A 52241-nucleotide genomic window follows, 5' to 3' on the forward strand; every position below is an offset into this window, starting at 1 on the left:
GCACCAAGTTGAAAATTCAAGAATAGGTTTTCTTTTGTGTCGAACTCACTAACAGGTTGTATCATTTCAGAAAATGTATGTATGTTGTTATTATACGTAAGCTGCTTTAACATTAACGTTAATTTTAGTAGCGAGACAGACAGACGACGAATTATAATCGCCTACCTTCTGTAATTTAATGGAGGCCGTTGGTTACTCAATCTCTCAAAATGAAATATATTTTTATGTTTTGTTTTAATTTAAATATACATTGGAATGCAAATCCAAACAATTAATAGTAAAAGATGTTTTTATTTTTTCCCAAGAAAAATATTATATTAAATAGAAATTGGGGATATAAAGAAACTTTTAAGATGTATCTGAGTCAAAGAACTATCTTATTGTATGTTAGATTTCTCATAGCTTTCACATTCAACGTGGAAGTGAACAGTCATTGGTGGTAAGTGTAAATTTTTTTCTCTCGATATATGAAACTTTAAAATGATATTGGTATTTCAGAACGAAGAAATTAAATTTTACACCCTCAAGTATTTTTGAATTCCTAACATGTTATTAATTGAACACAAAACTTTGACCCTCAGGAGTGGCACGTTGCCAACCAAAATTTTTTAAAACATTTTACTATTTTTTGATCCAATTTAGGTCAATGTCAAACAAGCCCCTCTCAATCACACTGGATAATCACAAAACAAAATCAATTTGCGAATACGTCGAAGGATTATCACGAAATCAGAAAACTTTATGCAGAAGATATTATAATCACATGTCGTTCGTTAGTGAAGGAGCACAAAACGGAATTAATGAATGTCAACATCAGTTCGATGGTCATAGATGGAATTGCTCTACTGTTAAAGACAGTTCTGTGTTTGGGAAAGTTTTAAAGATAGGTAGGTTGTTGATGTTAGATTCAATAGCTGCAATGTTGAGTACGCTCAAGCACGTGATCGATTTCTCACAATTACAGAAGTTATTATAATAATAATATATTACAAACTTTGATAAAAAGTTAAAAATGTCAATTTTCACACATGACACTTAACAATGAAGATTTTTAGTTTTGTACAAAACTTGCGTGCTACCTTTGCAAAAATGATTATACATTATTTTTATACACCTGTTCACAGAAAACTTGGGAAAAGTCTTTTGACCATGTCTTGTTGTTACATTTGATATGTTTGTAAATGTCAAAAATGGGTCGCTATGTAATTTGATATCCTTACTGTGACAAAAATTCAATCACCCTCGTCAAACGCAGGTGCAAGAAGGAATGCGGGTACCATCTGGTTCTTTTCCGTTTCAATCCCAAATGCTTGTATTATCCTTGGATATAACCGGAATGGAAGTAGTTTTTATTTCCAAAATACCATTTTAGTACGATAAAATGCTTAAAACGATACAAAATCACAAAAAAATTTCCTGTATTCAAAAAATATTTTTCAAATTCTATTTTTATTTATACAATATGAGTACATCCTATTTGTCATATAAAAACTATAGTTTTCAGCATAAACACGTTCAATGTTATCAAAGAACTCAAAATATTGCTTTTTGTTACATAAAATTTCATGTCACAAACATCCTATTTTTCCATGTATATATAATTATTCAGTTTTACTACTCGGATTTCAATATATTATTATATAAACTCAAGCGCGCTTTTATTCTATGAACTTATTTATACTTGACTGAAGTTCAGGCGTTCAATACTATTATGATAAAGCAAAACAGTTTTACAATAGCGTGAAGGCATTTGGACGCGGTATTTTGTTGTCAACTGCCGTAAAATGTTATGCGAGTATTTGTTGAAGTTTTCAAATTATGCATAACATTCTGCATAAAGCAATTCATCCGTGTACAGTTGTATTTCAAACCACTTACATTTACGTTTATGAAATTACATCATTTTTAAATTTGGATCCGTTCATTCATAAAGCAAACTTGAATGTTTCGATTTCTTTTGATATCATCTATGGGAATAAGATTTCACGCGTAGTCCAAGTCTTTGATTAAAAGGGAAATACTGTGTCGTTTTTCACAACCAATTCATTTGTTTTACACAAAGTAGAATGTAAAAAGCGTGGATTTAACGCTTTACTGACAAAATTTGACGCTGATAATATGTACTCTGCGAACCCCAATCATATACAAACTTTATAAAAATATATAAAAATTAACAAAAGTCATTTTCTACTTTCTTTTTAGGGAGTAAAGAAACTGCTTTTACATATGCCGTTGCAGCAGCTGGAGTAGTTTACTCAGTAGCAAAGGGTTGCAAAAGTGATACATTGGGCACATGTGGGTGCAGTCGGAAACAACGACCAATGGGATTAGCAAAGGAGTGGGTAAGCGTTTGTTGGTTCTAGTATATTTACAGCGTAGTACTACAAAAATTTCCAAACATAAACAAATTATCAATTCTTATCTTATCCTGTGAAGCATCGTGGTTTCACTAATGACACTGTTTAAAAATTGGTTTGAGAATCTGTGATTAACCAATCAGTTTGATATCTTGGTGGGGTTTAAGTTTGAAATTCCAGGTTCAAATCCTAGTTTGTGTCGCCTGCTGTGTAACACAACTTGCAAGTAACCTAATTAATCAGGATCCCAAAGTTTCAAGCTTTTTCGGACTCTGAATCTCGATGGTTGACGATCTAGCAGTTTGATTAATTCTTCCTACTTTGTGTAGAGATGGGGAGGCTGTGGAGATGATACCGATTATGCTTATGGATTTGCAAGAGAATTCATTGATGCGAGAGAACGAGACAATCTCTCTCCTAGAGGAAGAAAGGAGAGAGCAAGAAAAATTATGAACATGCACAACAACGAAGCTGGAAGAATGGTGGGTAGGAATTTTGATCGCCTTTCATGACTTCTAGTACAAGACAAGCTTAAACAAATAGCTTAACCTTAGGCCATTGTACTCAGTTATGGAAGTGGGTGAACTGAAAAAACAGCCCCATTCGTCAGACGTCAAAATAATTTCTTCAAAAACGACCATGCAAGTGTAAGAAACTGCGTCATCGAGATAGACCGTCGTAAAAGGGACTAGAAATTTTCAGTTTTTAGTAGACTACACGTAAACATCTAGCTTGACTAATAATGTTCATGCGATTACGATTTGAAGCCGATATATTCATTATGCATATATAATAACTTCAATGAGCGGTCAATAATGAAATACAATAAAAAAAATTCCACTTTGGAAGAAAAACAGCACGACCTGGAAACAAAACTTTTTAGGTTCACAATCAAATAAATAGATTTCTATTTTACCCAAAGCAAAGAATTTCAAGTACTTGTCGGTGTCGAGTCACGTCTACTTGAAACACTCAAAGCTTGACAATCAATTTCGTTTATTGTAAAAATATTGATACATTCAGTCGTATAAAGAAATCGTTCGGTCATGTGATTACTAGATGACATGTATTTCCGTTTCTCATGAGCTTCGAATCTTTTGCGTGACTATCATCGGTAAATTAGTCTATACTAGATAGACTCGAAAGCGAACAAATACAAGAATGGAGTGTGTTATTTGACTGTCTATGGCGAAATGTTTTTAAGACAATGTTTACATCTCCGTCAAATGTCAAACAGTTGTCTTAGTCTGATGTGTAAATTGTATTCTATTCTTAAACGTTAAACAAGAACAGTTATATACAACAATATACATACAAATGAATCGCTCAAAATTAGGAATTCATTTTTGATAACACTGACCAAAGTTTTTGACCTGCCTTTGGGACGTACTTCAAAAATATAGTCTATTTCTAAGTACTCACAAGCAGATAAAATAGAAGCGTAGCAAAGAAGTTACCCACCCATCTTAGTAGTGTTACTGAGAAGTGTGCTATTTTGCATTTCCTTTACAATTGCTTTTATGCAATGATGACAAATTGATAACAGTCATATCTTTCATTGTTTGGTGTATAACGCTCTCTAATTGCATTGACATGCATATTGTATATATATTTTGAGCATTCCCTATTTAAAAATGAACTTTTAAATTTCCTAGTTTATATTCAATTCGTTTACTTTTACAGGCTGCAGTTCGTGCTACTCGTCCAGCATGTAAGTGTCATGGCGTATCTGGTTCCTGTAGTTTGAAAAGTTGCTGGTACCAGGTTCCCGACTTCAGAGTCATTGGCGATATGTTGAAAGTAGAACATAAAAGAGCCATTGAAATGAGAATGAATAAAAGGGGACTTATTCGACCCCGTAAAAGGCCACGAGAGGCGCCATTTATCACTGACTTGATATTTATAGAGTCCTCTCCGGATTACTGCAGACGTAATACTCGTACTGGTGTTCTCGGCACTAGAGGTCGGGAATGTAAACTAAACTCTCGTGGTATGGACGGTTGTGGATTACTATGTTGTGGTCGAGGATATAGAACAAAAATGATTGAAGTTACCGAAAGATGTAATTGTAAATTTGAATGGTGTTGCGAAGTCCGATGCCAGAAATGTAAAAGAAAAATTGTCCAATATACATGTAAATAAAGGCTGGAACCAACAAGTGTTCATATCATACGGAGAAATGGAATAATATCACGCTTCGAATCAATACAAAATTTTCTATGATTTTCCATGGCGACCATAAATAGTGGAACGAATGAAACTGAACTGAAATATGGATTAAGGATTCAATATTTCTAAATAAAGGTAAATAACATTTATAAATGTGTATTTATAGTAGTTATGAGTAATATACATGTATTCCAATATACATATATGGTAATACCCTAAACTAGTATGACGTATTTGGAATATTGACAATATATTTATCTAAATAAACAGACATCTATTTGCTAATTAATAAAGTTTGAGACGCTAATAAGGAGATAACTATGACCATATATTTTTCAGAATTAATTAAATATATTAACAAAAAAATATTGTACATTTCAGTTTGGCCGAAGCAAGAAAAATAAAAGAAATAACATATGATGAAAAAGAACGTTGAATTTATCTATTTTGAAATGAACAAAATAATTATATATCGAAACTTTTAAAATAATTAACCTAAAAATGGAGAATATTGCTAAATATGGCTTAGAGATGTAACTGGTATATGATAACTTTTATGTTCCAAGTATAATTTTCCTCTATTATATATAAAGCTCGTCTTGAGTGACATTTTCCGTTGTTTTTTGTTATCATGCGACTCATTTTCCAGGTGTATCTTTCATTCGTTTGTTTTTCTTTATTTTTGATTATCGTGATTTTTGTAGTATTATTTATTTATTTTTTTGTAAATTATTTTCAAACACTGTGAATAAATGCTGTAATGACCTCTTTCGTTAAAATGTTTCTATTGAGTTGTTTTTATCGTAGTATACCTCGAATATCACAAGAACGGCGGTTTAGAAAAAGCAAGTATATTTTAACGAAAAATTAGGTGAACATTAATGCTTACAATCGAGTCAATTGTATATAAAAAGTCAAATCACTGAAAGAAAAATAATGATAATTGTAAAGCTGAGAGGTAGAAGATAGCGTCCTTTTACCATCGCTTGTCCATTTTCCAGTGAAACTAATCATTAAAATTTATATTTTTCACCTTTTTATGCCATATATGCATATATGACATTAAAAAAACGTTTATTTTTCAATATGTGGTTATTTAAAAATCAGAATACTAATATCACACATAATGATCAATAGACTTTGGTTAAAAACAAATTCCAGACTTCAAATTTGTACATTGTGGCCTATTGACGCGTACGACTTCAGCGAAATGGGTGCCGACATGTCTCCCATTTTTGGTTTCGTTCATACCGGCAACCCAACCTTGTTAATTAAATTCAGTTCATGTTATTTTAACCCATCAACACCCAGTTCAAGTGGCTCCAGGATGTCAATAATTTTTTTGAACGAGGTTAAATCCTAAGGTTGGGACATATCTAGATCAAGTATGGCCTTTCTCTTAAGCCTTGTATTTAAACCCAATGCTTGGCGGTAAAGAAATAATTATCTATTCGAAAATTATTTGGTGAAATTACTCGACTCTATCAATGAGTATAGTATGTTAAGTATTTCATATGAATATATAATATTTTTGAAATTCTTTTTGAGAAAAACGTGTCTGTTGAACTTTTTTCTTATAATATCTCATTCTTCATAAAACGTAATTTAAGATTATATTATTCGTATATTCAAATTAAACTCATTTAATTTTCATTCCCAGACTTTCTGAGTGAAGAGAAGATTTTTATTTACCTAAGTAATTTACTTCATTTTAAAGACAAACTTTTAACCTTATGAACTCCCACACACACATATTTTGAAAACATAAAATAGAATTTTGTGGAGGTTTAAATCCAATATGACCCAAGTTCATGTTCAGTTCACAGTATTTTACGTTTGTATGATGGCATGTATTTTTCGTCTCGGAATTGGTAGCAGAATCAATACCAAAGTATTGCGAGATTGATATAAATTGCTACTTTTGACGAAAAAATTCCCAATCCGACCTATTCAACTTTTGCAATAGTATAACTCACGACTTTTATTGTCAAAGCCACCTACGACCGTACTATTAGGTGTTGTCATAGCGATACGTGGTACACATTGCGTGCTCACGGTGAGGACCAGGACACACAGGGTATGATTACAAAACACATTCGTAATGGCAGAACACATTTGCAATGACAAAATCGTATTTGAACAGCGGTGTATAATTAATTAGTAATAGTAAGATTTTCGAGTGAAAATTAAGAATACTGATTTTTAATTTAATTAACATTTTAGGTTTGGTTGAATAAATAGACACAATAGTTTGTCAATTTGAGTGCAAGAATATAGACTGGAAAACAAGTTCATTGGTAACTACGTGAAAATTTTTCCCACAATAAAATATTAGGACATTTATAGTTTCTTTTTTATTTCTTCGTATTATATGAAATTAGTGATGATTACTCTCATCGAAACGCGATGAAATTACAACTTCAACCAAACTGCTTTTTAAAAATTAAACTGGTAGCCTGACCCATCTCAATTAAATTTTTTCTTCGTCGTCGGTCATACGGTGTCCACTCTGACTCATCTATAACGGGCAGTGTAGAAATGATCAGTCCAGTACTACATTTATCGCATGTTTATGATGATCTACGCAGGTGAAGAATTGGTACGGGGAAGTTAAAAATCAATTTGCTATGTTTTGGGTATAAACATGCACCCAGCCACCTCTTACTTTTGACTCGGCTTTTTGATGGAGTTAACTCACCATTTTGCAAGCAAGGTCCTAAGATTTTACAAGTCTACGGAAACAATTAACAACCGTCGCACATGCTTGTTTTGTATCGTAGGGAAGGGAAAATATCGTGTACGGCGCCACACGGTGTTTTCGAAAATAGCCTCCATGCTATCTATCATACGCGACCGAAGCTTTAATTACTTTAATTTGACATGTTCAAATTTTAATTTTCAATAAATTACGGTAATATTTTTACCGGAATCGACCATACGTATTTTCTTCAAAACAGAGTTTCTTGCACGCTATACTTCTATGTTCTTTTTTCAGTGCGTCATGGGGAGATTTTTTATTGAATTTACAAAGCTATTAAATGATGATATAGTATCACAAAATATTTTTAGTGTCGCGTTAAAGCTGATGTAAAACTAGTCGCCCGTGATGTTATATATCGACAACTGCGTCATTGGAAACTGTATCGTGGAAAAATAATCGATGCTAAGTGCTTTTCATGTATATGTTTTTTGTGGAAACTTCTATTCGACAAGTCAATATGATATGCACAAAGCATTGTACGTTTCATTCATTTTGCGAGATACACGTGCCAGTTTTCTTAAAGATTCAAAAATAAAAATAGAAACGAAATTTAACTATCCAAAGCTATTGGAAATATTATTTATGTATCATTAGACAATGAATAACAAAAAATTTATGTATGAATAATATCGTCTTATATTAATGTATTTGAAAATTTCAAAGCATTGTTTCCGCACTCAATTTTGCTCCAAATAGACTCTGAAAATGGATAAAGTTACCCGAACAAAAAGTAAAAGAAATCTTTTCAAATGAAAATCTCCTATTTTTTATTTTACCGACAAAATCTGCTTCAAAATTGCAATTTATGCTTTGTTTGTTGAGTGCGTTTTACATGTATTCACACTGTATAGACCCGATGATGTATATATAATTACCTTCCCAAAAGCACCCAAAGCGTTTCTTTGTTGTTTAGTACAACTGCATTGAATGCCTCAATATCGACCGGAAGCAATGATCACACACACAACGGATTATTTTGATTTATTTTTGGTTTTAAACTTTTTTGCTTCGAAATATATTGGTAAAAAAATCAAAACAACATTTACAAGTCAAAAAGAATTAACCCATACATTATTCAATATTATTTTACACTTTTTATATTAGTTTTTTAAACAACAACTACTTTTATTGTTTGCTTTTAAATGAAGGGTGACCAGGTTATGGCGACTTTACTTCCGCGATTAGACAGCTCAGTGTCAAGTGATGCAAATGTTTCTGGTGATCATTATTAGATTGTTTAAATAACTAATCCTAACTAATACCCCCAAGAAGTTAAGTGTAAAAGTGTGGTTTGTGCCAAGATTTCTTCGGTCTATTTGCGGCAAATGAGGGCATGCTATTGCAAAATTTAACTAAACATATACTTGAGCCAATCGCTATTTCACGAAAATTCATAAGTCTCAAAGATATAATATAATTGAGCGTGTAACGCACGCCCTATTCGCTATAAGTAATTGATTGGTTATTAATTTTTTCAAACTTTAGTAAGACTGAAAACACAGTATCATATTCACGTTTTAGTAGATATGAACTTGCGGAATCGACCTTGAAAGATCAGTTTATTGCTGGATATTAACTGAAAAACCTGCGGCAAAAAGGCAAGATCACAGATTCAATTTATTCAAAAGATGTTCTCAACTGTTTCACATTATACAACAAGAAAAAATAATACATCAGAACAAACTTTCACCACAACTGTGGGTATGCGAAATGCTTCAACAACACTCAGTTGTAGTATTTGTTCTTTTTTAGGCTTATGTGGATATCCACAATCTTCTAAAATGCTGGGCATATATATGGTATACATATTAAACCTGTTCAGTATTTGTTAGTTGGGTGATCTAGTAGAGCAATGTGTTGCATTTATATGACTTTATGCGCGCAAAGGGGGACATTCAATGAAAAAGCAGAGACGAAAACCTTCAACTGGATCTTGATTTGCTGACTGCACCATCAGAATAGGTTTTTTGTAGAACTTTTCCCAATTTATTTAGTGACTGTGTGTGTGTGTGCTGTACTTATACTACAAGTGGTGTTTAGAAAAGAGAGATTAAATTTAACAACTGCTATCACAGTTATAAGTAGTTATTGTGAGTGAAGACTATGCATTGTGCCTTGACTGCATATTTAGTAAGATACATCGGGCGACAGAGTGTTGTTGTAACTCTTCGATTTTTCGATCATATAGAAGTTCCCTTAATGAGTACAGCTGGACTGCTACGCATACGCGTCATCTTTACTTCAGTGACATCTAGCGGCCAGTTGATTTTGATTTCTAGACCCATTTTGATGTGTAATGTCTGTATCGTACAAGTCCTATTCATTTTTCTCGTGAAAATATCATATATAAAAACTTTTAGGAGTCCAAAAAGGAGATGCCACAAAGTATAAATTGGAAAACCTTACCGATTTTATTAGATTATGAACATGGATTGAAACAACTTCATTCGAGTTCTTCCGTTCAACCCACTATATCATTTCAGAATCTTGTAAAACGGGCCGCATCTTTATTTAAGATACCCTAGTAGTTTCAGACAGGTAAAAAAAAATGTTTCCATTTTTATTGATTTTACGGTGTGTTAGGGGTACTTGCAGACATGGTGATTTAAAACGCATAGATTTCTAAAGAAAAATGCTATTCAAATTTATTGTCACACCAACTTTAAACAAATTCAGTGAGAAACATGTTTTTATAACATTGTAAACTTGGCAACAGGATTTTGCTAGCTAGTTTCGCTTATATGACAGTGGCACTCAGATTCCACAGTTTGCACACGCCTGGTCTAACGTATAAAAAAACAATAACGAGTTCGCTGACTATCACGGCATTCCAAGAACACCCAACACTAGATTTAAACGACCAATCGAAAACATGCTAACATAATTTTGTTAATTTACCAATTAAGCATTTTGAAAAAGAGGTAAAAAAAAATTGAAGACATCTCTGAAATGCTAGTAAACAATACTTAACATTGAAATTACACGGGAATGGAAATGAGCTAAGTTTTACTCAACTAGGCCTTTTTTTCCCTGAACGTGTCTGTATATTCCTAACTAAAACCGTTGATGACAAGTAAATCAGTGAAAGTATGTACACTGTCATTGGTAAATAAAAATGCATAATCAAAACATATTTTTTCTTAATCTTGAATTTTTGAAGTCTTTCTGACAACGCAATTCGATACTCATTTAAAAATGTTAATTCACGTGAAGATGGGAACCGGTCCTTACGTTTTAAATGCGTGCAAATTGTTAGTTAAGAATGCTGCAAACTGCAACATACCAATGACATACATACTACTTTATGACGCGAGGAACTTACGGCTGGATTAGTTACGTGATGAAAATAAAGCGGAATATTTACATACTGGTGATTGCTTTGCTGTTTTCGTTTTGTCGACTGAAACTTGAATGCCCTTACGCATTTGCGGTAAGGAGAAAAGGTCTGGAGTATAGAGTACGATATATATTCGCTTTAGCTGAGATGAGCTCTCCATTTTAGGTAATATTGCTTTCGCAATTCCCTTTTTGAGTTATTTTGTTTTATATTTCGTCCAACTATTTGTACAACTCAGTGAAATACATTATACAACCTTTATATAAAGGTGACATAAAGGGTATCATATTACAACATTTGTACCAATAATAGAAACAAGCATCTACGTATCAGTTAATTTCACTTTGGTATTTTAGCTCTATGAAAGCCAAAAGAGTAAATTGATCAAACTATTTGATTTTTGCCGCCCACGAGAACGTTTCGGGATCACGACTCACGAGCTGGGCGATTCATTATCGTGATATGGTCCGGTAAACATTTAGTGGATTTTAAAACACTTTGTATCCAAGCTTTTGTTTGATTAAGTACGATGTTTCCATCCTCTACAAATCACCCGGGTGTGACGGCAATAATACCCATGAATTCAATGCGAACCTGCTTGCAGTCACGTAGAAAAATCGGAGACAAATAGTATATACCCCTTTTATTTGTTACAGAGTCATAAACATGAGTACCGTTCGTTTGGTCAGTGGTGCTTGTTGACAATGTGCGCGTAACAAAAGTAAACAATTTTTCTCAGTAAACATGATTGCACTCGAATGTATATGTAATGTGCGGGCAGGTTATGTATGAGTATTGGATTCAGTTTATATTAATTGAGGTGCTGAAAGAGATATTACTTCAAGCAACTAATCGATTTCTCCTAGTAGTAGTATATTCAGTACTATATGTGTTAAGTTAATTTGAAATTTAAGAGTAATACAAATTTCATATGTAATATAAATTTCAAAGCAATATCACTAAATAGTCAGAGGAATAAAATTCGAATTCTTATTTTCAAGTCAAAAATCGCCGAGACATACATTCCATGTACATTACTAGAGGTGTATATCCTCGTAAGGGACGGGACAAGTGTTGATGGAAAACTACTTGTGCACATAAATGCCCTGAGGGAAATATGCTTCTATCCTTTATCTCGATGCCTCACGTGACTATTGATGACATTATCTGTACGTGATCAAGTGTGAATCATTTGGTCACACGTTTAACTTAAAAACAAGTCGCTAATATAAGTTTTGTATAACACAGGATACACACAGAGCACGAATATATAAAGCACAAACAATGCTTGCATTGCATTTATTTTTATAAATTTCATCGTTTCGCTAACATCTGTTTTAGTCTATATATCGTCGACGAAAGATACTTGTTTACAAGCATATAGGTTTTTTTATTAGGTGAAAAGTGAATTTTTTATAACACTTCACAGAAAGTATATTCTAAAATTCAATCATGGGAAAAATTGTTTCATTTGGATTTGTATTTTCTGACAACAAGACAGTATACTTTCCAGGCGATTTTGTAAGTGGACATCTTGTCGTGGATATTCTCCGACCGATGAAAATTAAGGGTGAGAATATTTAATGGTATTTGTAGGGCATTTACGTTTGATTTGTCAAAATCAGAAAAGAAATATTTTCATGTACGGAAATTTTTAATGAGTAGGCCTAGTTTGTCTAACACATGTTACTATTTTTTGTTTTCTTATTTATAAGTTTTTGTTTCACCCCGAAAAAGAAACTTCTGAATGAGCTAATATTGGCTTATGGCTTATGGCCCTGTGCATTAGATCATAGGTTCTCAAAGTGCTCCGTACGGAGCCCCAGGGCTCCGCGAGAGAAACCCAGGGGCTCCGCGAGCTATTCGATTACTTTTCAAAATACTGACTAATTTTGTAACTGTTCAAAGAAGCAATAACAGCTTTGATAAAATCTGACAACAATATAGCCTCGAAATATGGCACAGAGGCGGAATTTAAAAATGACATTATTTATAAGCAGGAGCGCAGCCAGGATTCTTAAGAGGGAGGTGGTTCAAAATTAGAATCGAAAAACGGATAACGGGATTTCTGTTGCGTAAAATATTCAATCCATGACCGATGCCAGCATTTAAAGTGTCTCGTCGTTATAATGTAATTGTGTTCATCTTTACTCACCTTTGATTCGAAATTACTATTAGGATTACTAAAATGAAAGAATACTATTCTAAAATAACATAAAATATGTGATAAACTGCCAACTATAAATAAATTGGAGTCGTATTTTTGCGATCTTGGGGTTTGTCAAACTTGATTTGTTCTTTCGCACTTGAGAATATATTTAAGCAAGATATCGCCGTTTAAAAAATCACAATGTCTGGGCAAAATACGAACAATTGAAATCTATTTTATTGCATTCGGCTCCATCGGTAGTTTTAGAATGAAAATGGTACATCGCGGATCGCGCGCACAATTGATTGCGAGCGGTTCCGTCGGCAGTTTCAAAATGGGGAAAAAAAATACATCGCACGCACAATTGACTGTGTTTCGATTTTGCAGTTACTACGATGAAAATCTAACATAACAGCAAATTTTGTGATTTACAATGTCTATAAAAGCGTTTTCAATCTACGGTGAGTCTGCTGAAACCAAACGTGTGATCTTCCATTTTAAGTTTTAGTTTTAATATTTTAGAATGCCGCTTTTCAATCAAGAAATTTGAGTTGCGGATCTACCTCTTCATTAATTATTATTTTTAGCAGTTCGTCGCCGATGACTATAAAATGGTAACATATTTTTCACATTGAACTCATAATTCCCCACGAGAACAAAAAAGCAATTAACGTCGTCATTGTGTAACAATACATGTATATGCCGAGGGAATTTTTGATATAGGGAGAATAAACAACGGCGTAAAGATGTAGGTTCAAAAACACGCCGCCATGCTGAGGAAAAAAATCGGCGATTGTAACAAAATGCAATCTCGCACATTATTAGCGGCATTTTGGGTCTTCCAAAAATGTCAAAAGGGAGAAGATTCGACCCCTAATTTATTAGTATGTTTGTCAAGTGTCAAATTTACAGCTTTAGTATATATAATTTATGTTTGAAATTTAGATTTATTTATAACTTGTATTAACCCTATCAAAAAAGGTTCAGCATTTAAATTGAGTAAAGTACTTTTAACTTGCTCAGGAATATTAATCAGAAAGTAACAATTTTAACATTTATTTTGGGGCTCCGTGAGTAATAGTCAACAATTTCAAGGGCTCCGCGACACCAAAAGTTTGAGAACCCCTGCATTAGATAATACTATTTGTACAAATCTAAATTTTTTGGCAATGCCCAAGTAGCTTATGATACCCCGAATAAGATAGATAGGGCTGTGGTAGGATATAACCCTTGGAATCTGAAACGACACGTAGCCATTCTCGTCAAGCAATACTGGCATTTGTGCATGTTTAGAATAATAAAGTCGCATATCAGTTTCTTCGTTAATAAATTATCTCTTCATGTATTTTTGTCTAGAAATCAAAATAAGATTTTTCGGCAAAGCTCTTGTTCGTTGGAAAACTACAGAGATGGTGAATGTTTCCAATCTGCACGAAAGCATACATGCCAGCCAAACAAATAGGCAATCTGTTACTAGAAATTACTCCGCTACACAAAACCTTTTTAACCAACATATGTTGTTGTATGGAAGAGGTGGGTATTATAAAACGCCTTTTTAAGTTTGTTTAGTAGTTTGATTTTGGTTTGATCAATCTGGATATGAAATGTTTGTCAAATTTTAAACCCTACAATTCAACCAATTAATAAAGCAATATTATTAAGAAACGAAAAATAAATCGGAGATTGGGTAGGTCGAGACTATGATTTTTTTTGTGTGTTATTTCATCATTGAGTAATTATGTTGTTGCAGAAGTGAATGGCGAACATAGCTTACCACAGGGACAGACTATTTTACCATTTGAATGCCAACTGCCACATCCTCTACCGTCATCGTTTGAAGGTAAATCTTCACTGATTTGCATGAAAATAGACTCGACTTGAAAATCAGTTAGATTACGCAAAGATTAACTACATACCATTCCTCTATGCATTTTTTGATTCCGCATGCGTAAAATTCAGGAACACTGTAACAAGAATAAATTTGGCTAATTCATGTGATTCTGATAGAATACTTTCAATACAGTCATTTACTAATTATGTTTGATGAATTTATATTTCTTATAATATTTATATTATATATATTATTTATTATAAATACTTGATTGGCAATTGAATGTTATCGCCAGCATTATTTTATCCTTATGCCTAGAATATTCAATTTTATATAGATAATATTTAACACGCAAAATTTGTTTCAAATTTAAAAATACATTCCTATAGATAAACCTATTATGGTGAAACCAAAGTAACTAAATAGTATCAAAAACTCTGAAACCATTCATAACTAAGTCCTGCTTTCGTTCGATTTCTGTTACGTTTCGCAAAATTTTCATTTTTTGATATTAAATGTTTCATTGATAGCATTGAGTAATTCACTTTCAATTTGTAAGGGAAATTATGCTACAGAGAAACATGTTGAGATTAGGGTTGTTCAATACATATTGGTTTCAAAATATTAAAGTGTTGGATATTCTATACTGTATTATAATTTTTCTAATCTTGCTTGTATAAAATATGACATAACAAACCATTTTTACACTCGCATTATTAGATTACAGTTGCTCATTTTGTAAGAAATTGTGACAGATGAGCAAATTTGAAATTTTAAAACAATTATATATATATCTAACTACAATACAATAAGCAATATTATGTAATATATATATATATGAGACTTGATTTGAGTTTTTTTTTATATTTTAGGAGAATTCGGATACATACGATACTCTGTTAAAGCAACAATAGTTAGAGAATGGAGGCTCGATTGTACAACGAAAAAATCTTTTACAGTTCTTGATAGTCTTGATCTAAATCGTATACAAGATATTACGGTCAGTATTTGATATTCGAGCCTTTGAACTATTTTAGTTATGTCACGTTATTTTCGATTTTATATTATATTACATTAGAATATTATAATTCCCTCTCACGTTTGATAGTCTGGTTATAAGAATGTTTTTGAGTGATTAAATATGTCCATGAAATAAAAGAGTATGAATGTTTGAAGAGACCAAATCAAACCAAATCTCACTTAACTGTACAAATTACCAACGGAAAATAATGTTAAACTTCATTTTTATGCAGCGTTTTCGAAGTTTTTTTTATCCGAAAAAGACGTTGTTCAAGCAGCCACCGATTCGTATTATTTTTGCAAGACTGGTATTTTCGAGATTTGAAATTGTCAGCAAATTATGCGAAAATATTTTGTGCCCATTTATTCCGTTTTTTAAATCCTAGATCCATTGAGTTTAAAATACCTCATTTTTTATTGTTCATATCAGAATCCGTCACAAAATTATGATTCACAGTCAATAGCGTGTTCGTGCTCAAGAAGTGGAATAATTGAAGTTGATTTTTCTTCAGACAGAACTGGTTACGTGCCAGGCGAATATATAAAAATAAATGCTAATATTTCTAATTCAAGGTAACCTAAAATCTTACGTTGAATATCCCTAATTTAGATTACCTGATGATTTTCTATATTCCATACCTCGATGTAGAACTTTTAAAGGACAGTGTAATATACCATACAATCACATTCACAGTGTATGCCATATGCTGAAGTTTGTTTAATTTTTTATTTATAAATAATTCTTTGCTTTTCGAATTGGTCGGTACATGGTTTACCATATGAACCTTTTCTCTCAAATCTGTCATATTATTTGTTAGCTGTACCTGCCGCCATGAGATGTCTCATTTTCATCCCACTTGTCCCACACTTTTTGACTATTTTGAGTTCGGGTAGATATATATATTGTGAAGCAAATGGTTGAAGTAAGCATGTGAAATAGACTCATGCTGTGATTTGGAATGGATGTTGTAGCTTGGCAGAAGGCTTGGATATCAAATGAAGTGAGATTCGTCAGAAAGTGGGGATTAAGTTGGACAAGCTACACACGACCTTTTTTAGAACCCCCTATTCTACGGTGTCTTGCAAATTTCAAGCACAAAATTATACCATAGAATCACATTAAATAGAAATGTTCACAGCCAAGCACTCGAATACCATCAATGATTATTTATCTTTATTGTGATTCCTTATAGCTGTATATATGTATAAAGGATTACTGTTTTAACGGGAATGATGTCTTGCGTTGTCTTAGACTTGTCAAAAAACCTACATTCAACTTTGAATCTCAGATAAATACTTCCTTTGTTAACAGTAACAGCAGAGTCAAATCAAGCTCAGTCAAACTTCTACAGACAGTGACGTTTTATGCTTCATCAAAAACACGGAGAAAAACTTACGTTATAAATGATGTGACTGGTCCTTCAGTTCCAAAGCGTAAAACATTCAATTGGGCAGACGCAGTTCTTCACATACCTCCTCTTCCTCCGTCAGAATCTAGAAATTGCAGAATTATCGATATCGACTATTCGTTAGTTGTAAGCATTGTTGATGATTAAAATGCCGTATGGCTATTGAGGTTCTTCAATATAAATATTTGATTACGTTAAACAAGAGAGCAGTGCTTAAATATATAGTAACAAAGGCCAAACGAAGTGGTATGCATATCCAATGTTATACATAAGACTACTGTACCGTAGTCTTCCCGACTTAGCAACGCCACAAGGTGTGCAATTTTTAATTTGATGACGTCATCGCACACAAAAAACGGATCTTGCAGACCCCACAGACATTTTTGAAGAAAAATATAGCTTCCTAGCGACAACAGTCTTCAACAAATCTTCAATTTTGAAGCAATTGGTTAAGTAATCAAAAAGGAAATCAAATGTTTCGCGACGACAAAAAAAATAATACCAACAAGAACAACAACATAATAACCAAACCTCACATAGAAAAATTTCGTTTCCGATAGAGATTTGGCCTAATTTGACCATGAAACACAAAATAAATTAAATTCATAGAAGTTTCTATTATAATAAACAAAAATTTTTATTTTTCTGCAGTTCCATGCTAGACTCCGAGACTTCACACCAGATATTCGCATGTTTGTTCCAATCATACTAGGAACGGTGCCAATCGATAGTCTTGAAATGTACAGTAGAACAACATTAAATGGATATACAATGTCTTCAGTCATTCCGAGTGCCCCCACAAGAGATGCGATTTCAGCTGAAAACTCTGATCCTCCTCCAAACTATACGTCTCAGAGTAAGCTGAATTTGATAGTCTAGTTGGTCCCCCCTACTTACTCGTTCTATGTTTGTGTCTGCTATCTAATTAACATACTTTATTACTTCAGAAAGTAGCGGTCTAATTACTCATAGCTTCGGTGTAGAAGTATATTTATCGCATAGTTATTGGGATATCAAGTTTGACCAAGATTCATTTCGCTTCATTTTTATTCCATAGTATTATATCCCGATGTATTCTATCCTATATTAACGTCAAATTTAGAAAACGAATCATCGTTTATAAATAGTACAGATTTAGGACTATTAAATACATATAACTTTTTTTGTTGATATCATTTTCAATATGTTTTTATTTTGTATTTTGCCTAAATCTTGAGATTGCGTGTCACCAGCCATCGCTAATGAGTAGTAACATGTCACACCATCCTGCAAATATATATAATCACATGATACATCATATTCCACAAAAAATGCATTAAAATTTACTTAACAGTTTCCTTTTTCACAGTGCCACCACCGCCATCGTATGCTGCTGCCACTGGGTCAATACCTATTTTAAGGGATGAAGAGGATGGCGAAGATGAACATTATAATGAAGAACACGAGGCATTTGCCCCCAGATACACATATTATGACTGGGATCATAATTCCTGAGAAATCATCATAATATAAAATGTGATGTGGATGAGCCGAATGTGAAATGAAAAATCTAGAAACTCAACAAATAATCTGAATTGGCAAGCTGTTGAAGATGGCCAGAAAATATTCAAATAAATATGTATTTTAACATTCAATGCAACCTATATTTACTGTGCTTATTGTACTAAATGTTACGTATAAATGAAAGTGAAAAATTCAATTGAAACTGATTGATCATCGTTACAGTAATCTTTAACAAAGAAGTTCAAGAACAAGGAGTCTGTTTCATAGTGCGCTATTTTTTTAATTTAAAGATTTCTCGACAACCAATATGAAACAGTTATAATAAATGTTTCAAGCTTGGCGTTGTCATCAGTTACGAGTTGATCACGTGACCGAATCCTCATCATAAAGTTCAAACTGACATGCTCTAAAATTGTTCGAAAAAAAATGTAGTCATAACGATGTTTATCAAAATTTAAATCCCAATTCAAATGTAGCTACTCCATTGTCAAGTTCATCATCTGTCAGGGGATAGAAGTTGTTCGTCTTATAATACACTTTTTAAGTCTGTAACAATTCTCGGCAACTGATATATATATACTATATGTAAATCAATTATGGGAAAGCTTATCGCAGTTTCTATTAGTAGAAAAGTCAGAAAATACGAGATTGGTTTCTTCGTGGAATGAGTTAATGCTGTAATCGGTTGTCAATTTTGTGATATTGAATAATCTATTAAAAAGGGGTACTCCTGAAGTATGTGAACCGAGATGGTGGACAGGTTAGGGTCAGGCAATGGTTTTAATCTAATTTTCCGTATTTTAGTTCTATTACTAGTTTAGGGACTAGCCAAGTGACTCTCGTAGTAATTGTACCTGAGATTATTGCTTAACGATAACCTGGTACACATACTACGTTCCGGTGTCCGCCATCTTGAATCGCATATTTCGGGAGTACCAAATAAATGCGATGAAAGGAATTTTAATTTATATAAAACGTGGCAATTATGTGCGTTTCTCGAGTCACCATAAATGTAAGAGTTCATTTTCAATCCTATAAGAAATTTTCCCCTGGGATCGGTAGCTTTGCGCAGCGGCAGTATCGTAACCAATGAGGTTTATCCGAGGTGCGATTATTGCTAGTTGAAAACTATTACCAATACCCCGCCGTGGTGGCGCAAACGCGTCGCTTGTGGCAATTTCTGAAGGGTTGTAGGCAACCTGTACTGTTTGCAATTGTGGTTTTATTATTCGATCATTACCGTTGTTATCGCTACGCGAGTTGAGTTATGTCATACCCCTCCCCGTTATTAGCTGTTTATAAGCTCAACGCGAATCGACAACAACTTCATGACCTTCCAAAAATTGGTTTTCGTGGGGTACTAAAATCAGTTCCTGTTGTAATCGTCAGTTTTATGGTTGATATTGGGTAATTTATTAAAATAATTCAATTGCGGGAATTTTAATTCACATTATTGTGGCAATTATGAGTGTTATTTGAGTCACCATAAATACTAGGGTTTATTCATACTTTCATAAGAACATTTTTCTCTCTTCCGTAACCAATGAGGTTTATCCGAGGTGCGATTATTGCTAGTTGAAAACTATTACCCTGGTGATACAAACGCGTCGCCTGTGGCAATTTCTGAAGGTTTCTGCGAAACCTATCCTTTTACAAAATTGAGTTGCGACCAGCAGTATAGGTTGTACTAATCTATAAAGGTCCGCGAATTTACAAAACCTAACCTTCGATGTGAGCACGAGGCAGACGTTTATTTGTTCTTTTCTCGAGCTATGCAAAGCCAGTCAGTCAGTCAATCGTTTATTTGTCGTCACAAAAAAACAAATGCACAAAGATTGTTACAGAAAATATATAAAGCAGTAACGTTAATTGTGCGACAGGGGTCGAGAGGAAGCTCCTTAGGTCTTCAAGTAGCGACACCTATGGTATTGTTACTGGTTCAGTGTAAAAAATACAGACATTGACTATGCAATAGCCATGAGTGTGAACATATCTTGACTATACCTCCAATATTTTGGGAACTTGAGAGCGAGCGCAACATTGGTAAGATATCTAATAAAATCAGTAAAAGCTATTACTAGATTGTTAACGGCTAAACTTCATAACATCTCTGTACGTGTTCACACAACTGGCGTGAGGAATTTGAAGTAATTGAATGTATGTTCCTGGTTCAGCATTGCTCGAATGAAATAAATATAACCACTAAGCATATAGTAAATAAGATAACTTTAGATAAATTTTTATCACGCGACTAACTGTTCATCTCGACCTTGCTCCAACACGAATTGAAATATTGATTCATCGTTACAGTAAAAAAACGCAAAGACAATTTAACTCAAAACAAAAAATGTTATATTAACATGTGTGAGGTAATGTCTGATTAAATCCTATTTATGAATATTTAGGCGTGGAGAGTTTTAATGACACGACACGATAGTTCAGGTTTACTCGTTTCTTACTTTACCAACGATTACTGGTGGACTTGAGGAGGAAGGAAGGAAGTGAGAAGGAACACGAACGTATGGATAAATGGAATATTTGATAAATCGTTTCTGTGTTGAAATATTCACCAACGCTAATAACCTACTGATAAATCACCAAAAGGACTTCTCGCATGTAGAATATTTTTATTTAAAAATTCTACTTGCCCGACAACAATTGTACATTTATCAATTATGGGAAAGCTTATTGCAAATTCTATTATTAGAAAGGTTAAAACATTTTTTGGCAAATTTTTCTCAATACTATTGCTAACCAAGCTATTTGTCTAGTTCAGTGGTTTTCAACCTTTTACTGACCACTTTAATGTTTTTTTACTCTGGCCGCGTACCACTGAAAAAGCCATTTTTGGCGCGGAGAACAATGGCACAAGACACGCGCTATGGAAGTATTTCATAACGTGGCACAAGGACCTAATTCGCAGGACGGACGAAAACATGCCCATCTCAATCCGTTCGTGGACAATAGCAGGCGAGGGCGATCTCTAAAGACTGGACTGATTCATAAGACGTTTCCCCGACCCTTGACCCCAGAAAAAATCTTCCTATACTTCACTATTGCAAATTTTTTTTTCTTATTTTGAGAGTGTTTTGATGTGTTGGCGCTTATAAACTGGTTTACGTGTTTGAAAGCCTTCTTTTTTATTAAAATTAATCAACCATGTGCCGCTTACAGGCACTGATAGTTTAGTTTATATTAGTCTATCGCAGCATTTGCGAGACTCATTTTTTATTACCAAAACTAAATTAATGCTCCTTCGAAAACATAATTTGACAATTAAGATATTTAATTCACTATTTTTTTTTTGAAACGCAACTGAAAACTGACAAATAACACGCAAAACTACAAAAACGAGGCAATGTTTACTGGTTGTTGCTGGTTACGGAATTGAACAAGGAAATTCATGCACGGAGGAACATTCATAAAGGTCGTTCAGCAAATACAATCAGTATAGTAGATAAAGCGTTGTCGGCATATTTTGGCCAACTCAAAAGTTAATTGTTGCAATAATTCAAAGCTGCTCGCGTACCCCTTGATCAACTTCCGCGTACCACAAGTTGAGAACCACTGGTCTAGTTGAACGGATTTTCAATTTTACTTTGAGTTTGTCATCATTCGAAGTGAATATGAAATCAAATTGCTTTAAGTCTAAATGACATCTTGATCAGTATTTTTCTATCTTCTGTTTCCAGCTTATTATACTCTGATGCTAATCGGAAACAACTCCATGATCTTCCTGAAATTCAAAATACGATTGGTTTCTTTGTGGTGGGCTTGAATGAGTTCATGCTGTAATCTGTTGTCAATTTTGTGATATTAAATAATTTATTACAAAAGGCGATTGTGGGAATTTTAATTTATATCAAAACGTGACAATTATGTGCGTTTTTTCGAGTCACCACAAATGATGGAGTTCATTTTCACTCCTTTAAAGCTTTTTCCTTCAAAATCGATAGCTTTGCGCAGTTGAAGTTTTATGAATGATATTGGATAACTTTTTAAAAAAGGGAGAACACATGAATTTTAGTTTATATAAATATGTGGCAATTATGTGCGTATTCTCGAGTCACCACAAATGGTAGAATTCATTTTAAGTACTATAGGAACTTTTCCTCCTGAATCGGTAGCTTTGCGCAGTGGCAGTATCGTAACCAATGAGGTTTAATGAGGAAAAAAAAAAAAAAAAACCAATGAGGTTTATTGGTGTAATTGGCTGTATCGAGCTAGTTGTTTGATTAAGATGAACATTTGCTATTGTTATTATCTATTGGAACACTTTGGATTGTAAACTATATGGAATATACATTCGTGGATACTAAAAATGGATTACTCCGCAGCTCTTACAGGATCAATGGGGATTACAGGTAATCGCCCTCGATCGGTTGTCACAGAGGTGAGTGATTCGGTTCCATTACATTTGAACCCACGTACATTTGAACCCATGACAATTGCACCTGTATGCTATTGCACCTATGGATTTTTTTTTGGTTCACGGATAGTTAAACCCATACTAACCCTAACCCATGGGTTTTAGCACCCGCATATAGATTGAACCCGTGGATATACGCATGTGTTCAAATGTACGTGGGTTCAAATGTACGGTCACCGAGTGATTCTATTGATATAAACCGATTTCTCTACATCTTGGGAGAAAACCTTGTAACAAAAAGATATGTCGAACAACTGTCAGGAATTTTTGAAACTAGGCCGAAAATTTGGTTGATATCTTTCAAACAGTTGAATCCAACAAATCCAAGTGATTCAGTTAGAGACAAATTTATTGTAGAAACGCAAAATGGCATTAACGTAGATGATACAATAGTACGCTTTTTTCTACCCACAAAACCTTCAACAAGAATCAGCATTCGCGATGTGCCAGACGAATCACGACCACAAGTCGTCCTTGAAGCTCTGAACAAGGCTGAATGCGGAAAAATTAAAAGCATGACCAAACTATACTACCGAAACACTCAACTATTCAACGGATATATAGCTGTATGGATAGATGGTTTTAAACAGAAAAAATTGCCCCCCTTTCTTGTCATTGACAAAGCTAGGTGCAAAGCCTACGTATCCACCGAGCTGTACAATCCAACGTGCATGAACTGTCTTAATCCTGGTCATAATGCAAGAAATTGCCGAAATAAAACAAAAATGTAGATCATGCAAAAGTGCCACGTTCAGGCAAATTGCCCCCTAAAATCCAAGGTAAGACCGAATAATATGGAATCGTGGCTTAAGGAATCAATATCTACAAAACCTGGGATAGTATCATATGTAGAAGAAAAAAAGACGCAGCACCAAACAATAACACCATACCAGAAATAGGAGATAATCAAATTGCAGAGGCAGTGCTCCCAACTTCTCACTTCGACACAATACCTGATACGGATTTGTTATACGAAGAAGTAAAAGATTGGTTTCTATCAAAAGACAATAGGATAACAACACCCCAAAAGCGCACGTCACCTCGCAAAACAGTACCGAAACATAAATTAAAACCTACATCTACAATAGGGAACACTCCAATTGGACCCCCAGTAATTGGCAAATCGTATATAAACATGGTAATTAACGACCTAGAGAATCCAAATAGCACGTATGAAACTGACCCATCACAAACACTCACACTTGAGCCTACTATTAGCAAAACCGAAAAACAGATTGGAAAACGGGAAAGAGAAAATACCTCTTCGTCGACAACATCGATAATATCACCCTCACCAAGACCCAACATATGACTGAAACTCCATCACAATTAAAAATAATCTCACTGAACGTAAACGGACTAGAAAAAAATTGGAAAAAACTAAAAATCTTCATAACTTACCACAACCCAGACATTATTGCTTTACAAGAAGTCCACAGAGTTAAAAGCAACGTTTTCGAGAAACGACTTAAAACATGGGGTACAGATTATTTATTAACTCACTGACCGACTTCGATAAAAGGGATGACCAAAGATTCTTCCAAGGCACCGCCACTGCAGTAAGAGAAAACCTATGTGCAACGCACAGCCTTGAATATGTAATATTCATACCTTGTAAAGCGTGATCGACATCAATGACGAACTTACAAACCAAAGACAAGCTATCTCTAGTAAATGTTTATGCACCTCCCAGAAGAGGCGACAGAAAAACTAGAATGTTCTGCAAAAAGCTGATAAACTTTGTGAGAGAGATCAAGCATATTCCAATTTAACATGGTTCACCAAAAATAGACGTCAGCAACGAAAACTCATTTACACTAGGGAACCCAGAAAGAAAATGGAAAGACTTTATACAAGCTTACAACTACATAGACACCTATAGATATCACTGGCCCGATAAAAGATTATATACAATTACCAGGAGGAGACAATCCCGACGAATAGATCGAATATATATTCCGTACAACATTAGTCATGAATTAAAAAATACAGAATATTTAGTAAACACCGTTTCAGACCACCACTTGGCATCGCATATCACTTTCAAAAATATTAAGCAAGTTAAATGGGGATGGGGAACCTAGAAAAACAATACTGCTCATTTTAAGAATGAAAAAGTCAGATTTTTGATAAAAGAGATATACAAAAAAGAAAAACAGTTCAACATCAAACCAAGAAATATATTTACTCAATAAAAACCTGCAGCAAGTAGAAAAAAAAAGTGACGTTCAAACAAAAAACAGCAAAAATCAAAGCATTAGAACAAAACGAAAGACCAACTAAATATTTCTTTGACAAATTGAAAACTAGAAGACGGAAAACTACTATAGACAGCCTCCAAAACAAAGAAGGAAAGTATTTGAAAACAAAAAATGAAATACTGGATGAAGCGCAAAAATTTTACCAAACATTATGGAAACAAACGTAAGTAGGGGAGGAAAAAAGAATGGGGGAGTATCTCAAAATATATGGAGAAACCATGCTTAGCACTGAGGAAAAAGAAGGAAGAACTATTCAGAACACTGAAACAAATGGACAATTTCAAAACTCCGGGACCAGATGGGTTATCAAAGGAATTTTACCTTGAATTCTGGGAAATTCTAAAGAATGACCTGCACCAGCTAGTAAACAATGCTATCGCTTTCGACACATTACCCAAAAGTAGCAAAGAATCGATAGTCACCCTTATCTTTAAAAAAGGAAACTCAAATCACCTAGCAAATTACCGGCCCATATCAAACTTAAATGTAGATTTTAAACTGATATCAAAAATAATAGCTAACCGATTGAAACTTATCTTGGATAAATATATAATGCCAACACAAAAAAGCGCGATTCCCAACCGATCCATATTTGATAGCTTACGAAATATTCAAGAAATATGGAATTATACAACAAAATGGAACCTACCTTTATATATAATCAGTTTCGATCAGGAAAAAGCTTTTAATATGGTTAACCAACGTTTTTTATTCAAAACCATGACTAAACTAAACTTCAACAAAAATATTATTAAGTTAATCAAAGAAATGTACAATTGTATATACAGCAGAATACAAATTAACGGAGCTAAAACCAATAAAATCTTTTTGACCAGGGGAATTAGACAAGGCTGTCCTGCCCATTGAGCATGGCAATGTACACCTTAGCCATGACCCATTGGCAAGAAAAATCATCGCGAACCAAAAGATAAAAGGATTCAGTATCGGGAAATACAAAACCGTAATTGATCAATTTAGAGACGACAATACAACATACGCGCGAGGGGGCTTCCGAAGTATGCGAACCAAGATGGCGGACATCGTAATGTAACATGTGTACTAGGTTAGGTTTAGGCCATAATTTTAGGTATGAATACTACGGGAGGCTCTTGGCTAGTCTTCGAACTGATAATAGGACTAAAATAAGGAAAATTGGAAAAAAATTATCGCCTAACCCTAACCTGTTACCCATGTTACGTTCCGATGTCCGCCATCTTGGTTCGCATACTTCGGGAGCACCCGCGCGAGACATTTGGAATATTTGATAAATCGTTTGCGTGTTGGAATATTTACTATGACTAATAACCTACTGACAAATCACCAAAAAGATTTCTCGCTTATAGAATATTTTATTCAAAAATTCGACTTGCCCGACAATTTCTTCTCACAATTGTACATTTGCAACAAAATCAAAATTACAACTCAATGTTACTTTCGCAAAGTTTCGAAGTCACGATGAAGCGAATTTATGCCACGGCATACGATTTATTTCGTTGTTTATTCATTTTTTGTTCCAAGCTTAACCGGTGCAAAAATTCCCGTATGAATACAATTATATATCAGAATTGGGATCAACAAAAATACTTTGTTGACATAAATCAATGTTTGTCTCTTTTCATATACATAAGCAGAGCTTTTAGTGATGGTAGCAAAATAGGAGAATGGTTTAATTTGATTATTTGCAAATGTATTTAGGAACCAATCTATCACACTTGCACTCCAAGCCATTGATTGACACACAATCACACCTGCTTTGTCTCACTTTGATCAACTTTGTTCTGTAACCGCGACCGCAACATAGATGCTCACAACTTCCGGGTCCAGTTCTGGTTACGTTACATTCTCTAGAACGTGTCCCGACAATACCAGCTTCTACATTTTCAATACAATAATCAGGAGATGCTGAGAGATACACAAGTTGGGAATTGTTGAGTGATATTTCTACCTCCCCGTGAAAAATTTCACGACCGGAAATCTCTATTTTGCATCCAACAAGATTTTAAGCCATTGTCTTTTCCATAATACCTGCACATTCGTTTTGATGTCTTCACCACTGTCTGTACAGAAAAATGAAGTTTTGTTCATCACATTTATATTTAATAAGTTCAAAGAATGAAATATTATCTTGTTAAAATTTGATAAAAATTAAGTAATTCAGTATTTATATGAAAAACATTTCAGAAGATCAGAGTTCTGTTTAAAATTCGTTACAATTAACTTTTAATTTTCAAAATCCTATTGAATAAAAAGAGTAAAGAGCGTCTCACCAGTCTTCCTACTTTATTGTTATGAGCAAACATCAATTGCTTTGGGTCAAGTTCTCGCATCTTTCTTTTTCCATCGAGAAAATATTTTACCAAATTGCTCACAAATCCGCTATATGAAGCGTATGTAGTCTACAAAAAATAAAATTTATGATAAGCTTATATAATTTTCAAAGTACAATAGGTGCAATTAGACTTGTGAAAATAAACACAATACCTTGGGGTACATTTTTCTTTTGAGTCGAATGAAATGTAAATTTTAACAAAAATTAAATATGATTTCAGGACGCCTATAATATTCATGTTGAAGGGAAATTTTCAATAATGAATCCGAGAACCTTGTTTTACCAAATATGCAACATTAGGGTGTAGCAATCAATTGTACCCAGCATTCGAAATTATATGCTATGGAAGTAATTTTATTTTTAACGTAATAATCATAATCGATCACAATTGATATGATCCGTTTTCAAAAGATGTACAGTTTTATTAATTGATAACAATATGTTATATCATCCTCAAATATCTTACCAAATTTCCAGTGTAATTTGCAATTTCCGAATGCGGACAAAATTTGTTGTAAGGAAGAAGAAAGTCCTCACATGCCCTTGAAATAGAATGCACAACGCCAGCAGCAGTTATTGCTTGAGCGAATGCCATTTCTCTTGTACCTAAATAGAATGTTCACTAAATTTCAGAGTGACAACCAAATCACTTAAATGTCTCAGAGATCCACACACTACAAATCCAAAACTCTACTGATATTAAATAAATATGATCTGGTGGTGGCTGTGGTGTCTAACGATGAACAATAACTCATTTAATCCTGAAGATATTAATAAGATGATGAGCCTTTGAGTACGATGATACATGATTTGTAGCAAACATTGAATGCACCGTCTACTGTTCGAGCAAAATGCATTCAGCATTGATTATTGAAAAAGCAATACGACGAGTTACCAGGATCTAATACGCAATCAAACCTTAAGATTTTAAATAAAGAAAAGCAAAAAAAAGAGGAAAATATTTTACGCGAATCTGCGAATGTTCCAAAAATTGCTTTGTTCTTCACTGACGGACACTTCCAGCGATTGTTACGGAATTGATATTGACATTCAGAAATTCCGTTTCTCGCTCCCTCGCTTACATATTTCATGAGGGGTTTTCTTTTTCGCACCATTTTCTTTGATAGTTGGTAAATCTATCCATTAGATGACAATTTGGAACATCACTTTTCAGCATATCGTAAACAGAATCTTGAGCCACAGACCTGTACAAAGCAATGTATTATTGAAAAATTAGAAATCGAACAAAATGACATTAAAAATCGGATGTATTCCGTCGTATGGAGTTTATTTCCAATCACATAGAATTTAGAAGGAATTATAATTACTTCGAATAAGATCTTGCATTGTCAATAATAGGATTCATTATCCAAAATTTAAAACAAAGGAAGAAACGCTCTATTTTTTTGTTATTATTGGACATGTTTAGTGGACATACGATCATTTCAATATTTTGTTGTTGTTCTTGTTAATTTTCGTCTTCATCATTATAAAATCGCTTTTCTATTCGACTACTGGACCAATTGCTTTGAAATTTTCAGTGAGTAAAGATTATATTTTTCGTTAGAAGGCTATTACTTTCATTTATCGTTTTTGTGTGCTATGACGCCAACAAAATTTGCCAATATGTGGCGCAACGTGTCCATATATTTGAGCTCTGCTCTCTTGTTTGATATGTTATTAGACCCACAGAGTAGAGTGCGACATGCATGTTTCCCAACCGGGCAGGAATAACTCCTCATTTGCCATTGTTGTGGAGGAATTGTGTTTTGTATTTGCTGTGGTATCATTGGTTTTCTTCAGTTCATAATTAATATAATATTTATGCCCACATTATAAACTACTTAAATTTTACAAAGGCAACTTGCGTACAACCCTAGCTTAATACCCATTAATAATTGAATAAATGAATATTTTTATGTAGTGTGAGGGAGAAATAACAATTTAAAAGCAGGAGAAATTTGACAATAAAGGTCGGAAAGCACTGCGGTAATGCTATCCAAAATGAATAAATGTTTAATTATATATATATCATTTAGTATTAAATAGATTTTTGTCGGCGGTATTTTCAAATATAATACAGTTATTTGTCCATGAAAAAAAGCTTACCACCAACGGTCGTACACTCCGCTGCTCAAAATCAGGGGGAAGATGAGAACACATAGCAGGAAAAAATAATTTTTGTTGGAATTTCCCATCGTTTTTCGACCACCCTATCTCCTTAAGAAAAATCCTATAATTTGGTGAGAATAGCACAAGATCGAATATCATAATTTTTATGTTTTATATTGCAAATACGTTTTTAGTGACAAATTCTATGTTTAAACTGTTCCAAAGCGTCAAGATAACATAATTCCATTGTTTAGCACTAAGCATTTGTAGTTGCATGCAGTGTCGAGTTCTCAATTTCGAATAAAATTTTAGGATGGGTTTGGGAAGAAGTTTAAAACCAGTAAATGAACTATTTGTTTAAAACATTATTCTGGTCATCAGTTGACAATAAACCTCGAGCGTTTCGTCGCGGATAGTCCGATATCCTCCTTATCTGTCGTTAAATCATTAGAAGTTTAACCGAAACGATTTATCTACCGATTGTTACACATCTCATTTATTTGCCTATGTAAAGTACGAACTCTCCTTTGATTGGGATACCTATAACATTTTCTAAGCTCTTGCTTTGCTAAGGCTGACCGAGACCTTCAAAATCACTATATGTTTTTATCCAGAAGATTTAATCCATATGTTCATTCTATTCCTATATGCCGATCACTCATGTTAATCATCAATATACTGCGATTTTCTTATACCTTCCCTTCTACTTCCATCACTACCTATCTTTAGAAAAACCTGCTCATAATGTATAAATTCTCCTAAGTGTTGTTATTAATGTTGCTAATATTTGAATGATGTTATTTATCTACTGTAACTACATTAATATCTGGTGTTTAAGGATATGTAATACTACCCAATCTTTTTTTCACGAATATATCTAGCAATTTGTATGAGATATGGAAATATGCCACAATCATATTTTTGCAGCAATCACGTAACTCGACTTCGATTATTTCCGCAAAGAGATTTATTTTTCTGCTGAGCTTTTAAGCATACTCGTTTCAGGTTCACTCAATAAAAATATTATATGTTAGGAAGTCGATCTAAAAATTATCACGTCAATTGTATATGTCCCAAACATAGTGATGCAAAATAGGTATTGCTTTTTTACTTTCATTTTTCCAATTATTGGCGATATTGCTTCCTGTATCATTTTATAATTTTATTCTGCAAATATTATATAATTTTCGACATTGCTGGAAAAAATGGTGCTGAGTCAGAAAAACAAGGGAATTTTTAAAGGAAAAGTTTTGTTTGCAAAATTTTCCTGTCGCGTTTTATTTCTAATATGAATCTGAAAACTGTAATAAGATTCGTTTCTTTTGTTTAACCCAATATAAATTGACTTTGCGTTGTTATTCTACAAAAAATAAAAACAATTTAATTCTGACCTGAAAAGTAAAGATGACGGTAACAAAGGTCATATTCCAAAATAACCCAATTATCCAGATTTTCAAGGCTTCATTATTTTATGGCTATTTAAAGTAGCACGTGTTTAACTAGTGCTCCTTTCCCTCTGTCTTTGCGTTAGTTGATCCATATGCAGTGAATATGGCAAGAGTGAAAACGTCTATATTAAATAGTTCATTTCAATTTCCCAAATTTTCTTTCGTATTGCTTCGTCTGGCCTAAATCATACTTCCCCAGACAAGAAATTTAAAACAGTTATGTTGGAAACATATAAGAAAATGTATACTATAATATTTCCATGTTTATGAGTTATGTTACTTTGCTTGGAAATGCAATGATGCACTGACGACTCAGTGATGCACAGACAATTTGTACTTTGACGATATACTAATCAATCAATCAATCATCGTTTATTCGTCAACACAATTAATATAAATATATCACGGAAATATGACAAGATATAAAGTAAATGAAAAAAGACGAACTTCATATCTGTGACAGGAGTCGCGAGGGACCACGAAAGGTCTTCGAGCAGCGACACCCACGATGCTGGTTCAGCTTAATAAATAAAATTAGTTAACGCCTATGCTTTTAATTATTATTATTCATAAAACATAAAAAACGAGACACCAAAACAATTGAATAATATGTGTATATAATAAATTTGAAAAACATGAAAACCATCAAAGAGCTAAAGAACTAAAAGAAAACTTTTCCACTGCATTGACTTTGATCAGAACTGAACAAATATAGCACTCAGTTCAATTAATTTCAGGTCTGTAACCGACAAACTCGAACGTTATTTTATTGAATTGCTGAAGCAAAAAGATAAAATACCTCAAATACTCCAGGGGACTGTGAAACTGTGAATACGACCACGGCGTTTATCTATTAGTAAAATAAAAAAAACACGAGTACTGTATAACGTACATTCGTTCATTTCCAATTCAAGCTTGTATTCAACGGAGTCGTAAACAACGGCCAAACGTATAGCTTTCCTTCATAACTTAGGACTTTTCTGATTGCAGTTATATTGCTTCCTGAATACCTGTGTTTACCCAGAAACAATCTTGTATTAAAATTTTGCCCTTTTCAAAAATATAAAACATAAAAACACGGAGATTTCCAACGGTAGTTGTTGACATGTAATAGCCATTGATTTTTTTTTCAATGGAATTATTTGAAAAAACAAGAACAAGATTAACAACAATAATATAATAATAACAGAACGATCCATATGTAACTTTGTGTACAAAAATGAAACAACAAATTATCAGTGTGAAAATCAGACGGTAGGCTAATCTGGGATTAAATTACTGACTGATATTAACCCAACTTGCGAGAGTACAGCAAAGTTTAAGAATCAAGTTCAGCAGCAATACAACCAAATTAAATTTGTTTGCAATCCTACATTTTTATTTTTCGAGACGGAAAAAGACAAACTATAATTGCAGACACAAGTAACCTCTTTTGGCGTTTGTGGTTTAATTGATATTCATAAAAATCGTTGGCAGTCCCACGACTCCCACATGACTTTCGTCTTTTGCTTTAGAAGTGATGCAGGCATTTGTTGGTAACAATTTCGAAATTGGGAAAAGTGTTTGAAATCTTCATTTACCGCATGATTTTTTTAAAGTTATTATACGGATTGATTATTTGAATATTTTCGTTCCAAATTGAATTAAGCTATTGAATAATGCCAACATTGGAATGCGGATATAATTGTAGGCCGAATTGGGCAATTTCGTAAGTAGGTGTTGTACATTGAACATTTAAAACAAGTTTTCATTATTTGCCTTTAATTTATATTTACGATTTGGTGTAATTGTCAAGAATATGACTAAGCAGCCATTTGGGGACAAATATAAAATATTCTTAGCCAACTCGTCCGACACAGACCGCAATTCTACATTGCGACACAGGCGTCGCACATAGGATACAAATTTAAAAAGATTGCCGGGATTGCTGTAGAAAAATAAGTTGTATTTAGACTAGAATAATAGATATTAGAATTTTATATAAAGTAGATCATGCTTGGGGATAAGTTTTATATTAATTTAATTACTTGGTTTTTATCTTAGAAACAAGGTCGTTATAGACTGTTACAATCGCTTCTGTCACGACTGATAGTGCTCGGTCCTGATGTCAGTTTCAGGGTCGACTGAATTTATTCTGGTTTACTCTGTCGCAAATAATAACAGTTCATATATCTCTAAACCAGTATATATTAAATTTTGATGTTCTTTTTTTAATCGCATAATTGCTTTATGCTTAAATCAATTAGAAGCGAAATAAGCGTATTTATTTACCTCCTATTTACCATTTGAATCTGGTAGTAATTTTTTTCATGTGAGCACAATGCCGAGTTTCTATTCAGCTTGTGTTGTTCTCATTCCTGTACTTCTATCCACAATGGTTTTGAGCAGAAACGTGCATGACCGTTGGTGGTAAGATTTTTCTTTCTATAAATTTAAGAACCATTGCACTTAACTAGTTGCAGTGTACGTAATTAGTTGTTATGTTTTATTGGCGATGCAAAACAAAAACCTTCTTCTTTTAACCAATTCGTCACTGCTGGAGAGAAGAGCTCATACGACAATGTAAAGACATGATGACTATTTAGCTAATGTCGAATCGTATTTCACCTGCATGACTATGAGCAAATATTATTTCGGACTATAAAAGTTAACAAATAGTTTTTTTTCGATCCATGGTTTTAATTGATAATTTTTTATTCAAGAAAAATTTCTTCAAACGACAAATCATATATAACCTACGGATATAATAAGTACAACTTACTTTATAAACACTTTTTTACAAAATAATTTTCAGGTCCGTCGCACAAGATTCCATTCGCGATATGGTACAGAGAAATAGATCTATTTGTCAAAAAGTAGAAGGATTCACACAATACCAAAAGAGATGGTGTAAGACGAATAAAGCATTTATGAAGTTTGTAATCGAGGGAGCGAGACAAGGAATCTCGGAATGTAAATATCAGTTTCGCAATGATCGATGGAATTGCTCAACAGAAGAAAAAAAATGGATATTTTATGGAAAATTTATAAAATATCACGGTGACTATCTAGTGAAATATTTGAACATTTCTTTAGTTTCAACGCTTAAAACGCAACTGACACTGAGTTAAGTCGGCTGTGATGATATAATGTAACCTAATAACTAACACTATTCCAATTATTGGGAATGAAATTGACCCATATGAATCGTTTTGTTGTTATGTTGTTTTTGTGAAAAAATCGTCTTTTTTCTTCAACTACTCGACCATTGAAGATTGTTGTTGTCGCTAGAAGGGTATTTTGTTTTTTTAAAAATATTTGTTTGAATTTGTTTTTCACTTCAAAGTTTTATGTGATGAACTCATAAAAATTAGCCGTTTTCAAGCAGTCTGTTACATTCAATGAAAAAAATTGAATTTAAACTTAATTGAAATTAAATTTTAGTATAATAAATTTTTTAATTTCATTTTTTTGTTCTAATTTTTCCTATTCAAAATGATTTGCATTTCAGGATCTCGAGAAAGCGCATTTGCACATGCTATAACTGCTGCTGGCGTAGTACATGCCATATCTCAAGCTTGTGCAACTAATAGTCTTCCACCCGAAGCTTGTCCCGATGTAAGTTTAATTGGATTTAGTTTATGACATTTTCTATCGCCCCCTCTTTCACGATGAATGACAAAACAACATGCTATAGGTTATAAGTATCACAGATATCTACAAACCTACAATGTGACTATAAATGACTTTCTTATCATTATTATTCTTTTACGAGTCTTTTAGCAATCAATTTTAGTGGACACGAAATGCGTCATCAAAATTAAAAATTGCGCATTTTGTGGCGGTTCCGCGTTAGTGGCCGTGTCCATATAATTTGCTGCCTAGGAATATTTAACACAAATTCGAGTCATTCCGCTAACGAAGTTTTTTATTTACATAAATTCAGTCTTGGATCAGTATTTAATTAAAAAAGGCGTGTTCGTGGAAAAATGATGTCATCCGACGTTTTGCCTTTTTTGGTTCATTTTCATAAAAAATCAAAAATAATCCATAATTCATAATAATATGGATTGATGTTAATTTACAAACGGTTGTATGTATGAATAAATCTCATATAACTATGCATAAATATTGCTTCAAAATAATAATAAAACAATTTATTATCAATTTCCATTAAGGATGGTCTGTACAGCAAATTCGCAAGTGGGTTAGTGAAATATTTTCTTAACAATAAAAGACACAGACGAGGACTGGATCGCCGACTAGTAATGGACGATCACAATAACAAAGTTGGGAGGATGGTATGTAATGTAAACACGTATATTTTTAGTTTTTATTCTGATTTGCTGTCATTTCTATTAGTGAAATTTGCTCGTAAACAGGTGAGTAATTTGAAAATATTAGAAGATTTGAAAACTATTGTACTGTTTATGAATATTTTATTACAAAATCCAGAAAAACAGCTGTTATGCTTTTTTTTTAATTCTTACTCAAATTAAACATCATCTCATTTGCTGACCTTCAACGTTTTTATGAAACCTCGAATAATAATACGAATGGCTCACGAATTTTGTTTCCTTTCTGGATTCCTATTCAAATGAAATGCAAAATTGGATAAACCTTTATAAACCGTTAGGATGTGAGATATTTACAGAATAATGAGTAAATATTGTTTCAAAAGTTCCAAGCTAAGCAGGGCTTATATGTAAAAATTACAGTCGTCTTTTGAAATTCGTAGAAGGCGAGAGACTACTTATCTGGCCAAGTTTTGACATTATAGAAAATAAGATTAAAAAAACTTTCTTTGTTAATGAAGGCGTTTTATATCTTTTCGAATCAATTTTGGGCGCTCCAGAAGTGTGTGCGTAAAGGGACTGAAACCTATGGGCAGGGGTATATTCACTTGGTTAACACAGACAGCCACCGAACTTGTGATAGAAATAAAATAAGGAAAATTGGAGAAAAATTATGGCCTAACCCTAACCTGGTACACACACTATACGGGAGTATCCAATTTTGGACGCGAAAAAACTCGGCAATCATTGAGTATAATTAGCTTATTATATTCGTCCGTCTGGTTTTGACAGGCTGTTGTAAATACGTCCGAGAAAAAGTGCAAATGTATCGATGTACCGGAAAATATGGAAATATGCAACAAAACATTCTGCTGGGAGGATGTTGAGGATTTTCGAGTAATTGGCAATACATTGAGAAAAGCATATTTTAATGCAAGTCAATTTTGGATACCGCGAGACGAAATTGCATCTGGGAATCTGAATACCAAACTCAAAACCGATCTCAAATCTAACACCGAGCTTGTATATTTTAATGGTTCTCCAGACCTTTGCTACCGTGTACCGAGAAACAACTATTATGGAACTCGCTCCCGTGTATGCAATGCTACAGGGTCGGAGTTCGGAAGCTGTGAGTATTTGTGCTGCGGTTATGGCTACGAAGCGAAAATGTTTGAAGTTGTCGAATTATGCAATTGTGACACTCAAAATAAATGCTTCAGATGTGTGCGCATGGAACAGCGCCATGTATGTAAATAATCAACCCCATCAAATATATATACCAAAATGTAAGAAATCCTACTACTCAATATCAATAATTTTTTCCGTTACAAATACAACTGCAACAAATTTTTTTTTTTCTGTTTACCTATATTTATTTTAAATTGATTTCATTCTCTCGATATATATATATTATTTGACCGACACCATGCAATATCAATACACAAAAACACTCAGCACAGAAGGATTGAATGTATGTATTTAGGCAGAATAAAGTATCAATGGTATTGTTAACATCGTTCTGAAGTCGCCATTGTCATAAGAGTGATATATTGGCCACGTTGTGTGTGATAAATATCTATAAGATCTAATTAAATGTTTGAAACGTTTGATATTTGAAATGAAAAATTATCTTTTGCATAAAGAAAAATAAAATAATATTCGTGTATGATTCTGCATATGATGGTATGTAATATAGATTGAAATTGTTCATGACTTGCAGTTTTTTTTACGTACTGGTATTGAGTAGCGGTTTTGAGTCACACCAGATTGAATCTGTCTCGTTCAATACAATAGGAATATAAATTTATGGATTAAATATATTTATATTAGCTTGGGAAAGAGTTAGAGCCAATTCAAAAGTTTCGTAAGACAAGATGGCAGTATCTATAATTCTATAACCTCTATTGAAGTCGACAACAAACTAATAAAAAAATAATTTTGGGCATCAAAAGGAATAGGGGAAATAATATTAGGGAAATGTTCTTCAGAGTATTCTAGCCAAATAGAATTCAATCATACACTTCTATAAGCTATGCTTAAAGCCTAAGGATTAAATGGTAGACAATTTTTTTTTTTTTTCAAAATCACCCATGCAAAATGAACCCAGAAAATCGGCCCAACAGGATAGGATTTTGATAGTAATTCAATTTTTGCCATCATCCTTAATTCGACCTCCCATACTCGCGTGACTTTGATATCGACCTAATGAACTAACTACTTTACTGTATCTATACTGCATCCTGATTGCGATACCATCATTACTTCCGTATGCCATATGATGAGATTGACTTATATATATAATAGATGGGAACGATTCCAATACCCTAATTTTAAGGCTATCAGGAAGTGCGTCTATTCATTCATATAATGTCACTCATATTCAAACGCAATGTTTCGCGTATTACTTCATTCATTAGCGCTGTTAGAACAATAAAAGTCAACTCGAATGGATTTTTGGACTATGCGCTGTATTAGCCATTAAGCCTCTTGTTTCTTAACACTGCCTAAGATTATGCATCAGCTGGATCCAACTAAAAATCAGCAATTTGCCTTTTATTAAGTAATTCTTTTTTCATCACAATGACTGAAGAAGTGACAGAAGAAATGAGTGGCGACGACATGGATGATGGAAATGTCATGAAGAGTATTATGCATAGGGGAATAGCGGTGGAGTTCATATTATTGGTTTTAAACTTGTATCTTGCGGTGGCATTCGGATTGCACGGAAAAAAAGAAAAGATGATGAAATGTCGTTCTAATAGAGATATGCATCGTGGTTTAGTGTATAAAAGTGCTCTTGCAGCCGTGATTTTACCATTCCTACGGTACGCATGTACCTTGGCGTTCATATTTGAAGGCCTTTTCTCAACTGGATTCAATGGATGTGAATGGTCTGCTGATTTTGCATATGTAGGTTTAATGCTGGGGCTTTTACCAACGTATACGTTTCTATGGGCCCGGCAGAGAGCATTCTACAGCCATCCTAGCCTTAGTGGAAAATACGGTGTCTGTATCAGTTTAACAAGCAAGTTTGTTTTTGTGCCCATAATTGTCCAAGGGTTGGTATCTGTAGTACTCGCTACATATACAAGAGAATACGAACTAGATATCAAAAACCATCAATGCGTTCTGTCAGATCATGTACCCCATGTTGACTACAGAGAGTTTCTCTATGCCGGGGTGATGGTTTCAAGTCAAGTTGTATTACTGTTGCTCTTCATAAACCCGATCGTATCGCATGTAAAATCACAGAATAAGCAATTCACGGTACGAAGAAATGCAAACGATGATACGGATTTCAAATCAACCACCGAGAGTAGCTCTCAGCACGATGTATCCACGATAAATGTTGTTAACACTGTCAGCCAACAATCGGTATGCGGCGTGAGTTTGTCAACAAACCTGCCAGGCCACAATACCAACGAATTGGATGGCGAAAGGGTCAAGGGTCAAGATGAAAATACAACGAAAGAAATTATCATGCAAGTTTCCAACAAAGTACCAATTCAAACATACAAAAATCAAACTATGCTGGGTGTGGATAATCCAGCTGCAGATATTCCAGACTGCAAACCCAATAAAACATCAACCAAAATAGCTGATACGTTACGACGTCAGAGTACCCTCGCCACCAATTTTATAAAACGAGCGACACGTGGCCGTGATACTGTCAGACGTGGAGGAAAAGTTTTCAGGCTTATGAAACGAACACTCTATCTTGCCTTGACATCAGTTTTATCCGATATCTCGGTTTTATTGATCTCGGTTATTTGGAGCAATGAGATTCCTCAATCTATGCTGTTTGTGCTATACGACATAAGCATGTTTATCAACGTAGTTACCGTTACTGCTTCTTTTGAAAATTGGTGCAAGATATTGAGGCTCCCGTGCACCGTGCCTTTCAAGTGTTTGGATACTCAAGCTTGAATTAAAAAATTGCGCAAATTAATCAATTGCGCAGGTCTCGCTCAAATGAAGAAGGAATTTACACGAAATTGGTTTTTGATATCTTTCAAATAATCCAATCTATAAATTCCAAAGTCCTAAGAATAAGTCTTTTCCACTTGTACATGAAAATGTCCTGAGGTCACATCTCAGATGATGCTTCGTTTGTACGTGATCTTTGTCAATTGCAGTATAATGTACATTCGGTCACATTATTTTGTGTTTCTTATACTAGTAATTTATCAGTTGTACTTACGTAGTTAGCCAATAAATAAATTATCACTAACCAAGTGTAAACACTGTTTGTTCATTCTGTGTGTAATACTGTAACTTTTACGCATATATTTTCTGATAAACTATGATGTGATGAATGTGATACATGCGAAATTTGCAGCATTTTCTTTTTGTTATATTTTTGTTATTGCCTTTTCTGATTTTACTTATTCAGTTTACTTTTCATTAATAGCGAGCATACAATCTAAGAATTTAATTTGCTAAATGACACAAGAGGAATCAATAAACTTTACATATCTCAAATGTTAGATTAGTTCAGTCTCGGAATTACCTAGCTAGCTGATCCGTTTGACGACATTTACTGATAAACGGGAAAAAGGGTCGTTGCCCGGCAAACAATTCAAGTTAACTTTGAACATTTTATGTCTCTTGAAATGAATAGAGAAAGTTTTTTCTATCTCAATCTCACTATGGTCGGCTGCAAAGTTTACGATTGGTTCTTGTCGAAAACGAGACAATAACTGACCACATTGAAGTTCAAATGATTTGTTTATCAAAGTGAAATCGTTAATGGTTTTTGACGAATTATGATATGATGTTCTAGAGCTGTCACTGATCAAAATTTCACTTACAAGTCACTCGCGATCTATTGAAATACAGTTCTGTACTCGTCAACTTCACTTGTCATTGTCAGTCAAATTAAATACATCTTTTAATATATTTTTCGATGGGCTTGGGTATCGTAATCGAGGGAATCGCAGAATTCTACTAGCAAGCATTTTACAAATGGTTGTATGGTTTGAAAAGGTGTTGGAGCTTAATATTAATAACTAACGCATACTATAATCACAGACATGTAGCAGGTCATCATTGATAAATAGCTATAATGTAGTGAGTCCCACATAACTAAAGTTCTTGGAGAAAACTTTTCACTTCGAAAATTTTGATATATATATGTTCATTTTCAACATTTGAGTTATTCGATTCACATTCATTTTAAAAACAAAGATATGTCCGCATCGACTCCACTTAGCATGATTTAGAGCTAGATTTTTTAGAGCCACTCGTTCATGAGACGGGATATTAAAGTTAGAAGCAGATTACCAATTTTTATAATATCTCTGTAACGCAAACGTGGTATCTAACGAGTTAAAACTATATCATCCCCACATAATAACCCTTCGGTGCTACTATAACGTGAGTTCTGCCACATCATAGCGTGAGATCTATCCGAGGATCACAATATATAGTGATATCCATAGTGGTCTACTGGGCCTACACTATATCGTGAGACCTATTTTAAGGAGGTCTACCGCACTATAGAGTGGGATATACTCCAGGCTGGTAGGCATACTATATTGTAAGGTCTCCGATGTATTTTTTCATTTCCGTATCCAGATGACCCCACTCTGTCGTACCATCAACTGATCTTATTTATATTGTTTTATATCTCATAAAACACGACCCACATCCTCACCCAGCATTAAAATTATTGTTCGACGCATTTATATTTACTTTATCCTAATACTAAATTTGCTTTGATTGGCAGGACTGAACATTCGAGAAATTGATTTGGGTAATTACCGACTCTATAGGAGTGGTGTCAGTCAGCTTGTCGTGTGTGTGTGTTGTCAGGTGGCCCAGAAGCTCTGTTTGCGTTTTATTTTGGTGGCAAGTCTCAAGCAATCGTCTGCATGTAATAAGATGGTATTGAGAGAGATATAGGAAAAAAGAAGTTTTATCCTGTGTTAATATGTCGTACATAATTCCGTTCAGATATTAGTGATGATGATCAGAAAGTATTTGCGATGCGTAGCTAACTATAGTAGGATAAATTTAGCTTTTGCCAATAAAAAACCGGTATTGTTTAAAAAGGCTTGTTGCGAAAGTGTTGGGAAATTTATGATCTCGCACCCCTTTGGATTTTGCGAGTTCGATCTTATGTTTCTGTATCACAAGACGTTCACCTTCCGTCGTACTTAATTATATAGCCAATGATATGACATAAAAGTTCAAATGCATTTCTTATATCTTATACATTTTTCTCGCTGAAGTACAGCTTTTAGATGAATGAGGCCGGCGTAAAAGTTGAAAGTCGCTCAGGCACTTTTTCAATAAAAAAAATATTTGTAGTAACAATGGTTGATAGCAGTAACTATTCTTTATAGTTTCGAGTGCGAAAAATTTAGTTGTAAATCGAATTAGCCTACTTAGTAATCGTTTTGTCGCTGGGAGAGTTTTAGTTAAATCAGAAAATGTTTCAGAAATATCTTTTCAATTCCAAGGGGTTGAATATTTTGAAACCAACCAACTCGCGAAAACGCTCACAAAATAGCACTAATAATCTTATAATGGGAAAGGATAGAAAGAATTTTTCCGGGATCAAAGGTTGCTTGAGGTTGAGGATCATGCATGTCATCGGTTTTCGTTTTCCCGCGGTAACCAACGCCCGAGCAAAATACATCAATTTTTAGGCAAAGTTACATTCGCAATTGAAACAAACTGCGAATATTAGGAAAGTTTGTTACTTTGGAATCTGCCCTAGCACCATTTCATTATTATTAAAACAGTAATATATAAGTTATTAAAATTTACAACAGATACCGAAGAAGAATACATATAGTACTACGAATCTGGGATCTGAGTTGAAATTTTTGTCGTGCATGTTACGTTATCACTTCTGTCAAATACGTCATCGACTTAGAAAAGATACTTTGAAACTATTGATCGTTTTACTTAATTGCTGCTTATGCTGTTATTGTTTGTATCAAATTAGCTAATGAGAAATTTGAATCAATATCTTTATGCCACAGTCATTTTTATATGATGCATTTTTATATATTAATAAATGTTATACCTAATGCCATATTCAGCCATTGATCCAGTGATTCAGTATAGCATTATGCAAATATGACAAGAGTCCGTAGAATTATTTTCATACGGTGTAAGTAGTATCTTCTCTAAACAAAATGGAGAAGCATTTATCGCCTCCAAATGTTATTTCTTTCGTATATGTCATTTACTTAGCAACTCAGAAACTTCAAAATAATATTAAATCTGTAGTCAGTTAACTACTGCTTACTTTAACAGGCCGTTGTCAAGACATCGCAAACCATGTGTAAATGCCATGGTTTAAAGGAATCTTGTAATTTTAAAACATGCTGGAAACAAGTGCGCGATTTTCGTGTTGTATCAGACGAATTGAAAGAGGCATACGACAGAGCAATCGAAGTTGAAAAGTGGGGAACTAGTCGCTAAAAGATTGATGAGAAATCCAACAGATTCTGATCGTATATACTGATCATATAGAATAGACTATCGTGAACGGAATGCCGAAAGTGGAATATTTGGAACAGTCGGACGCGAATGCGATGTCAGAACCATTGGAATGCACGATTGCAACATAATCTGTTGTGGGCGCTGATACAAAACCACCAAGTTTCGTGTTGATGGAATTTGTATTGGCAGCACAACTGGCAGACCCTAAATTTGCAGTCGTATTGACACTGGACTCATTTTTTGCTCACCAAAATTCAGTTTTGAAATTCTTCCAACACAAAATTATCGACTTTGGGTTTTGTCTAATTCCTACATTTCAGTTGACAGATAAATGTTATTGGAACTCTGAATTTTAACCTAAACCTCATTTAATTGGCACAATAGTTCTATGTTGTTGATATATATCAGAAAATAGATGACAACCAGTGATACAGTATTTCCTCTTCCTGAATTGTTGTCGTGTTTCCCCGAAAATAAGACCTAGCCTGATTTTTAGAAAATGATTTTAATATAAGCCCTCAAAATAAGACATATTCGATAGCAAGAAATCTCTCCTACACGTTTTAAATGATTGATAATCTATGTTTTGCAGTTATTTTGAATAAAAACGTGTTATTTATAAGTAAATGGATATCAGTTTTCATATTTTGTTTATTTTGAAATCTCCTAATTCTCTACTTTGTAATTTTGTTTTCAATAAATGAAAAATAAGACATCCCCAAAATAAGCCGCAGTGTTATTTTTCAGAAAATAATTCGAATAAGACCCAGTCTTATTTTCGGGGAAACACGGTAATAGTATATATATTTTTCTACTCTACTGTACTATCTGATTACCTGGGCATGTTGGGGGATTGAATATAACATGCAACTACAGTTACTGATCGTTCGATTGAGCTCTGGACAGATGGCATTAAATTCGAAAATGTTTTAACATTGATTTTTAAGTTTGTAACTTCAGCGATAGTTTGTCTTTTAAAAAGAAGTTTACTTGAACGTCTTTAACAACCGAATGGGGAAATCAACCGAACCAACTAAATCACTGGGGAAGTTGCAGTTAAAAGATCATTGGGTCTCTTATGATTTACGAACCAACTTGCTTACTTTAAAATCTATAAATCATTTTCTAAATTGCGATCCCAATATGCCCTAATAGAACAAATGTCTCCAACATCTGCTTTTCGCGATATATATTCTAATACGGGTAAGATATATTTTAATGTACACAGTTTAAAACAATTGATGTAGTTAAAAAACTAATTCAGTCTAATTGTTATGAACGTTTGAAAATTTGTCCGAAAATCGTCTATTGATATATAAGGGATATATGTTGAGATGCAATCATTCAACTTCTTCATCAAATACCATATGACAGGGGTGGCCAACAAGTCGATCGCCATCGCCACGTCTCGAGTAGTCGATCGCCTCTGATGTTGAGTGAATGTCATAACATAACCCAAATATAACCAGTTTCATGCAGCGTCTGTTGTGCGCTTTAAAACAGGAGAAATACAACATACGGTATTTGAGGTATTATTACGTAACAAATGCAAGTTTCGCTGCTGCGAAGGTTTATAGCCTGCATGCGCAAAATACCATGAACACAAATATTGAAACATTTACTCTGGGTACAATTACATATTCATAAACCGCTTGAACCCTGTAAGCCGTCTTTTCAGAGAACGCTTTTTCACGTGGCAAACCGGTTTTCCGTATTGCTCCTCGTTTCAGAAGCAATCAATTTTATGCTCTCATATCTCAGAGACGTCAGGGTTCAAAGAAATTTTTGCGGCTATTTTGTTAACAATGCGGCTCTGTGAGCTTATTGGCAGCGATGGAAGTTGTGTAAGCGTGTGTTACTGTTCAGTTATCTGCATAATCGATGGGTCTACTCGTTCGTTATCGTGTATGACCTTATTACCTATCAGTCGATCGCGAGCTACTTTGGAGGTTTCAGTCGATTGCGGAAGCAGGTTGACCACCCCTACCATATGGTATTATATATAAGTTCTATTATTATATTAAAACAGAAAGAGATTTTGCTATGATCGTGCTGATAATTTAATGAATTTAGTACTCAATCATTTCCGTATGATTATGACTCAATGTTTCTTTAAACATTCACAACAGAGAAATTTCTTCAACAAATTTATATATTTTTCATAAACGTAAGCATGATATGATATACGCGTACATGATATCACTTACATAATTATAAGTTAGAATATTATAAACACAACTACACTGAACGTTGTTTGAAATTTTCAATAATGTGTTGTTGGTTATTTTAGGTACAAACTGTAAATTAAAAAAGAAACATTGATGAAGATTTTAAAAATTCAATATTATATTTTGAACAGATAAAAACGTTACTATACCATGCAGATTGGTAATTGATGTTTTGAGCAAAGATTCCCTCGTACTGAAAACGTAAATCCATCACTCAGTTAGTTTGCAGAGCGTTCAACACTATGTTAAACATGTTTCAGCGATAACTAAATGAAAAAAGTCATATGTCCAAATTGCCCTTCAAATATATGACTTCAATAAACAAAATTGTAGAATTCCCCTCGATCTTTGGCGGACAGAAAAAAAAACAAGATGGCGGAGATTCAAAATCTTCGTCTGTACCGATTCGAATGATTTACTATTCGATTCTATTTGAATATTCGATTCAGAATGTCCATCCCCAGAAACCAGAGATTCGAATCTACCGCAATACAATGTACTGCTGATCAAAAAAATGTGAGCGACGACCAATAACGTTTGTGGAGACCGTTCGGCCAGCAAATATTCAACCTTTGAAACATGCATTGCTTTAAAATTAAATTATAGTTTAAGTGCAATTATATATTATATTATAATTATAGTGCAGTTTGAAAATTTGGCCCAAAAGTAAAATTGTAAATAAAACCCGTTTTACGAATAGATTTAACTTTGTCTTCAAATTCCATATGGCAGCGATTTTCAAAAGGTGCGCCTCGGTGATTTGCTAAGCGATTCCCGAAAATTACCAGAATTGTGTTAAACATAACTAATACAGGATTAAATATTTTACATATTGTATTTATTATATATGCTTCATTGTTTTCTATTTCAACTACTGTTTATATAAACCAGTGAATACATATCCGGTTTTTGTCGTTCACTTTCTGCTTCCAAGTGTCTGCAATATTGTTACGTAACGTAAAGATAAAGGTAAATACAACTTGCTGCAATTTCGCGAGCTGTAGTTTCTTTATCTGCTGAGCCAAGGTTAGCAAACATGAGTGATTTTTTAGTACAGTAGTTCAAAGGATAATCAGGCAGAGATGTGGAAGAAGACTTGACATTGCATATATAGGCCTACATGTGTACAAACTTTAAGAAGCATACAGTACAAATTAACCTTAACAAAATTGAATTTTAATTGAAGGCAGCAAATTTTTTCGTGTGCGTGCAACTTGAGTTTTTCTCTCATCAGTCGGCGCCGCACAAACAAAAAGTTTGGAAATCGCTTCCTTATGATCCTTATATCACACATAAGTTATTTTATTATATTAAAACCGGAAGAAACTTTGTTAACACCGTGCTGGAAATTTTCATGAGCAATTACCTGTTTTTAGTCGGAGACAATACAGCTTAGTTCTTAATCACTTTCCTGATATTATGACTCAATGTTTCTCTAAACATTCCCAACAGAGAAATTTCATAAACAAGATTCAGTTATTTTTTCATAAACGCAAGCATGATGTCCATTTATCACTTACATAATTAGAAGTTAAAAATCTTACAAACACAATTGCACTGAACGTTGTTTGTGGATTTTTGATAATGGGTTGGTCATTTTAATTACAAACTGTAAATTAAAAATGAAAGATTGATGAAGATTTTAGTTATTACAGTGCAGATTTGGTAATGGATGTTTCGAGCAAAGATTCCTGCGAATGAAATTAATATATTGGTAATAATATAATTGCTGACAAATAAATTGCCATGGAACTTGTAAAAACTGTTGCAACTCATGTGGTGAAAGTTGTTATCTATACTTGTAGACACATTTGGCGAATAATAAAAGTAAAGTGTTCACCGTTGCTTTGACTCTGTTTTTGCAAATCTGTACAAGCGTATTCAGAAGTCATGACTCGGCCACATCCAGCAAACATTTCTATTAGAACAAACTTTTTTGACATTTCTCCCTCGACGTGTTTTTATGCTCTTATTTCCTTTCCTGCTACAGATAAAAACTGTTCGTATAAGGTATTTAATATTCAACGGAGCATTTGCTCTAGATATGTGTAAACTGCATTTTTCTAGAAGAGAACTGAAATAAAAATATTAATAATACCACATACTAATAAATAGTTAAGTTTCTTACCCGAAAACATTCCCGATCGAAAAGTGTTGTATTAGAATAGTCAGCTTTACTGTTAAATATGTCAATATATTTTTACTTAACTATATTGGCAAAATAAGTTGAATTCACGTGAGGTATAATATTGATCCGAGGTCTTTGAGTAAATTTTAGAGCACCATATGGCTGTTTGCTAATGAAAAGCCTAATTAAATCATAACTAGTCATCTCATTTTACACAATGTAACAAAAGTATGGAGCACAAGCGAGCCCACGATCAAAATGAGTCAGTGTGATTTCAGTAGAAACAAACAAACAAAAAATCGTGTAATGTTTATGTGGTTACAGAGTCTCATATTTCACAAAACGGAACACGAAATATCTCGCCATAACCGTATGGAAAACATTAGGAGCAAATTTTCTTTATCCGCATATCATTACGCATTACATTATCCACACTGAATTCCTTCCTGTCTTAAAATTTCTTAAAGCGATTAAAGAAAAATCGTGATGGATTTTCAAAGACGAATTTTCCGAGATCGAATACGGAATTCTATAAAAAGGGTGAATAAACATCTTTAGCATCACTTCACTTTACGAAGACGAAGAAGATTCGGGTGAGATTTTTGAAAATTCGTATTTTCTATGTAATAATTTCTATGTGAGTTTATCATTGTTTTTACCTTTGTTAACACGAATCTTACAAACAGCCATCACAATAAAGAATTTCAAATTCGAATTTATTTTTCTGTTTTTATCACGAAGTCCGTAATATTCCGAGTTGTTTTTAATTGGAATTCGTTTTACTTCCAAAAATTAACAAGGATTATTTTCTAAGAGCCAAACAAACCTTGCTTTTTCGAGTTTAATTATCTAAAACGAAAATTCTTATTTAATTTAATATCATTCAATTTCAGAAAACAAAATCATGAAAACCGCAATCATTCTAGCTTTGGTAGCATTATTTGTTGCTGATGTCTCAGGAGGATGGGGAAGCTTTACAAAGGCCATGAAAAAAGCAGGTTCAACCGCGCTCAAAGCAGCGACAAGTCCGTAAGTAATTTATTCACACTTTCAATACGCATTCATGTAATAACATATTGACTATTTTTGCATTCAGATATTTCCAAAAGTTAATATCACCATTTTGAAATTGTAAATAAAAAGCATTTATGGATAAATATATATTTTTAATGACATTTTTTATGCTTTACCAAATCTCGAGATTTTAGTTATCCACCGTCCACGATCTCTGATTTATTCACATTCTCTTTTTAGAACTGGTCAAACATTAATGAAATATGGACTACGAATGGCTCTAGGTGATGTTCGTGCAATTAGAGAAATGGTGAGATTCAATTTATGGCCTTTTATATTTGTGTACAACAACAGTGTAAAAACCTACACAAAACTGGGAAAATAAATATACACAGATACCAGATTCTTCAAATATTTGTTTATTCAGCAATAGCGAATGATCAAAAGTTGAAAAATGATTTAAAGAATTTATTTGTAAAAAAATCGAAATTTCACCTTTGCGACAATTTTTTTATACATTCAAATATTTGAAATTGATTAAAATAATATTTAGTGTCCTTGATTTTATAAAAACTCAAGCGATTGATAATCCATGCATTTATTTTTACAATTAGAAGTTTTCAACTGTAAAACTAGATCATATTAGTTACATTCGCAATTAAACAATGCATTCATATTTTTCCAGGACGATGCTGAAGTCAGTCAAATGTTTGATGCAATTCAAATGATCAGAGAAATGGACGACGGTATGTTTTTTAGATAGTATCAAAAAAACTAATAAAACAAACACAGAAAAATACCCATTTTAAAGCATTCTTTATCTAGTTAAAATTTATCTTGCCAGAAATTTAAAAAATTATCAACGAATATTTTAACTCCCAAGATTATGAAGATATATAAGTAAGACACTTAACTGTCCACCCTGCCGTTATTTGATGGACATTTTCTCTATTTTATATACATTTTCGAATGTATTATTTCACTATATATTCATCAGTGAATCTAGTAAAATATTCAACTATTTAGAAAGTATCATTGAATTGTAATACCGTTTCAGACGAGTTCCGCACCTTCGCAAAAGCAGCGAGCCTGGAAGATTTTGAATAGGGAGTGATGACGAAGAGTGACGACGAAGAGTGAAAAAATACATGTCATAATATTAATTTGCCAAACACATCTTGTCTGATCATTATATATATTTTAAATAAGTTGACAAATAACAAATATAAATTATCAATATTGATTTCGTTTTGTTAGCTGTTGTTTTGTCTCACTCTTTGTTGTTTGAATAAATGAAAGTAATCTGAAGATACGTGTTTATCAATCAATAAAATATTCGAGTTTTACAACATTTTAAACAGGTAACACTCACAGTAGCAAAAAGTAATAACGGCGTTTTTTGTTGTTGTTGCACGACTCTATTTCATATAGCTAACGCGAGAATATCAATTGACACTACATTGGATCGCCATTAGGAATAATATCAACGCGCACTGAAAATTAAGTCGAACAACCAAAGACGCACAAAGTAAATCGAAAAAAGTGTTTATTGCTCAGAAAAACTTGCTACTGGGGTCAAAAAAGTGTATTTCAATTTAGCTTTGCCATGTAATCCAAAAATCTCGCAAGGCAAAATTAAATACCGGTAATAAAAAACCTATTTAGTTTTTTCACTGTAAGTATTGCACTATTTTGAATGTTTGCTGGAAATGCACGAACAAACCTGCGCCAATTCTCTATGCATTATACCGCCATTTCAAATATTTTTACCGCGATATCTCACGAAGACAAGATTGAATCTGCTCCAGATTTTGCATGTACATTCATCATATGTCGTACCAGAAGCCTATTGATTCGTATAATTAGCGAGTTATTAATTAATTAATGATGGGACACAAGGTGTCACTATGGAGTAAGAGCGCTGTTTTGGGGTATCCCCTAACTTTCGATCGATAAGTCTTCGGTCTCTGACCGATATTCTCCTTTAGCCAATTGATATGATATCCAAGCTTTGAGCATACAAAACATCTGTTGTCTTCTACATGTGAAAACCTGAGTGAACTCAGAGTTTTCTTATAGAGTAAAATTGTCATCAGCTACCTAGCATTCCTCAAATGTTTGTCACATACCAAACGTGAACTTAGACTACCATGATGTGAAACAGCTCCACGGAACCAAGGAATACATGGTAGCCAAAGTTTAATGGGTAAAGAACCATATATACCAACGGTGGGCAATTATACGGCTCCTCTCGCTAACATATAATTTTATCCAAATTCCACTATTGCAGAATCTGTAGTGTAACAGTTTTTTTTAAATTTATCAAGCGATTGAAGGAGTTTTCATTTATGATTGAGACAAATTATGTCTTAGTATGAAAATTGTTGTAGCGTGGACTTCAAATTTAAATCAGTCATGCGACAAATCTCAGGTGACAATGGTCACATGTTTATTGCTGCGTTGGCAGTATTACAAAAAACAATATGTCGGCAATTCAACATTTTCGTCTGAACCGATCCGAATAATTCACTATTCGATTCTATTTAAATATTCGATTCGAAATTCTCAATTACAGGAACCAGATATTCGAATCTACCACAATACTATGTGCTCATTAAAAAGTGTGTGCGACGATCAATGACTTTTGTGGAGACCATTAGGCCAGCAAATATTCAACCTTTTAAACATGCATTGTTTTAAAATTACAATATAGTTATTGCAGTTTGAAAATTAAACTCTAAAAGTCAAACTGTTAATAAAACCCGTTTACGAATAAATGTAACTTTGTCATCAAATACCATATGGCAGCGATTTCCAACGGGTGCGCCTCGGCGATTTGCTCATCGAGCTCCGAAAATTACCAGTATTGTGTTAAGCATAACTAATATAGGATTAAATATTTTACACATTGTATTTATGAAATATCTTTTATTGTTTTTTAATTTCAACTGCTGTGTATATGAACTAGTGAATTCATTCCCGTTTTTTGTCGTTTACTTTCTGTTACATGATGTCTGCTTTATTGTTTCGAAACGTAACGTTATAGGTAAATGCAACTTGTTGCAGTTTTTTTATATGCTGAGCCGAGGCTACCGAACTTGAGTGATTTTTAGTATAGTGATTCAGAGGAAAATCAGGAAGAGATGTGGAAAAAGAGTTAAAATCGCGTTTATTCTTTAGGCATACATGTTTACCAACTTTAAGATGCATATGATACACATTAACCATTACAAAATTGCAATTTAATTAAAAGCAGCAAATTTTTTCATGTAAGTGCCCCTTAATTTTTCTTCCCTCGTAATTTGGCGCACGAACAAAAGTTGATAGACTACTTCCATACGGTATTACTTATAAGTTCGTTTATTATATTAAAATCGGAAGAAACTTTGTTATCACCGTGTTTACAATTTAATGGGCAATTTCCCGTAATTAGTCGGAGACAATACAACTTTGTACTCAACCACTTCCGTAAGATTATGACTCGGTGTTACGTTACTTATTTTGGGTATTTATAAATTCACAATATGGAAATTTCTTAACACGATTTGTTTTTGTTTTTTTCTATAATGCCAAGCATGATTATCAGTTCATCACTTACAGTCTTACATAATTGGAAGTTATCTCACAAACACAACTTCATGCACTGAACGTTGGAGATTTTGGTTATTTTAATTACAAGCTGTAACTTAAACATAAACATTGATGAAGATTTTAGTTAAAATAAAATAAATTGAATATTATATTTTGATCAAACGAAAATTTTACTACCATATTGATTGGTAATGGGTGTTTCGAGCAAAAATTTGTGCGAATAAAATTATTTCACTGGTGGTAATACAATTGCTAACAAATAAATTGCCATGGAACTTGTAAAAGCAGTTGTAACTTATGTGGTGAAAGTTGTTATCTATACTTGTAGACACATTTGGTGAATAATAAAAGTAAGGTGCGCTCCGTTGCTAAGACTCTGTTTTTGCAAATCTGCGCAGGCGTATTCAGAAGTCATAAAGCAGAATAACATTTT

The 52241-nt window shown here is 33.6% G+C and overlaps 5 protein-coding genes, 1 non-coding gene and 1 pseudogene across 7 annotated transcripts; 6 read left to right on the top strand and 1 right to left on the bottom strand.

Annotated features, from left to right (window-relative positions):
* The first annotated feature begins 308 nt into the window (after nt 1-308).
* On the top strand, nt 309-5558 carry LOC120339653 (protein Wnt-5-like). Its single transcript, XM_078116436.1, has 6 exons — nt 309-439; nt 643-887; nt 2203-2342; nt 2687-2839; nt 4041-4661; nt 4908-5558. The coding sequence occupies exons 1-5, from the start codon at nt 354-356 to the stop codon at nt 4497-4499; spliced, it is 1083 nt and encodes a 360-aa protein (XP_077972562.1). The 5' UTR covers nt 309-353; the 3' UTR covers nt 4500-4661; nt 4908-5558.
* A 6393-nt stretch (nt 5559-11951) lies between these two features.
* On the top strand, nt 11952-19522 carry LOC120339206 (arrestin domain-containing protein 3-like). Its single transcript, XM_039407290.2, has 8 exons — nt 11952-12194; nt 14130-14306; nt 14524-14613; nt 15477-15604; nt 16055-16197; nt 16937-17159; nt 17685-17889; nt 18382-19522. The coding sequence occupies exons 1-8, from the start codon at nt 12077-12079 to the stop codon at nt 18525-18527; spliced, it is 1230 nt and encodes a 409-aa protein (XP_039263224.2). The 5' UTR covers nt 11952-12076; the 3' UTR covers nt 18528-19522.
* Nucleotides 19523-19596: 74 nt separating this feature from the next.
* Nucleotides 19597-19735, top strand: LOC120340255 (U4 spliceosomal RNA). The gene has a single exon (XR_005569304.2). It is a non-coding gene; the product is annotated as a U4 spliceosomal RNA (small nuclear RNA).
* Nucleotides 19736-20054: 319 nt separating this feature from the next.
* On the top strand, nt 20055-20177 carry LOC144427468 (U4 spliceosomal RNA; annotated as a pseudogene).
* A 4669-nt stretch (nt 20178-24846) lies between these two features.
* On the bottom strand, nt 24847-31466 carry LOC120339470 (protein Wnt-5a-like). Of its 2 annotated transcripts, none has more exons than XM_078116440.1 (5): nt 31059-31466; nt 28523-28760; nt 28022-28161; nt 27494-27622; nt 24847-27283 (listed from the first exon to the last, which is right to left on the bottom strand). In XM_078116440.1, exons 2-5 carry the CDS (start codon nt 28668-28670, stop codon nt 27188-27190), a joined length of 513 nt encoding a protein of 170 aa, XP_077972566.1. In that variant the 5' UTR covers nt 28671-28760; nt 31059-31466; the 3' UTR covers nt 24847-27187. The 2 variants fall into 2 exon arrangements, with proteins under 2 accessions (XP_077972566.1, XP_077972565.1); XM_078116439.1 differs by lacking the exon at nt 31059-31466 and adding an exon at nt 29665-30982.
* A 1819-nt stretch (nt 31467-33285) lies between these two features.
* LOC144427351 (protein Wnt-5b-like) lies at nt 33286-36962 on the top strand. The gene is made up of 5 exons (XM_078116438.1): nt 33286-33524; nt 33910-34154; nt 34606-34712; nt 35273-35395; nt 36182-36962. The coding sequence occupies exons 1-5, from the start codon at nt 33436-33438 to the stop codon at nt 36644-36646; spliced, it is 1029 nt and encodes a 342-aa protein (XP_077972564.1). The 5' UTR covers nt 33286-33435; the 3' UTR covers nt 36647-36962.
* An 11109-nt stretch (nt 36963-48071) lies between these two features.
* On the top strand, nt 48072-49344 carry LOC120340203 (uncharacterized). The gene is made up of 4 exons (XM_039408496.2): nt 48072-48232; nt 48458-48527; nt 48903-48963; nt 49275-49344. Exons 1-4 carry the CDS (start codon nt 48108-48110, stop codon nt 49322-49324), a joined length of 306 nt encoding a protein of 101 aa, XP_039264430.2. The 5' UTR covers nt 48072-48107; the 3' UTR covers nt 49325-49344.
* The last annotated feature ends 2897 nt before the right edge of the window (nt 49345-52241 follow it).

The sequence above is a fragment of the Styela clava genome, chromosome 9 (genome assembly GCF_964204865.1).
Source record: "Styela clava chromosome 9, kaStyClav1.hap1.2, whole genome shotgun sequence".
Taxonomy (NCBI): domain Eukaryota; kingdom Metazoa; phylum Chordata; class Ascidiacea; order Stolidobranchia; family Styelidae; genus Styela; species Styela clava.

Excerpts from the sequence above, each read along its gene's own strand:
- LOC120340203 (XM_039408496.2), top strand. The coding sequence starts at position 48,108 with ATGAAAACCGCAATCATTCTAGCTTTGGTAGCATTATTTGTTGCTGAT. Across the intron at positions 48,233-48,457 it reads CTCAAAGCAGCGACAAGTCC|AACTGGTCAAACATTAATGA; the intron begins GTAAGTAATTTA and ends TTCTCTTTTTAG. Across the intron at positions 48,528-48,902 it reads TTCGTGCAATTAGAGAAATG|GACGATGCTGAAGTCAGTCA; the intron begins GTGAGATTCAAT and ends ATATTTTTCCAG.
- LOC144427351 (XM_078116438.1), top strand. The coding sequence starts at position 33,436 with ATGCCGAGTTTCTATTCAGCTTGTGTTGTTCTCATTCCTGTACTTCTA. Across the intron at positions 34,713-35,272 it reads CACCCGAAGCTTGTCCCGAT|GATGGTCTGTACAGCAAATT; the intron begins GTAAGTTTAATT and ends ATTTCCATTAAG. Across the intron at positions 35,396-36,181 it reads ATAACAAAGTTGGGAGGATG|GCTGTTGTAAATACGTCCGA; the intron begins GTATGTAATGTA and ends TGGTTTTGACAG.
- LOC120339653 (XM_078116436.1), top strand. The coding sequence starts at position 354 with ATGTATCTGAGTCAAAGAACTATCTTATTGTATGTTAGATTTCTCATA. Across the intron at positions 440-642 it reads GAAGTGAACAGTCATTGGTG|GTCAATGTCAAACAAGCCCC; the intron begins GTAAGTGTAAAT and ends GATCCAATTTAG. Across the intron at positions 2,343-2,686 it reads TGGGATTAGCAAAGGAGTGG|AGATGGGGAGGCTGTGGAGA; the intron begins GTAAGCGTTTGT and ends TACTTTGTGTAG.
- LOC120339470 (XM_078116440.1), bottom strand. The coding sequence starts at position 28,670 with ATGGTGCGAAAAAGAAAACCCCTCATGAAATATGTAAGCGAGGGAGCG. Across the intron at positions 27,623-28,021 it reads CAAATTACACTGGAAATTTG|ACTACATACGCTTCATATAG; the intron begins GTAAGATATTTG and ends TATTTTTTGTAG. Across the intron at positions 27,284-27,493 it reads ACAATAAAGTAGGAAGACTG|ACAGTGGTGAAGACATCAAA; the intron begins GTGAGACGCTCT and ends TTTTCTGTACAG.
- LOC120339206 (XM_039407290.2), top strand. The coding sequence starts at position 12,077 with ATGGGAAAAATTGTTTCATTTGGATTTGTATTTTCTGACAACAAGACA. Across the intron at positions 12,195-14,129 it reads CCGACCGATGAAAATTAAGG|AAATCAAAATAAGATTTTTC; the intron begins GTGAGAATATTT and ends ATTTTTGTCTAG. Across the intron at positions 14,307-14,523 it reads TATGTTGTTGTATGGAAGAG|AAGTGAATGGCGAACATAGC; the intron begins GTGGGTATTATA and ends ATGTTGTTGCAG.